The sequence below is a fragment of the Saccopteryx bilineata genome, chromosome 2, assembly GCF_036850765.1.
Source record: "Saccopteryx bilineata isolate mSacBil1 chromosome 2, mSacBil1_pri_phased_curated, whole genome shotgun sequence".
Taxonomy (NCBI): Eukaryota; Metazoa; Chordata; class Mammalia; order Chiroptera; family Emballonuridae; genus Saccopteryx; species Saccopteryx bilineata.
Genome location: NC_089491.1, coordinates 168,045,238 through 168,117,326, shown reverse-complemented (window position 1 = coordinate 168,117,326; position 72,089 = coordinate 168,045,238).

Below are 72,089 nucleotides of genomic sequence, written 5' to 3'. Positions count from 1 at the left end.
TCCATCCTTTTACCCTCAATCTATGTGTGTCTTTTGTTCTAAGGTGTGTCTCTTGTAGACAACATATGTATGGGTCCTGTTTTCTTATCCATGCAGCTACCCTATGTCTTTTGATTGGATCATTTAATCCATTTACATTTAAGGTTATTATTGATATGTAGTTGTTTATTGCCATTTTCTTCTTTAAAGGTGTATTCCTTTTTTTGCTATATTCTTTTCCCACTTTGATCTGTTTACAACAGGCCCCTTAACATTTCCTGCAGCATTGGTTTGGTTGTAATGAATTCCTTGAGTTGTTTTTTGTCTGGGAAGCTTTTTATTTCTCCTTCGATTTTAAACGATAGCCTTGCTGGATAAAGTAGTCTTGGTTGTAGGTTCTTGTTCTGCATTACTTTGAATATTTCTTGCCATTCCCTTCTGGCCTCAAGTGTTTCTGTTGAGAAGTCGGATGTCATCCTTATGGTGGCTCCTTTGTAGGTGATAACTTTTTTTTCTCTTGCAGCTTTTAATATTTTCTCTTTATCGCTTAGCTTTGGTATTTTAATTATGATGTGTCTTGGTGTAGGTTACTTTGGGTTTCTCTTTAATGGAGTCCTCTGTGCTTCTTGGACTTGTGAGAGTTTCTCTTGCATTAATTTAGGGAAATTTTCAGCTATGATATGATTGAACAAAGTCTCTATCCCTTGTTCTTTTTCTTCTTCTTCAGGAACCCCTATGATGCGGATGTTATTTCTCTTCATGTTGTCACAGAGCTCTCTAAGAGTTTCCTCTGACTTTTTGAGTCTCTTTTCTCTTTTCTTCTCTGCTTTCATGCCTTCATTCCAGTTGTCCTCTAACTCGCTGATTCGATCCTCTGCTCTATCTATCCTGTTTTTAATTCCTTTCATTTTGGTCTTTATTTCTGATATTGTATTTGTCATTTCTGACTGGTTCTTTTTTATACTTGCTATTTCTTTATTTAGGTTTTCAAACTGCCCCTCCATTGTTGTTCTAAGATCCCTAAGCATCCTTACAACCATTATTTTGAACTCCGCATCTGGAAGTTTGATTATTTCCATATCACTCAGCTCATCTCTCAAAGGTGTCTCTTGTGGTTTCATTTGGGTTGCACTCCTTTGTCTTCTCATCATGGTGTTTTAGTCTGCCTCCAGTTTTCAGTTGTGTTATTTCTAGGTCTTCTTGGGTTGGTATCAGCTATTATTTGTAATCCACTTTCGGATTTGGGCAGCTTTGAAGTCTTGATTTGTTTGTTTTCTTAACAGGTGATAGTCTTGTTAACTGATTTCAGCAGGGGGCTTCCTTGAAACTGTAACCAGGAATGCTGTGGGTGTAACCTGAGACGCTGAAGGTCTCTTCCACCAACTAATCTCACTGGGGGCAGGGTGTTTTCTCAGCTTCAGTAGGGGGAGGTGTATCTCAGATCTCCATGGAGACCTGAGTTACTTCCCGTCCTCCCCACTTCTTGTTTTCAGCTGTGTCTTGTTGTGCTGATTGGAGCTGGATAGATGTCTGGAGATCTCTGATCCGGAAGCACTTCAGCTCTGTTTTGTGAAAGGTTCAGTCCCTCCCCCAGCTATGGCCGCCTCCAGCACGAATGAGTCAGCTTTTTTATTTCGTTTCTTGCATACCTTAGCCCCTCACAGTCTGTCCCTCTCCCTGTCCTTTCCACTTGGGAGATAAGCTGGTCTTTTCAACCCACCTTGCTCCCTGGTCACCAGGTAAGTGGCTGTGAGCAGTAGTTTCTGCTCTTTTTCCTCTGTGAAATCCTCTCTGGGCTCTCAGCCTCACCCCCCCTTCCATTCCTGTAAGTAGAGGAGATTCAGGCACTCCTTACCAGGATTATTGTGTCTTCCTCTTTGCTCCTTGGTTTTTGAGAGCTGTTCTTGCAGTTCAGTGTTGGTTTTTCATGCTGATTTTTCCTAAATTGATTTGTATTCCAGTTTGGTGTTGAGAGCTGGGCGTCTGTGCGTCCGCTTACTCTGCTGCCATCTTTTGTCTCTCCATTTTAGCCATTTTAAGTGTACAGTGCAGTGGCATTAAGCACATTCAAGTTATGCAACAACCATTACCACCAATCTGCAGAATATTTCATCATCCTAAACTGATATATCAGAGAAAACCAGAGCAGAAAAAGAAAAAAAAAAAAAAAAAAAAAGAAACAAAACCAGAGCTTGGACAGCAGTCAAATGCTGAAAACAGACTTTTTTTGTAAGGACTTTGCAGCAGGAGAAAAGAGACCTCAGTACAGAACTGGGGTCAATTTTAAATAATTTAGCATGAACATGTGGGGATTTATAGCCAAGCAATGAGTAGTGGTCCTGGATGAACAATGACTGAGAGTATGGGTTGATTTCTGGCTAAACTGGCCTGACAGAATTTTGACTGAAGGCAGGCCAGAGCAGCCAGACACCACCTGGGGGGTCCCATTGGGATGAGGACTTTGTTCAGATCTGGAGGGTGGTCTGATATAGAAGGTGGGGGGTTCTTGCTAAAATTCCGTGGTGCCAGCAGAGACCTCTCTCTGGAGGAGGATTCAGAGGAGCCTGACTAAAGTTTGGTCAAGCGGAGACTGTCAGGAACTGTAGCCACAAATGATAACTCTTCCCATCCCAAATTGCTTCCCAGTCCCTGGCCACCATCATTCTCCTTTCTGCCTCTAAGAACTTCACTACCTTACATAAGTGGAGTCATACAGTATTTTTCTTTCTGTTCCTGGCACATATTTAATTTTTCATTTTTAATTTAGTGAGAAAAGGGGAGACAGAGACAGATTCCTGCATATGTGCCGACGGGGATCCACTGGGCAAGCCCACTAGGTGGCAATGCTCTGTTCATCTGGGGCCCTTGCTCTGTTGCAATCAGAACCATTTTTTAGCTCCTGAGGTGAAGGCCATGGAGCCATCCTCAGCACCTAAGGCCAACTTGCTCTAATTGAGCCATGGCTGCAGGAAGAGGAGGGGAGAAGAAAAAGAGAGAAGTGAGAGGGGAAGGGGTAGAGAAGCAGATAAGTACTTCTCCTGTGTGCCCTGACTGGGAATCAAAACCTGGGACATCCACATGCTGGGCTGCTGCTTTATCATGGAGCCAACTGGCCAGGGCCACATATTTAATTTTTAAAGGGAGATGGAACCTAGATGAATTCACTGGGGAGAATGGCCCATGTGAATCAAGACAAGAAAATAAGGGTGCACTAAAAGACATTAACCTGGAGATTATTATGCTAAGTGAAATAAGACAGGAAGAGAAAGACAAATATCATATTTCATTTATATGGGTGTTGGGGTCCAGGGGCCCTTGGGAGGGGGTAGTGCTGAAGGAAAAGAATGCACGTGTAGCCAACATGGGGGGAGAGAAGGTTACAGATGCTGTTGTGCACTTCATTTTCCAAGGCCCGTTTTATACAGTGCAGGAGGATTTGTGCACGTGCCTGCTCCTCGTGAAGTAAATTATAGATAAGGCAGATGGTTATATAACTGTGGGAGCAGCAGTGCATTCACTCCCACTTCTGGGTCATGTCCTTTGGCATAGCTACTGTGCAAGTGCCATGGGCTCCAGCTCACAGCTGGGTCCTCACAAATTCACCCCCCTAGAGTTTGGAGCACCTGGCTTTGTCCCGCAGGGCACATAACAGCAGTAGAGGGAACAACAGGCTACCACTAGCCCCCTGCTATACCTGCTAAAATAAGCAAGGCCCATCTCCAGGACATTCCCAGGCTCTCCCACCAGTGGGAGAGAGGGTCCTCTGACAGGGCCTGCATGGCTGACACTTCAGCATCCATCTCCTGCAAAGCCTCTCTGATCTGGGGCTGGTTATCGGGGATGTACACACAGCAGTCCATGTGCACAAGGGCACAGACACCACTCCATGCTGCAGTAAGCAAGTCTAAGGCCATGTGGTTCTATAAGACAACCTTCCACATTGGGTAGTCTTACCAAGACGAGACTCAGGGAGTGGTGAGTGACATTCAAGGCTTGGGCTATGTGTTGGGCCAACACCTCAACCTGTATTTCTATATCAACAGTGCCACCCCCGGGTACAAAGAGAGCCAGAGGGTAAAACCACCAGGAAGCTCTCTTCTCCCTATGTCAGCAGTGATACACAGGGCCCCAATACTGGGGCTTCTGGGGCAATGTCTGTACCACCTTCTCATAGATAAACGGGTGACCTCAAGTACAGCTGCCAATCCAGTGAGCTGGCAGGTAGGGCCAGCCATACCTGCTACAGACCCACAACCCGTCTCCTGGCAAACTATCTGTAGGCTTCGTACCTACAAGCTTTCTCTGATCCCACCAGTGATTCATGGTGGGAGACACTGTCAGGTTGGCACACAAGTCTGTGGGCAGCCAGCCCACAGTATGGTCTGTCATTACACTGCTCTATACAAAAAGGGGCTGCCTGCAAAAGCTCCACATGAATGCTTGCCACCCATCCCCAGCCATTATACACAGCTTTCCCCAGCAGGGGTGGTTCTTTGTGGCGAGAGTTCCAGAGAAGCGTCTCAATAATCCGTCAATGTGCATTCCACTCAGGACTCGTGCGGTGGGCATTCTGTGCGTGCAACTAAGCCCAGTTCTGGTGGGAGGCAGGGGTGATGCACCAAGGAAGCCGTCCTGCCGTCTCTTCAGGCAGCTCCATGTGAATCCAGCAAAGGGACACCTGATGCACCCACACAAAACTGTGGGCCCATGACATGAGACTGCTGCCAGCAGACAACCTGGACGATATGACAGAGCAGAAAGTGAAACCATCATAGGCAAGTCCTGTCCCTCAGGGAGAATGCAAGCCACCTTCTCGTCCTATGAGAGAATGGTGGCAGGTATTGAAGGACCTCCTGGTTGGTGATTCCAGACTTGTACACCTGTAGTCAAGGGAGGGGGGCCCTCACTAAGAGCTGCTGTGTACAAGGGCGTGGGCCACAGTTTCCCGGCAACCTGGCCTCTCAGAAGGGAGGAAGGAGCTGTAGCGGGCAAAGTTGCTCACGCCTCCACCGGCCACTTGGTGAGCCAGGGTGCAAGATTCAGGCCTTTCTCTAGGCCTGCTCCCCAGGGTTCCAGTAATACCATCCACAGAGAATCCTCTGACTCTAGTCTCCATGGCCATCTCCATTTTCCTCCCATCCTTGTACCACCGTGAACAGAGCTGGTAGCACCAGGGCTCCATCTTGTATCTGTTTGTGCAGGTCCGTGGATCCAGAAGAGGTCACCTTAGGGTGATGAGTTGCCCCTTCCAGCACCCAATCCAGAGGGCCTTTCCTGTTTAGCAAGGCTGCTCATTCAGCATCTGCACTGTGATGGGAAGCTGCCTCTCCCACTGCTTTCCTGAGGGCACCAGTGCTTTTCTTTCTACAGTCCATTGAAATGTTCAATCATGCCGGCAGCTTGGGGGCGATATGGCACATGCCAACTGCCAGTGCATGTCATTGTCCTTAGTCCACGCCTGGGTAGCTTGCCCAGTAGAAGGAGTCCCTTGGTCACTAGCAATTGTTGCCAGAAAGGCCTTCTAAAGCCTGTATGGTGTGCTCCGCCCTGGCTCCAGGGTAGGCATATCCAAGCCCGTGGCAGTATCTACTCCTGTGAAGACTTACCGGACTCCACAGTCTTTGGGCATGGGGCCTGTGTAATCTACCTGCCATGATTGCAGTGACTTCTCCCCCCTGGCGTCTGTCCTGGGGCGGTAGCTGGCAGCCTCCTCCATGGGTATTACTACGCACACCACGGGCACTGCCTCATGGCCCCTTTGACCTCTGCCTGGAACACAGCTAGTCCCCAGCGCTGTGCATGAGGACCATTGTATGAGCCCCACATACCCCAGCTTCTTGTGCAAACATGCTGCGGTTGCAGCTGGCTCTGAGGTCTGCATGGTCACTCGGACCCTCGCCAAGGCATCTGTCGCATCATTACTAGGGGCTTGCGGAGGCTCTATGCCCAGAAACATGGTACGCAGGCTTCTGCCTGCAAGCCACACTTCCCTGGGTCCTGCCACATTTCTTTCCCCCACAGAGGGCGGTGGCAAATACGTGAATCCTGAGTAGCCGAACAGGGCAACCACAGTGTCAGGCTATGGTACACAGCCCAACTGTCTGTGCAGATGTGCAATTTCTCTCATCAGGACCAGCCATACTGCTCATAGCTCGGCCCACTGACTGGATTGTCCTGTGCCTGTCTCAAACCGAAACATCTCTGAGGCAGCAAGGCAACAGCTGTCCACGTCAATGGCTGCCCCTGACAGGAGCCATCGGAGTACCATGTTTCCAAGGGGGAGGTGGCTTCCCCTCTTGGTACGGACTCTCCTGCACTTCATCTAGGGCTGGTTCTATAACCCGTTTTTCTGTTACACACTGTATTGGTCCCAGCCATGAGTGCTGGTCCTGTGTCGGGGCTAGATGAGAACTTGGCCCACTGCTCCAGATAAGCACCCCACTTGGTCAAGGTGGGAGTCTGCACCACCCACTTCGAGGCCATGTAGCCCAATAACAAAGCCAGCCCTTGACTGAATACGGGGTCTGCACTGTGATGCAGACCTGGGGTATTCTCATAGGCCAGCAAGGCAGCATATGTTGCTGCCAACTGCTTCTCAGTGAGGGAATACTGGACAGCGGCTCCCTTCCACACCTGGGGCCAAAAGCCATTGAGTGTCTTCCGACCACCCTGCTTTTGCCAAAGGGTATGAACGTTTGCCAGAACCCTAACAGACCCACATAGGTCTGCAACTGTTTCACAGTGTCCAATCGGGGGTATGCTTGAATTTTGTCAATCATCGCCTCAGGCATAACCTTTGTCTTACCTGACCAAACAACACCCAAGAACTTGACAAAGTAACTAGGTCCCTGGACCTTGTCCTCATTGATGGCCCACCCCCAGCCCATCAGGGCCTCTTGAAGACCTTGGGCTGCCATTTTGAGATCTGCAAGAGACTCAGAGGTTAGCACTATGTCATGAATGTAATGGAACAATCATACCATCTCAGGGTGGTTCCACATTGTCAAACTTTGGGCCACCAGGCTACTACACAGAGTAGGGCTATGCAAATATTCCTGTGGCAATGCTTGAAATGTCCATTAATGGCCTTCCCACATGAAGGCAAACTGCTCTTGACTAGCAGCATCAATGTCAATGGAAAAAATAAAAAAAGCATTAGCCAAGTCTACTACATAGTGGTATTGGCCCAGTCCAACTGACCACTGACCCATCAGCTCAGTGATGTCAGGGACAGCAGCATGCAGAGGTGGGGTAACCTTGTTCAGCTCTTGGTAGTCTACCATCATAGCCGGGAACCATCAGGCTTCTGGACAGGCCACCAAGGGGGAGTTGTATGGACTGTGTGTCAGCCGAATGACCTCAGCTTCCTTCAGCTTCAAAATGCTCTGGTTGATTTCCTCATGCCCCCTGGGCAGGTGGTACTGTTTCACCAACATGACTCGGGTCACCTGAAGGAAGCATAAGGGGGTGTGGTGCGGATGCCCCCTCACTACTATCTCTACCACTCATACCCGCAACCGGACTTCTCCCTGGGTGGTGCTCACAGCCAGTTCAACCAAGCACATCCACCCCAAGATGTATCCTGCAATAGGGGGTATATAAACCTCGAATGCCCCACGAGGGAGTCGGCCAGTCCCCATAGTCACTGTTACCTTGTGGACCCATATCTGGCATTCCCCATAGCCCTCTATGGTTGCCAAGGGTCCCCAGAACAGGTTTGGGTTGCCAAAAATCAAAGTAGAATCTGCACCTGTGTCCACCAAACCTAGAACATGTTGGACATTGCGAGGGGGACCAATAAATAGTTCAACATGAGGTCTCTGGTCTCCCAGGCACCCTATTTCCTGGGCACGTTGGCCTCTTTCTTAGGCAGAAAATCAGCCAGAGCTGGGCTCGCTGCTTGGATTTCGCAGACTAGACTTTGCCGCCACCTTGTGACACAAAGTGGAACTGCTGCTCAGGAGGCAGAACGTCCAGTTTTGCTTTAGCGAATCCTGCAGTCAGTAAATCGCACCACAACTGGCGCTGGTTAAATTTTCAGGGGTCCACCCTCAGTCCTGTGTTTGTGGGCAGAGCTTCCCTTCACAGCACTGGCCCTCCCCTCCCCAGCTCGTGGTTACGACTTCTCACTCGCTGCTACTGGGGAGGACTGAACTTGGCAGTGCATGTTCACGTTGCCCAGGTGCAGTTGCATTGTCAGCTCACCTGTCTCACGGTTCACCTGCTGTAAAACTTTAAGAATCAGCCATGCTACCCAGCTGTAAAGCCAGTAGCCATGGCCACCATCACAGCCGCCTGGCCCGTGCAGGTTTGCATTACATTTGAACAGACGGTAATGAAACAACGGAGCCAAGAACTGGTGGGCCATTACCTTTAATCCTAGCTTGCTCCTGATGGGTGAGAAATACACACAGTGGGAAAACACTTCCCTTTCCATTCAGGGCTCCCAAAGCCACTGACTTATCCGAGTTTCCTAGAATCAAAGGTTTGTACCTCACCAGCCTTATTCACTTCTGTTCCCCATCTCCTTCTCTCTGCACAAACTCTGCACAAACTGGATTCTCCTTCAGCACTCCACCATCTTGGCTGCTTCTCCTCTCGTCCACATGGCCTTTCTCTGCTCTCTTCCCTCATGGGCTCCTCTGCCCCATTTTATAGTGTAGAAATCAAAACCTTTAATCCAATATACAAATAAGGAAGTCTCTGATACAAAGTCACTTATCTGAGGCATAAATGGGATTCCTTATAAGAGGGCACCACCCCACATCATGCAACAGTCAAGGGTGTGGAGAAAAGCTCAGTTTTGAAACTAAGCCTTAGGCTATAACAACCCTGCTTGCTTACAGCCTGTCCCCCCACACCCAAAGCAAACTATAAGCGAGCACACATATATATTTACAAACTTATTTGACCAAAACCAGCCCACCACTTCTTGGGGTGCTGCTGAGATTTTCAGCTCCAATTGCTCCAAAGCTCTCTGGATCCCCTCTGGCTGGGGTTGGACTATGTTCCAGTCCACTGGCAGTGTCCAGTTCATTAGGCATGCTGCTACCGAGGGCCATCTCTGTGCCCACACCACCCAGGCTCCTCTATAGGGGCAGAAAGTTCCCAGCACCACACACCTCATTCTGCCTACCCTGCTTTCTGTGCCACTTGCTGGGGTCCAGGGGCCCCTTGGGAGGTGTGATGCCTAGGGAAAAGAAGGCATGTGGAGCTGACATAAAGGAGAAAGGGTTACAGAGCCGCAGCACACTTTATTGTTCAAGGTTAGTTTTATACAGTGCAGGGGAGTTTGCTCATGTACTCCCTCCTTTTGCTGAATCAACTATAGATAAGACATCAGATTATATAACAGTGAAGGCCACAGCGCATGTGCTCCCACTTCTGGGTCATGTCCTCTGGCATAGCTACTGCACAGGCGCCATGGGCCTTAGCTATCAGTGGGACCTTACAAACGCAGTGTAGGGTGTGTTTGTGTGTTTTCCAGAACAACATGAAGGCCATGCGCTGTTTGTGGGAGGACTGGTGTGAACCCTGTACAAGTGGCCAGCCGATCACTTTGAGGCTCACAGGCAGTACATGGTATTCTTAGTGTAGACAGCATAGCCATGCTCCCAGGGCCAGTATACCCCTCACGCCTGTAATGGTCCTGAGCATGATAGTGGCAGATGTTCGTGTCTTCCTTGCTTTGATATTGTAGACTTGAGGCTCAGGGAGCTTTCCTCTGTGAGACTAGTTTATCAGAATATGTTTTAGTGAAAGGAGCCATAAAACTTGACTTTTATGTAGAAGCAATTGTGGGAACGTGGTCAGTCACATTCCTTTTCTCCAGTCCCATAGCCCCATCCTGGCACACACATTCCATTTGAACTGGGATGCGTTTCACGTCCCCAGTGTCACTGCCTAGATGCCCCACTGGGACCTGACTCCTCGGCATGAAACAGACTGCAGTTATGGCCACGCTGTCTGTGAGCAGGTGTAAGAGCAGAGGACAGCACTGGACAGTACAACACACTCTTCTCCCTGAGCACAAGTGGGGAGTGTCAAGACTCTCACAGTTGCTCATGCCATGTTCTTGTTTAAAACGAAGTAGCTGCCTTAACTGTATCATCGTGGCTTGTAGTCACCTTCCATTGAGGTGCCTATGGCTTGTTAAAATTATCCTGTTTAGATTCTTTGTGTGATCATGTCTGTCTCCTGCATCTGGTCCTCCTGGTGGTCTTTTCGGAATAGCCAGGTACCAGGTTGATATTCCCAGCTTGGAACTGCTACATTGTAATATTTGTATACAATTAACTTATATTTCATGCGTTAGTCTTTGTTTGGTGTGAGATTTCTAAGTTAAACTCTCTGCTATATATGCTGTTACAATCAAGCTTTTTAATTTTAACAAGAAAATAGTATATTAATTTTTTATTCAATAATTCTGGGATGCAGTTATGCTTAATTTATCATTAAAAAATCAATCAAGGACATGTTTTGAAGGGCAGGTTGTTTTAAGTATTTTAAAAACTGGAATTTAAAAAATCTCTTTCAAACTTCCATGCTGGTCTTAGGGTGCATGTCCATTGCCTTAGAAATTTGGGTGAGCTATAAATTTTAGGGTCCACATGTGTGCAAGGTGGCAGAAGGCTCCAATCCAATGAATGAGAAGAAAGATTTTTTAAAAATTAAGTGTGATAGTTTAAAAATATATCTATAAAGTCTTTGACAATCTTCTCAACTGATAGAGCCCAGTTCTCCCCTTGAGTGCGGACTGGACTTGGTGAATTGTTTCTCCTGGGTAATGTGGCAGAAGTAACTCAGGGAGCTGTCATGAGGTCAGAAAGGCCCTGGTTTCCTGCTTGTTCCCTGGGGCTACTTTCAGGGCGGCCAGTTGCCCCGTCAGGACACCAGCTGCTACGACTTCTCCAGCTGTGGGCAGCAGCTCCTGGGCCCCAGCCGAGCCTTTAGCAGATGCAGCCCCAGCAACACGAGTCTCTCCTCCAGAAGGACCCAGCAGCACCAGCTAACCACTTCCAAGTTCCTGACTCAGAATGTTCTAAGTCACTAACTTTTGGCATAATCATATCACCACAGCATTGACAACACATTAAGCATGAATCCTCAATAGCAGTATTTCTGCTACCCAAATGGTGCTACCCAGGACCTAACTGTGAGAAGTGCACCCATCCTGGGTCCCTTCCTTTTTATTTTATTTTATTTTTTTATGTTTTGCTGATTTTTAGAAAGAGGAAGGATGACCCATCAGTGTCCCAGGATGACGCTTTACCCACTGAGCCACCCGGCCAGAGTCTCTGCCTCTTGTTGTATTGAGGACAGCATCCTGTTGGGTCAGGGCACCTTCATGCCTATGGGCTTCATTTCCTCCTTAAAGGCCTAACTCCAACTTCAGCCACACTGGGGATTAGGGCTTCAACCTTTGGGCTTGGTGGGTGGGGGACACACAATTCAGAACGTAAACTGGGTAACACCTTTCTGTGTGCAGGAAGCAGTAGGTGCCACAGGCAGGGGTTTGGAATGGAGTGAGTGGGCGAGGTTGGCCTTACAGGGCTTATGGCCCCTCAAAGGTAGAAACCTGTGGATGGTGGGGGGGGGCACTATCTGCTCTGTGGGGCAAAAGACTAGGAAGGAGGCAGGGTGGGTACAAGGCAGCTGGTAAAGAAGCTGTGACAACCCTCTCTCATCCTCTAACAAGAAGGGAAACAGGTTCAGAGAAGCCCCTGTGCTTAGGCAAGGCACCAGGTTCACACTGGCCAACCCCATGCTCTCTCCTCTCCTTTGCTTTGTTGTCACACTGAAGAGCATGGGGCACCTGCTCTGGGCAGGTGCTGTTCTAGAACAGTCAGCACACACCTCCCATGAGCCTAAATGTCCTGCCTTAAACAGTTGCGAAAACATAAACAAGCTAAAGAAAAAGGTGTGACAGGTGGCACCTGGCCCACAAAGCTTATAGTACCACTACCCAGACCTTCCTAGAAACGCCTACCAGCACTCTCCCAGGATCACTTCAGAGCGGACCTTGTACTCACGGGCTGGCTTCTCCATGGTGCATCTGCCTGGGGTGCAGGGCTTTAGAATGTGGTCTGTCCATTCCTGCGAAGTGACCCCCAGGACCTGATGGACGTGGCCGGGAAGAACCAGAAGGACTGTTTCAGGTGGCAGGCATGCTCTGCCCCTTGTTTATGGGCTCACAGGTGTGCAAGTCGTGAGCTAGTTACCTCTTCATGTCTCACTTGAACAGCACCTGTGCCCCCTAGCAGGATGCACAGAGCTTCTGAGGCAGTGTCTGTGTGACAGGGGTATGGGCTGAGAAATCCAAATGTGGATGCTTTTCCCTGTAACAGGACGAGAAAAATGACAGCGAGGTGGCCCTGCATGGGCAGATGACTTTTATTACCAGTGATTATAATGGCAATGGGTAAGAACAGACGTCATGGCCTTTGAACACACAGCTTCACAAATGCCTGTTCCTCCCTGTTCACGCGACTGGAAGGTAACAATGGCTGAGCTTTCTCGAGCAAGTGGTCGGCTCCGGCACCCGCCCACCAGGGGAGCAACTGCAGCAGCAGTGCTCACTCTTGCTGCTGCGTCAGGAGGTGCTGACTGAGACTGTGATGCCGGCCCGTGGGAGTGCACAGAAAGGTGGAGGGAGGGCAGCACCCACACAGTGTCCCAGAGACCCCAGCTGACCCCAGCAGGTCCCCATTTGAGGTACAGTCTAGGTCAGTCTCAGGACTGTAAGAAATGTTCATTTTTTAAATTATTTAAAACTGAATTGATCTATTTTTATCCCTTCCCTCTGAACTTAGCTGTTACAGGCCTCCATCACCTGCAAAAAATGAGACTGGAATCTCAGGCTCAGGGACAGCCAGGACATCCTGGTGGCCCTGGCACAGATGGTGTGACCATTGTAATGCCTAAGAGCAGCGCAGGCCCCAGATGGTCTGGCTCCCACCAGCGCAGGCAGGACGTTCCACGTCCTGTCTCACCCTCTCTCCTATTTTAATCTATTTCAACTGTGCTGAAGTCGTCTGCTTGGAAGATGCTGTGTTGTGTTCGTTTTATTACAAAAATGAACAGAAACACAGCTTTGCTTTATACAAATACATGTTTATGTCACAGTCTTTATTTATTTGTTTGTTTATTTTGAGAGAGGCAGGGGTGGTGAGAGAGAGACAGGAACATCAAGCTGTTTCTGTGTGTGCCGTGACCAGGGAATAGAACCAGCAACCTCTGCACCAGTACAATGCTCCAACTGACTGAGTTATTTAGCCATGGGTTTATTGATTGATTGAATTGATTTTTTAGAGAGACGGAGATGGGGAGGGGGAAGGGAAGCATCCATTTGTTGTCCTACTCAGTCGTGCATTCATTGGTTGCTTCCCGTATGCTCCCTGACTGGGGATCAACCCTCAACCTTGCTGCTTCAGGACAAAACCAACTGAGCTAACCAGCCAGGGCTACATCACAATCTTTAAAATACAGTAGAAACACCAGCCCCAGAAAGGACCCTGGCCAAGATTTTAGAAAAGTGAAGTTTTCAGGAACCAGAGGTTTTTAAGAACAGAAGTGCCATGTTGATGATGCACAGCTGCTGTCCTGATGTGCAGATGCGCAGGCATGGCCCGCCCACTGGAGCACGTGGCTGCATGCATATGGGCTCCCTTGCTCACTGGACCCCTAAATACAGGCCCACCCCCTTGGGGCGTACAGAACACAGAAACAACGATGGGCTCATCACCAGCTCGTCCAAGGTGCTCAGCACTGTGGAGAAGACCTGGAGGAGCACAGTGCATTTAGTCTGGGCTGTGGCAGGATGAGGGGAGGTGGTGGCGGTCATGTTCGGTGTCTCGCTCCAGTATTTATAGATGCTCTAGACCAGCGGTTCTCAACCTGTGGGTTGCGACCCCTGTGTTTTGGTCGTTCGACCCCCGCCGGGGTCGTGACCCACAGGTTGAGAACTGCTGCTCTAGACACTCAGACAGAGTGGGAACGGCTCATATTCCATTCTCAGATTTTCTCTGAGGATATTTAGAATTGGTGAACTGAGCAGGTCAACTTCCAGGAACAAAACAAAAGAACCAGTGCGTCCTACAGATTTTCTGTCCATCACTACCATCCTAGCCGCATGTTCGCCCTGAAATCACAGACAGTGCAGAGCTGCAGGGTTGGGTGGCTGGAATTCAACCAACTGCCCAACAGCTGTGGCCTTGGCTCTGGACCGAGGAAACATGCTCCCAGGCCACAGGGGAGAGGCTTCCCCGAACCTACTGGCCGCACTCATAGACCAGCTCCCTGCGCAGTTTCCAAAGGTGGTATTTCCGGACATGTTGGCCTGGGCCTAGGCCAGCTTGAGGCACTGCATGCTGAAGCTGTCCCCTTCTCTGCTGGCGATGGCCTCGAGCAGGGCACGCACCAGGAGGACTCCAGCTCGTACACGGTGGTCAGACTGAAGAGCACACTCCCGTGCAGGTAGTGCCCAGGGTCCTGCTGCACCATGGCCTCCGCTGCCACAGCAAGTCCTTGGGTCTGCCCAGGTAGAACAGGCACATGCGGCATTGTTCTTGGGGAAAGGGACACAGGTCAGTACAGGTGCCAGCATGACAGTGGCTCTGCGCCCCGGGGGCAGGTGGGGCTGGAAACCTTCCCACCCCAGGCACCACCCAGGACCAGGGGCTTGAATGCTCCAGGTGTGAGCTGATGTCTGCAGAGAAGTCTCTGACCACTGCAGTGGTCAAATCAATCCTTAAAATTTCTGTGAAGAATCTGTGGGCTACTGCAAAGTTGTTCTGACCAAGGTAAAGGAAAGCTCTGGAAAGTTAGCGACAAGGAAATGTCAGGTTCTGGTGCCTGCCAGCAGAACTGAGAGGTGCTCCCTGCTGCAAGAAGGATGGAGACGTGCTCCCGGTATGACCCTGAGTGGTTGGGACAGTGCAGTCGTCTGACCACGGCAGGCATCCTGGTTGGGAATTGCAATGGGCCTGAACTGTGTGAATTCAGACGTCAGAACTGCACCTGTTTTAAAACAGACCCTATCTCAGCCTCACTCTCCATTTCTGAGTGAGTGTCCCTGGGGCACAGGCCTTCTCTTAGTAAACATGCTCCAAGCTCTTGGTTGCTATGGAGTGTTTCAGCCATAAGAGTCCCCGCACCCCAGAGTAGAGCAGAGGGACTACAGCCACTACAGCCAGCTGAGGCACCAGAGCCAACATAGGCGGATGCCAATGTTGACATGAGGGCAGTGGGAGGAGCACTCTGAAAATTGGTGGGACCTATGTTAAGCCTAATCTGGAGGGACCCAAAACATGGAAGACATGAACAAAGTCCATCAATTACACATCAAACCTTTATTGTCTAGCTTGGCCAAGCGGTGGCCACTCTGATAGAAATCTGAGGGAGAGTGGGCCAGCCCTTTGTTCTACCTAGTTTTTATAGTTTTGTAAGTGGGAAGTACAGAAGTAAAAAATTGCAATTAGGAGCCCTGTACCACTATTGGTTATAGTCATATGTCCTTTAACATGATAGGACCACGTTCAATTTGCAAGCTATACATCATTTTGGAGAAAACAAAATTTACAAGCCAACAGAATGGTAGAAAGATGTCTTTTTACATATTAAAAGGCATTCCTATATTATCTAGTGTTTATCTGCCATCTCTCTATCCAGAGTCACACGTGTTAACCACACGTATTTACATAGGAGAGGTAGTTTCTGTGGGGACAAATGCCCGCAAATGGCTCATTGCTATAAGAAAAGATTTATTTTGGCTTTTCTCTCCCTGCACCTGGCTAGCCATCCACCCATTTCCCCACAGGGTTGGTGGAATGTCTGGGAATCCATGTTTTCCTCCCCTTTGCATTTACAATACAATGCCAAGGGCCATCCTGGTCATGCCAATCACACAGTACAGAGACTATTTCTCACAATTTCTCTGCACACCTTGGTAACCCAAATTAATAAAATGTTCTTCAAGCCTCCCAAAATATTAATATTAATTCTGTAGCTTTTGGTATTTTACAACACCTGCGGGTGAGGTGGCGCAGTGGCTCCTCACCTAAAGTTCAATTTTGTGGCTAAAAGAACAGGACTGTGAGTCCAGAAAACACCTGTGCCCTCCCTGGGTCTGTGATTTCCTGTTTTGGTTCTGAAAGATCTGGGCAGGAGAAAGCACATACCAGAGAGCTTGCACTGCCCCGTGCGCAGGGTGATGCACTCGGGAAATCTGAGCCCTGCGCCATTTACAATGCACACCTGTTCCTCTGAACCGTGATCCTTCCCTGCAGTTCATTCAGCTTCTGCACCACTTTCTCCATGTCTTAAAAGTACTTTTTAGTCGTTTTTGTCTCCAATCTGCTTTGACAAAATTATTTAGTCAGTTCAGGTGACAAATCTACGCCCACACACAGTTCCCTCATATCACATTATGAAGACATTTATGCATCAGACAAGGGACCCTTTGTAACCATTTACTAATTATTATTTTGTAGAAAATGTGAGACATTTAGGAAGTGGTGGGATGTGGACATCCCCACCTCAGAAACTAACATAACACTCAGGCAGTATTAGAAAGTCACATGTATTCCAGTCTGTATTCTTTGGAAGAAATTCTGGCATAGCATTAAAAAAAATAAAAACAAACGACCCAGAGCTGACAGAGGGCTGGCAGTGAAACTATATATGCGGAAAATATAGAGAAATTTTGGAATATTCTTTGCCACCTACTGATTTTTGTGTTAGTTATAATGTTACATCCTCATAATTATTAAAACATGGATTTAAAATCTGACTCTTTCTTAATTTTAAAGAGAAAGAGAAAGGATGAGAGGGAGACAGAGAGGGAGACAAAGAAAAACAATTTGTTCTACTTATTTAAGCATTCATTGATTATTTTTTTTCTTAATGTTTATTTTATTGATATTAGAGAGAGGAAGAGGAGAGAGAGAGAGACAGGAGCATCAATCTGTTCCTGTATGTGCCCTGACCAGGGATCAAACCTGCAGCCTTGGTGTACTGGGACGACACTCTAACCAACTGAGCTACCCAGCCAGGGTCCTGACTGATTTGCTAAGAGTTAGAGGAAGCTTAACAACTGAAGCAATATAGAGCCAATGAAGACCTGGTCAGGTAGTTCAGTTGGTTACCTGAACTGTTGTCCCGATATACCAGGTTTTCGGTTCGATCTGCCATCAGGGCACATGTAAGAATCAACCAATGAATGCATAAATAAGTGGAACAACAAATCTATGTTTCCTCTCTCTTTCTCTAAAATCAATTTTTAAAAAAGGCAATTATAAGTAGAATAGTACCAAATAAACCAAACTAGTTAAAGAAAACAGATAAATGGATAAAGTACACAAGAAAAAGTAAGCAAAATAAACCAAGTCATAAATGTAAAAGGAAAAACAACTATAAGCAGAAAGGAAATTGAAGTAATTATGAAGAGGACTATTTAACCAAACTCTGCAAATACTGTACATGTGAAATATGGAGCAAAGAGTTAATTTTCTAGGCCACTCTAAATAACCAAAATTGATCCCAGAAACACCAAAGCTCCTTGTAGGAGAGAGCCCTAGCAGTAAGTTATGAGAAACAACCCCTGTTGCTGCCCACAGACTCAGGAGCTCGGTATGGGCACGTCTCAAGTTCTTTCCAGTAAGTCCAGGAACAGGTCATTCCAAACTATCCAACAATGTGCAGAGCACAGAGACTGCTCCTACCTTATTTTATGAAGACAGAAACCCAGTACCCAACCTTGTGAGCATACACAACCAGAGACTCTTCACTTCAGTTCTAAGTGCAGAGACCTGGGGACACACACCCTGCAGTTCCATGTGCCGGCTCTGCCATTCAGAGCCCAGACCCTGGGAACACTCATCACAGGGGAGTCCCCTCCTTCCCAGACAGACTGGGCCCTGAGGAGCTGGGTGAGCAGTGCGCACCGCTCTGCTGCTCTGCAGAGGGCACAGGTCACACAGGCACCACTGTGTTCCCATACGTGGTCCTTGACCCTTTGCTACCATTGAGTTCTTTGTCACACCAGCTAAACTTAGTTCCACCGACTGTTGCTCCTGTGCCATAGCTTTTTCCCCACTTTGGCTGCCCTGAGGTCAGCACAGACTGCCAGTGACCCAGCTGCCCCCTCCCCCTTGTGGCTCCCGCGTGGGGCAGTGGTCACCTGAAGGAAAATATGGTCAATGCCACTGAGCAGTGGAAGCTTCTGCTCAGGGTGGAACTGAGTGACCGAAAGGTATGCGTCCACAGCCAGCGCGTAGTTTTGTGGAGAGAAGCCCAGAGATGTCAGAGGTGGGAAGGTCACTCTGTGCAGGTGCCTGCAGACTCCCATGTGAACAGAGGCCATGGCAACACATGATTGGCAGGAAGCAGGAGACCCAGCAAGCACCACCGGCCTACCCAGAGAGCGCAGGTTGTGTTGTCCACCCCCATGGCGGGAGGTCCTGAGTCTGCCCCCACACAGGGTCGGAGGCCATGCTCCCATTGCAGAGGCTCTCTGAGGGCCACTGGTGGTCACTAGGCTTGAGTCTCTCTGCTTCCACCTTCTAAGGAGCCATCGGTAGTTTTCCCGGACTAACGTTTTTCTTCCTGAGAGAACGATTAAGCACGTTGGTAAGTCTGTCCTGTCTCCACCGGCCATTTACAGACGCCAAGCTGACTCAAAGCTTCTCTAAAACATTTTCTATGCTAGACATTGAGTTAAAGCCTTTAAATGTAAACAGAACACCCAGAAAACAACTTAGCTGAGAGAGTGTGAGGTTCTGGCCAGGCCACTTTAGATCTCTTGAATATTACACAGAAAGCTCGCCCATAAATGAGATGTTTAGACAGGAGCAACCAAAAAGGCTGTGCAGGCCACCGTGCATGGTGCCTGCCTGTGTGCACTCTCCTGTGCCCTCACAGACGCCCTCTGCTCCCTGTGTGCTAGGCTGGCCTGGCTGCCCGCTGCCGTGGGCACAGCGCTGATGCTGAGCAGGGAAAGCACTGCTCAGATCCATAACCAGGTAAGGGCCAATGCAGACAACTTTCAGGATGAGGAAGCAGGTCTCAGAGGAGGGGTCTCTCAGTCCGCCCTCAGGCTGAGCCCTGGGCATGCCCGACCCCATTTCCTGAGTGGGCTGCAGGCAGTTGACAGGGAGCATGGCTGCAGTGGTGTTTTCTCCTAACTTATCTTCACAAAACCCTCATTTTCTATGTTTCAACCCCATCTAGACTGGGGCTGCAGTTACAGTCAGCTAACTGGGATGTTGTAACCACAGACAGGTGACAAGTGAAATTTCACTTTCACAGGAAAATAAAGGACTCCTCAGTCTGGCATCTTTGAGTACAGGTCATTAAAGTGAATTTTATTCCAGGTGCAGTGCTCACAAGGAGCTGAGAGCACCTGCCTCATCCCCCATGACTTCTGCCTGCCTGTCACACTGTCCGCTGTGCTGTGTTGTGGTGTGTGCATGAGCATGTGCTGTATGGTAATATGAGTGTGAACATGGGCACGTGAGTGCGTGCTGTGTTGTGGTGTGAATGTGGGCATGTAGGCACGTGTGTGCATGTGCTGAGGGGCACCTCTCAAGGAGGAGGCAGTTTCTTGCTGCTTGGAGGCCGACGGGGCCCTAGGGGAAGCAGAGAGAGGTCCATCTAGCCTTCCGGGGATGGTGGGGACAGCTCAGCACATCTCCACACGGGAATCACCTGCGTAGTTTCCACCAACCCTTCCTCTGGTCCAGGTGGACAAAGGCAGCTCTGACATTCTCATGAGTGCTCAGGCACCACAGGGTCATGCCAGTGGCTGTGTCTCAAGTCTCATTAGAAAACGGCTCTCCCAGGGGACTTCTTCTGGGCACCTCCACATGTATGGGGACCACATGAGAGAGCTGGGAGCCTAAGGCCACTATGAGACTAGAAACAGATGGCAACACAGGAAAGTGAGAGGTGGAGTCCCCGGCCTTGTAACACAGGCAGCAGGGCCGGGAGCGTATTACGTAAACATTCGGGGCTGGACCGTACAAATAGATTTCTCATCGTTAAAAAGTTAAATTAATATTTATTTCACTCTAATATAAATGTTACTCAAAATAATTAAATGGCTGATTAAATAACCTATTGTTAGCCCACACTCATAATTCAATTAACACAATGCCACCTACATATTAAGGCCACACATGCCTGCAATGCTGGGCATGGCCACTAGATGACAACAGAAAACACACGCTTATGTGGCCTGAAATGCAAAATTTTTCTTTTTTTTTCCTTGTGAAAAATGAAAGATTAATCTAAACTTTCAAATCAAGCACATTCATCATAAAAGTATTTTTGAAACAGTAATGTGTTCTGTACTGACGTTCTCTACATTCTACCAACAATGTAGGCACAAGTCTTATGTTTGGTGCCTGGTGGTATTACTACTATGAGATTACAACAAAGAAAAGCATTCTTATCCCATAATTTTCTATTGATGTGTCTTGAAAATGCCAACAAACAAACAAACAAAACCCTACCAGTGGAACAGGTGCACTTCCAGCCCTGTGGTTAATGACACAACAGCCCCATGAATACACAATTGGTTCTTGTCCTGTGAGCCTGTGACTTTCAGGGAAGCGGACAGGCTACAGGACTAGAGGGGATAGTGGGTTCCAGAGCTGGCTCTGACAGATCAGTGGGTGGGAGAATGCCCGTTTAAAGGGGCAGAGGGAACAGGACTCTGGCCTTGGGGAGCAGTGGGGTCACTGTGGAGGCTGCAGGCTTGGGCACAGCATGCCTCTTGCCCATAAGTGCCCAAAGGCAGGTGCAGGGCTGAGGAGTGAAAGGACCGGGGACAGGGTCACTGGCAAGCAGCTGGCCTTGTTGGAAACACCAGATGTGGAGACCGAAAGAAACTCCTGGAGCTAACACGAAGCTGTGGCCCACCCCATCCCTCCTACTGTGCTGAGGGGACTGCAGAGTGGAGGGCCCCGGGGTGAGGGGTGCTGCGCGGTCACTGCATCTGGGTCATACACCACAGAGCGTGGAGGTGAGGTGCCAGCATGGGAACGGCCCAGCTCCAGCCCCTGGACAGCAGGTCCCGGCCACACATCTTTGTGACCAAATGGACGAGGTGCTGAGGTTCTAAACTGACAGCGGCACCCAGCCCTCTGGCCCCCAGCATGGCCCACAGAGCTGGACCATGCATTCACATGGCTGCCACATCAGGGCTGGCATGGAGCTCTGCAGGCATGTCCCCTGCTTGGTAAATTGCTGGCCTGCTCTGAGCTATGGAAAATCTGGCTCCAAAACGACCTTGGGTGACTGAGGGGAAGCTCCCACCTCCTCTCACAACAGCCCCGAAGGCACTGACGGCGCTGCTCCTAGCCTTTGTGGCTAATTGAATCCTGCGATAGCTTTGCTCTAAGCACCTGTGGCTGGCAGCGGTGCCACTGCTGTGGTGCCCATGGTGCCATCACCGCTGGGCCTGGGGAGTGGGCTGCGTGCTGCAGGTTTCCAACAAAGGGAGAAGCCACGTGACAGGCTGCTCGAGCTGGGGAGGGCTTGCCTGAGGGAAAGAGGGGACTGGGGAAGACAAAGGATGTACCAGCAGTCCAGCCTCCACCATCTGGCTGGTAAGCTGCTCCTCAGGGGCTGCAAGCTCTGGGCTGGTGTCCTGTCACAGGATGCAGATCTCGTGGGGAAGCCTGGCTCCAGATGCCACAAGCATCTGTCACCCAATCAAATCCAGACAAAAATACCCCCTACTGATGCTAGAAGAAAAAAGGCCACCTTTCTAGGGTAGAATTCAGAGGAAACACGAGAAAGAGAGGCTGAGGAGAACGAGTATGAATGACTATTTAAACATAACCTTTAAAAAAATTTTTTTTAATTAAATTAAATTAATTAATTTATTTATTTTTACAGGGACAGAGAGAGTCAGAGAAAGGGATAGACAGGGACAGACAGGAACAGAGAGAGAGATGAGAAGCATCAATCATCAGTTTTTCGTTGTAAGACCTTAGTTATTCATTGATTGCTTTCTCATATGTGCCTTGACCGTGGGCCTTCAGCAGACCGAGTGACCCCTTGCTCAAGCCAGTGACCTTGGGTCCAAGCTGGTGAGCTTTTGCTCAAATCAGATAAGCCTGTGCTCAAGCTGGCGAGCTCGGGGTCTTGAACCTGGGTCCTCTGCATCCCAGTCTGACGCTCTACCCACTGTGCCACCACCTGATCAGGCTAACATGATCTTTGAGACCCACATTCAAACAATTAAACTTGACAGTGAAAATCCTCCATTCTGTTGATGTTTCCTGTAGCAAAGTCACAGCACATTTAGCCCGAGTGTGTCCCTGAGTCCCACAGGAGAGGGGTGCCTGCCCACATCCCGGCACACACACCTTCATCAGGAGCCAGCTGTTGGCCATGGAGTTCATTACCGGACCCAGGCAGGACCTCCACAGCTGCACAGAGGCTAGAAGAGAGGCAGCAGTCTGGAGAGGACTCAGAGGTCCCTCTGTCATCACCTGGGTGCTGGTGTGGAGCCAGCACATGCTGTCAGCAGCACTCTGGGTTCTGGACAGTAAGGGACGCAGCAGCAACAGCACAGCAGGGCCCAGCCTCAGGGGAGAGATCACAGGGCCGGGTGCCACGTCAGCACCCTGAGAACACCCTACCTTGTAAAAGTGAGTGGATGAGGGTGCTCCCCTGGATGTCAGCACGCAGGGCTCTGTCTCCTCTAGGTCTCAGCTTCCTAACCTTAAAACTGTGTTTCAGGTTTATGAATTCTGAATATGTCTTTGTCAGATATATGTGCTGTAAATACTTTCTCACTTTTTTAGCCTTGCATTTTTATCCCCCCCCCCCTCTCTTTTTGTGGCAGACACAGAGAAAGAGAGACAGGGAGAGGGACAGTTAGGGACAGGAAGGGAGAGAGATAAACATCAATTCTTCATTGCAGCTCCCTAGTTGTTCATTGGTTGCTTTCTCATATGTGCCTTGACTAGGGGCTACAGCAGACCAAGTGACCCCTTGCTCAAGCCAGCGACCATGGTCATGTCTATGATCCCACATTCAAGCCAGTGATCCCATGCTCAAGCTGGTGAGCCCTTGCTCAAGCCGGTGACCTCGGGTTTCCAACCTTTGCATTCCAGTCCTACGCTCCATCCACTGTTCCACCACATGTTCAGGTGCATTTTCACTCTTAAGAGTGACATTTAATAAAGAACAAATTTTCCTAATTCAATTTATTAGTCTTTTAGCTTTTTTGGGCCCCATGTTTAGTAGGGCCCAACAATTGATTTAATGATGTGCTGTTGCCTTCTTGAAGGTCTTAATAATTTTTGAACAAGAGGGCGTCCCACAAATTATATTGCCAGTCCTGCCTTTATGGCTGGCACTATTTTTTTTTTAATTAAACTCATGAAGAATTTCCTCATATTATTTTCTGGAAGATTAATTATTTTATTTTCTTATCTAGACATAGATACATCTGGAATTGATGTTTGTTGAATATGAAATAGGAGTCATACTTCACTTTGTCCACATGGATATCTAATTGACTGAACCGGGTCTATTGAAGAGAATCCTTTTACCACTATTCTGTGGTGCCATGTTGTATTGTTGTAAGGTACCAAAGGCTACAGAATTAATATTAATATTTTAGGAAGCTTAAAGAACATTTTATTAATTTGGGCTAGGTGTACAGAAAGATTTTGTAAATGATCTTTGTACTTGTGTGATGGCATTGTGTTGTGAATGCAGAGGAGAGGAGACTTGGATTCTCTGACCTTCCACCACACCTGTGGGGAAATGGGTGAATAGTTAGCCAGGTGCAGGCAGAGAAAGATTAAGTTAAACTTTTTCTTATATTAATGGGTCATTTACAGGCATTTGTCCCCATGGAAACTACCTCTCCCCTCCTGAAAGCATGTAGTTAATGTGTGTATCTCTGGACAAAGGAATAGCAAATGAACACTAGAACACAGGAATGTCTTATGGTATGTAAAGTGACATTTTTACCATTGTGTTGCTTTGTAAGTTTTAATGTGTAGAAGCATTTTTTATGAATCCTATAGACAGGTGTTATACACTTGCTAATGTATTGTGTCCCATCCCCCCTCCCTTCATCCTTTCCCCAAACCTGTATAGGAGAAAACAAAAGGTATAAACTTAAACCGTGATGTCAGGTATTTGCCCCACCCATGTATAATTAAGGGTATATAACCAGGCCCTAGAATATTATAGACACACACAATTTGAGACTGCCCCGTGTAAACTATATGCGGCCGGCATATTTAATAAATTTCCTCCTTTAATAAAACTCTTCAAAACTTATTTGGACTTGGTGTCTCTAGGAAAACCCACAGAATTGTGGACTGGATACTTTATAACAGTATAAAATTAGGTGTCCAGTGTGTGCAGGTTTCTTTTTGAGCTCTTACTCTGTTTTGTTTTTTTTGTTTATCCTTGAACCAATACAATACTGTCTTATTGTAGTTTTTGGTAACTCTTAATGTTTGATAGTGTAGATTCTTAAACTTTGCTCTTCAAGATTCTTTTATTACTGGCTGATTAGAAAGAATTTACATCTTTACAATGTTGGGTCTTCCAGTTTATAAATATGGTGGTTTAAAATTTATTTAAATAATATTTTACAGTTTTCTATGTCTTGCATACATGTTTTACTAGATTTATTCTTTTTTTTTTAATTCATTTTAGAAAGGAGAGAGAGAGACAGAGAGAGAGAGAAGGGGGAGGAGCAGGAAGCATCAACTCCCATATGTGTCTTGACCAGGCAAGCCCAGGGTTTTGAACCAGCAACCTCAGCATTTCCAGGTCGACGCTTTATCCACTGCGCCACCACAGGTCAGGCCTAGATTTATTCTTGAGTAAAGATTTCTTTTTCTTTTCTTTTTTCTTTTTCTTTTTTTTCTTCCCCACACTTGGCTGTTGCTTGGTAGAGGTGGTGCACTCTTAAGAGGATTCCCTTAAATATGTGAAACTTAAACCTTAGATACATATTAGACTTTGTATCAGAAACTTCCTTGTTTTACAAATGGCTTTTGTTCTCTGCACTATATAATAAAGCTGGCCACAATTCATGATGAGTTGAGTATGTGGCTTCCTTTCCCCCTTCCCCTCCTCCCCACCCTTTCCCTTCCCCCTGCCCTCCCCTTCCCTTCCCCCTTCCCTTTCCCCTCCCCCTCCCCTCCCCTTCCCTTCTCCCTTCCCCCTCCCCTCCCCTTCCCTTCTCCCTTTCTCCTTCCCCCTCCCCTCCCCTTCCCTTCTCCCTTCCCCCTTCCCCCTCCCCTCCCCTTCCCTTCTCCCTTCCCCCTTCCCCCTCCCCTCCCCTTCCCTTCTCCCTTCCTCTTCCATTCCCCCTTCCCCCTTCCCCCTTTTCCCTTCCCCCTTCCCTTCCCCCTTCCCCCTCCCCTCCCATTCCCCCTTCCCCCTTTCCCCTTCCCCCTTCCCTTCCCCCTTCCCCCTCCTCCTTCCCCCCTTTCCTTTCCCCTCTCCTTTCCAAGGTAATCACAGCCTCAGCTTTTACATTCTTTATTTTTCAGGTGGGGAAAACAAGGCCCAGAGAGGTTGGGAACCACAAAAGACCCTCTGCTTGCTTCCAGTGGTCGGCAAACCGAGGCTCCGGAGCTATAGGCGGATCTTTTGCCCCGTGAGTAAGGCTCTAACAGAAAACACCAGGTGCCAGCGTGCAGGTGTGTGGGGGTGGGGGTGGGGGTGGGGGTGGGGGTGGGGGTGGGGGTGGAGTGGGGGGTGTAGGTCGGTCAGGTGACTGGGAGATGCTCAGCAGGTTAAACAGTGGGATTGGGGGTGTGGGGGGAAGCGTGCCACAGAATAAGCAGTGCAGGGGAGGCACTAGTTGAGTGAGCCGGCTGTGGCCTACTCTTTTAAATTGGCATTTTTTAAAGAAATTACTTTGTTTCTAGTACACAGAAATATGGTTGTTTTTGGGTATTGATGTTATATCCAGTAATCAGACTTGTTACTTTTTTATTCTAATAATTTATCTATAAATTATTTTGTATGTGTCTAAGTATATAATCTTTATCATCTGTGAATATTCTCAGTTTTATAGATTTCTTTACCATTCTTTCACTTTTTCTCATCTTGTGCCCTGGCTAGGATCTCTAGTATAATGTTGAGAAGTAGTGATAATGGGATAGAAATTTTTGTTTTATGTTTAGCCTACAAGGAAAAATTTTCATTGTTTCACTGTTAAATGCAATGCTTCTTAAATGTTTTCTGTAGAAATCCTTTATTGAATTAAGGAATTTCTTTTGTCCAGTTTGCTAAGATGATAAAATTTTGTCATATACTTTATGCTATATTGAGGTAATATATTGAATTTTATATAGTTTATTAACTATTAAAAGATATTTGCATTCCTGGAAAAATTCTAAACATATATTTGTATAATCTAGATTTGGTCTGCTAATATTTTGTTTATGATTTTTATGGTTATAAGTGAGATTAACCAATAATTTTCCTTTCTTGTAATGCTCTTGTTGGGATTTGGGAGCTTCACAAAGGAAGTTACAGAGTGTGCCCTCCTACTTCATTATGTGGAAGAAATTGTGTAAGCCTGGAATATTAGAATGTTATTTTTTGTGTGTGTTCAGTAGAATTCACTGACAAAGCATTTGGGTCTGATGCTTTCTTTCTTTTTTTTTAATAAATATTTTTTTATTAATTTTAATGGGGTGACATCAATAAATCAGGGTACATATATTCAAAGAAAACATGTCCAGGTTATCTTGTCATTCAATTCTGTTGCATACCCATCACCCAAAGTCAGATTGTCCTCCATCACCTTCTATCTAGTTTTCTTTGTGCCCCTCCCCCTCCCCCTCTCCGTCCTTCCCTCCTTCCCTCCCCCCGCCCCCCGTAACCACCACACTCTTGTCCATGTCACTTAGTCTCATTTTTATGTCCCACCAATGTATGGAACCCTGCAGTTCTTGTTTTTTTCTGATTTACTTATTTCACTCCATATAATGTTATCAAGATCCCACCATTTTGTTGTAAGTGATCTGATGTCATCATTTCTTATGGCTGAATAGTAAGTATACCATAGTGTATATGTGCCACATCTTCTTTATCCAGTCTTCTATTTTTTTTTACAGTGATTAAAGCCTTTAAGCAAACTCTTGGCCAATACAGCAAGAAACCATAAAAGAGTAGTGTCCTTAACATGTTCACCAAATCCAAGTTGGCCCCAACACCATGCCAAATCCCTGAAAAATGCAACCCAACCCCAGTTCAGTCTGTTAGGAGCTGTCACAAGGAGCAGGAGCCCAGGAAAAGTCCACATCCAGGAAAAGTCCGTATGGCACTGGAATTGTTGTTACCATTCTATACTTTGCAGCTCATGTCCAAGTCTTAATGACCGCTGCCTCTATCTGGTAATGATTCAGGTAGACTGAAAAAGCCATCTGCAGCATGTGTGGAGATGGAGCTTCTGTTCTCCTCTGCCTGGAGAGATGAGACCAGGTTGCTTTTCCCTGGAGCTCTGCGACTGTGGCTTGGTAAAGAGAACCTTGGGATACACTAAGCTGGGTGGCAAAGGTAGATTCATAATAGAAGTTGGCAAAAGGGGGAAAGAGAGCTCTAAATTAGGAGTAGGTCCCAGCCTGAAATATGAGTGGGGCATTGAGGTAGGAGGAATAAAGGAAATACTATATATTAAGCAAAGCAGCAGAAAATAGGACTAGCAACACCCACAACAGAGATCTTCGAGGGAAGATTAAAAAACCTGACTATTCAGGCAAGACATAGTTAAGTGGCCCTTGTGCAAATGAGATCAGTTTACCTGCTTCTTGGAAAAAATACTCTAGGCTTGTCCACAGTGTTGTAGATGGGGCCGATGGCCCTGGGCACCTTCAGCCTTCAGAGGCAAACCCCAGTATTCTGGACAAGGTTAGGTCATAGGTGGCTGGAGCAGGGCTGGAAGAGACTGAACCCTCCCTTAGAGGAGCGAGGGGGAAACCTACCTTCCAGTGTTCCTGTTTCCTCATAGCAGAGGCATGTAAGTCTGGCAGGCTTTAGTTCAAAGGAATTTTCACTGTTGAAGCAGGACCCAGATGGCCTCCTATGAGACCCCTTTGGGGTGTTGGAGCCTTTAAGTGCGTATCCTAAAAGCTGGTAGTTCCCCTGATCTCTATTGGGCTTTTTCTGCCTCTTGGTATCTTAAAAGCCATGCTCAGAAGATCTCGCTGAGGGATTTGAGGATCCCCACCTATATATATAAATCTTTTCCATATATCTGGAGCTATTTGGAAAAAGACAAAACAGTGTTATTAGCTGGATCAAATAAAAGGAGGTAGAAGTTTGAAGAAATTTAAAAAATTTTAAGTAAAAAGCATGATATGGTAGACCTGTAGGAGTTCCAGGATATGACTCCCCCCTTTTAAATTGACCTTAAAATATTTGATGGGTACACTTTAATAATACTTTGACTTTAAAGACTGTAAGAAATACACATAATTCAAAAGGTTTGACAAAATACAGTAATTGCTTTTGCTCCATATGCAGGAGCATTGTCAGTTTAACCAGTTTAGGAAATCCAATAATAGAACAATGCATACAGACAATGAGCTATAACATGCTTAGCAGCCTCTCCTCTTCTGACAGAGGTTACTATAAATCCAGAATATGTATCCACTGTAACGTGGACATAGGACTGTTTGCCAAATGAAGGTATATGAGTAACATTTATTTGCCAAAGTTGTCCTGGTAGGGGTCCTTGAGGGTTAACTTCAAATGAAGGGGCAGATTGTAGTATAGGACCCCTTCAACAGGATTTCCCAATCTGTTGTGCTGCTTCCCAAGAAAGTTGAAACTGTTTACAGTGAATTGTTCGATCTATCATGGTTGCTCCAAATAATTTTCTTTTGGGTAGCTTGATCAACAAGGGCATTCCTAGGCCCTGGCCGGTTGGCTCAGTGGTAGAGTGTTGGCCTGGTGTGCAGGAGTCCTGGGTTTGATTCCCAGCCAGGGCACACAGGAGAAGTGCCCATCTGCTTCTCCACCCCTGCCCCTCTCCTTCCTCTCTGTCTCTCTCTTCCCCTCCTGCAGCCAAGGCTCCATTGGAGCAAAGTTGGCCCAGGCGCTGAGGATGGCTCTGTGGCCTCTGCCTCAGGTGCTAGCATGGCTCTGGTTGCAACAGAGCAACACCTCAGATGGGCAGAGCATCCCCCCTGGCAGGTGTGCCGGGTGGATCCTGGTTGGGCGCATGCGAGAGTCTGTCTGACTGCCTCCCCGTTTCCAACTTCAGAAATACACACACACACACACACACAAAAAAAAAAAAAAAAAGAAAGAAAGAAAGAAAAAAAAAAGGGGCATTCCTTTCTGCTAAAGCTTCAGGGAGCATGGAGTGAGCTCAAGTATATCCTATAAAACATGGAGCTATATGTTGACATACAAGTCTTTGAAGAAGGAGGAACTGCTGAAATAGTTCATCAGCATTTGTCCCTAAGATAGCAATCTTTATAGTGGAAACACCACAAGTAAATACTTGCTGTCTGTATATAGATTAAAGGGGGAATATGGAAAATGCTAAAAAGCCATGATAATGGCATATAATTCTAGACTTTGAGCTGATTTTAAGTTGAGAGTTTTAGTATAAAGTCCATTGATTTGCAAGAGCGATTTGCCATTTAGTGGAAGTTTCCCAGAGCCATTGTTGTTGATCCTTTTTTCAAATGATCAACAAATAATTTTGAGGCTCAAATCTATAAGGTGTAAGGGTCGCCTATGCCCCTTGATAATCCAGGAGGCAACAAGATCAAAATAGGGAAGTGTATTCCATGGAATATTAGATGGTTCAATGTGCCCAAGCTGTAGCTGCTCTTGTACCAATTGAGCAATTGCCCTAAGTTTCTCCTGAGAAAGGCCATTGGTCTACCCATATAGGATTATCTGATTTCCAAGTAATTGGGTCTGCACAATGCATTATTGAGGTAGCAGGAGCTACCAAGGCCCCTATGCTAAATTTTGATATCCTAATCCACACCTTCTGGTATTGGGTGCCACTTCTATGGGGGTGAGAATTCCTCGCTGTTCTTTCCCTAGTCCCTTGGTGGGAAAAAAATCCCTGATCAAGCATCTGAGTACTGCCTAAACCATTAGGACTGACAAGCAATGCTCCCATATTTTTCAAAACATCTCTACCCCACAAATTAACTGGCAATCCAGGGAGCACATAAGGCTTAAAAAATCCAGAATGACCTTCTTAATCTTCCCAATGTAGAAAACTAGAACTTTGTTGAGGGGGTTTACTCTGCCCTATACCTTGTAATTCTGTGGCTGCTGCATGAGTGGGCCAGGAAGGAGACCAATGTAGCTTAGCAATAACAGATACATCAGCTCCAGTATCTAAAAGTCCTTTAAATTTATGCTCATGTATTGTTAGTTCCATTTCAGGGTGTTCCTGACCTATTTTTTTACAATCCAATTGCAAAATCAGAGGAGCCAAATCACCAATTTCCTTGGGGCCCCTTTTGTAGGATGTGGCCTGAGAAGCAGAATTAGCATGCTTATACTATTCTTCTAACTGCCTAAATTAGCCGTGGACACATTCTTTATTTCTATTATTAATTTTGATGGGGTGACATTGATAAAATTGTCTTCTGTCACCTTCTAACTGGTTTTCTTTGTGCCCTTCCCCTCCCCCAACCCCCTCCCTTTCCTCCCTCCCCACCCTGTAACCCCAACACTGTTGTCCATGTCTCTGAGTCTCATTTTTATGTCCCACCTATGTATGGAATCATATAGTTCTTAGTTTTTTCTGATTTCGTATTTTGCTCCGTATAATGTTATCAAGGTCCATCCATGTTGTTGTAAAAGATCCAATGTCATCATTTCTTATGGCTGAGTAGTATTCCATAGTATATATATACCAAAGCTTTTTAATCCACTCATCCTCTGACAGACACTTGGGCTGTTTCCAGATCTTTGCTATTGTGAACAATGCTGCCATAAACATGGGGGTGCATTTCTTCTTTTCAAACAATGCTATGGTGTTCTTGGGGTATATTCCTAACAGTGATATAGCTGGGTCAAAAGGCAGTTCAATTTTTAATTTCTTGCAGAATATCCATACTGTATTCCACAGTGGCTGCACCAGTCTGCATTCCCACCAGCAGTGCAGAAAGGTTCCCTTTTCTCCACATCCTTGCCAGCACTTATTCTGTGTTGTTTTGTTGATGAGCGCCATTCTGACTGGTGTAAGGTGATATCTCATTGTGGTTTTAATTTGCATTTCTCTAATAATTAGTGATGTTGAGCATTTTTTCATATGCCTATTGGCCATCTATATGTCCTCTTTGGAGAAGTGTCTATTTATTTCTTTTGCCCATTTTTGGATTGGATTGTTGTCTTCCTGGTATTGTTTTACAAGTTCTTTATAAATTTTGGTTATTAACCCCTTATCAGATGCATTGTCAAATATATTCTCCTATTGTGTAGTTTATCTTTTTATTCTGTTCTTATTGTCTTTAGCTGTGCAGAAGCTTTTTAGTTTGATAAGGTCCCATTTGTTTATTCTGTCTTTTATTTCACTTGCCTGTAGAGACAAATCGGCAAATATATTGCTGCGAGAGATGTCAGAGAGTTTACTGCCTATGTGTTCTTCTAAGATGCTTATAGTTTTACAGCTTACATTTAAGTCTTTTATCCATTTTGAGTTTATTTTTGTGAATGGTGTAAGTTGGTGGTCTAGTTTCATTTTTTTGCAGGTAGCTGTCCAATTTTCCCAACACCATTTGTTGAAGAGGCTGTCTTTACTCCAATGTATACTCTTACCTCCTTTGTCAAATATCAGTTGTCCAGAAAAGTTTGGGTTTATTTCTGGGTTCTCAGTTCTGTTCCATTGATCTATCAATATATGCCTGTTCTTATGCCAGTACCAGGCTGTTTTGACTACAATGACCTTATAATATAACTTGATATCCGGAAGTGTGATACCTCTCACTTTATTCTTCCTTTTCAAGATTGCTGAGGCTATTCGTGTTCTCTTTTGGTTCCATATAAATTTTTGGAATATGTGTTCTATATCTTTGAAGTAAGTCATTGGTATTTTAATCAGTATTGCGTTGAATTTATAAATTGCTTTGGGTAATATAGACATTTTTTAATAATTTAAAATTTTTATTTTATTTATTCATTTTAGAGAGGAAAGAGAGAGGGAGAGAGAGACAGGGGGGAGGAGCTGGAAGCATCAACTCCCATATGTGCCTTGACCAGGCAAGCCCAGGGTTTCGAACCGGTGACCTCAGCATTTCCAGGTCGACGCTTTATCCACTGCGCCACCACAGGTCAGGCCAATATAGACATTTTAATGATGTTTATTCTTCCTATCCATGAGCACGGTATATGCCTCCACTTGTTTGTATCTTCCCTGATTTCTTTTATCCATGTTTTATAATTTTCCAAGTACAAGTCTTTAATCTCCCTGGTTAAATTTATTCCTAGGTACTTTATTTTTTTGGTTGCAATGGTAAAGGGGATTAATTCCTTAATTTCTTTTTCTGATAGTTCATTGTTAGTGAATAAAAATGGCTCTGGTTTCTGAGTATTGATTTTATATCCTGCCACCTTGCTGAATTCATTTATCAGGTCTAGTAGTTTTTTGACTGTGACTTTAAGGTTTTCTATATACAATATCATATCATCTGCAAATAATGATAGTTTTACTTCTTCTTTTATAATTTGGATGCCTTTTATTTCTTTTTCTTGTCTGATTGCTGTGGCTAGCACTTCCAGAACTGTGTTGAATAAGAGTGGTGAAAGGGGGCACCCCTCCCTTGTTCCTGATCTTAAGGGGATTGCTTTTAATTTTTGCCCATTGAGTATGATATTGGCTGTGGGTTTGTCATAGATAGCCTTTATCATGTTGAGGTATGTTCCCTGTATTCCAACTTTGCTGAGAGTTTTGATCATGAATGGGTGCTGGATTTTATCAAATGCTTTTTCTGCATCTATTGCAATTATCATGTGATTTTCTCCTTCCTTTTGTTTATGTGATGAATCACATTGATTGTTTTACAAATATTGTACAAGCCTTGCTTCCTAAGAATAAATCCCACTTGATTTTTTTCATATATTGCTGGATCCGGTTTGCTCATATTTTGTTGAGGATTTTTGCATCTAAATTCATCAGGGATATTGGTCTATAATTTTTTTTGTGTGTGTTGTCTTTGCCTGGATTTGGAATCAAAATTATGCTCGCCTTATAAAAGGAGCTTGAAAGTCTTTCTTCCTCTTGAATTTTTTGAAATTGCTTGAGAAGGATAGGAGTTATTTCTTCTTTGAATATTTGGTAGAATTCACTTGTGAAGCCATCAGGCCCAGGACTTTTTTTGGCGGGGAGTTTTTTTGATAACTGTTTCAATCTCATTTGTTTTAATTGGTCTGTTTAGGTTTTCTGATTCTTCCAGATTGATTTTTGGAAGATTATATGTTTCAAGAAATTTGTCCATTTGATCTAGGTTGTCTAGTTTTTTAGCGTACAATTATTCATAGTGTTTTCTTACAATATTTTGTATTTCTGTTGTGTCAGTTGTTATTTCTTCACTCTCGTTTCTAATTTTATTTATTTGATTTCTCTCTCTTTTTTTTCTTGGTGAGTCTGGTTAAAGGTTCATTGATCTTGTTTACCTTTTCGAAGAACCAGCTCCTGGTTTCATTGATCCTCTGTATTGTTTCTTTAGCCTCTATATCATTTATTTCTGCTCTGATTTTTATTATTTCATTCCTTCTACTAGCTCTGGGCTTTATTTGCTGTTCTTTTTTGAGTTTTTTTTAGGTGTAGGGTCAAGTTGTTTATTTGAGCTTTTTCTAGCTTCTTGAGGTATGCCTGTAATGCTATAAACGTTCCTCTCAAGACTGCTTTTGCTGTGTCCCATAAATTTTGAGTTGATGTATGCTCATTATTGTTTGTTTCTAGGAATTTTTTAATTTCTTCTTTGATCTCATTGTTTACCCATTCATTATTTAATAACATGCTATTTAGTTTCCAAGTGTTTGAGTATTTTTCAGTTTTTCTATTGTGGTTGATTTCTTGTTTAATGTTATTCTGATCAGAGGAAGTGCTCAATATGATTTCAATCTTCTTAAATTTGTTGAGACCACTTTTGTGCCCTAACATGTGGTCTATTTTAGAGAATGTACCATGAGCACTTGAAAAGAATGTATATTCTGTTGTTTTAGGGTGAATGGTTCTGAAGACATCTATTAAATCGAGTTGATCTAATATATCCTTTAAGTCTGCTGTTTTTTTTTTGTTAATTTTCTCTCTTGAGGATCTATCTAATGATGTTAATAGGGTATTAAAATTTCCTACTATTATAGTATTGCTGTTGATCTCGCCCTTTAAATCCATCAAAGTCTGCTTTACGCCCATCTGCTTCTCCACCCCTCCCCCTCTCCTTTCTCTCTGTCTCTTGCTTCCCATCCTGCAGCTGAGGCTCCATTGGAGCAGAGATGGCCTGGGTGCTGATGATGGCTCTGTGGCCTCTGCCTCAGGTGCTAGAATGGCTCTTGATGCAACAGAGCGACGCCCTGGAGGGGCAGAATATCGGCCCCTGGTGGGCATGGCATGTGGATCCTGGTTGGGCGCATGCGGGAATCTGTCTTACTGCCTCCCCATTTCTAGCTTTGGAAAAATGCAAAAAAAAAAAAAAAGTCTGCTTTATATATTTAGGTGCTCCTATATTAGTTGCATAGATATTTATAATGGTTATATCTTCCTTTTGGATTTCTTCCTTTATCATTATGTAGTGATCTTCTTTATCTCTAACCATAGTCTTTGTTTTAAAGTCCATTTTGTCTGATATAAGTATTGGTACCCAGCTTTTTTTCATTGCCATTTGCATGAAATATTTTTTTCTCTCCTTTTATCTTCAGTATATGTGCATCTTTTGATTTAAAGTGTGTCTCTTGTAGACAGCATATGTATGGGTCCAGTTTTCTTATCCATGCAGCTACACTATGTCTTTTGATTGGATCATTTAATCCATTTACATTTAAGATTATTATTGATATGTAATTGTTTATTGCCATTTTATTCTTTAAAACTGTATGCCTCTTTTGCTATATTCTTTTGCTCCTTTGATCTGTTTACAACAGGTCCCTTACCATTTCTTACAGCCTTGGTTTTGTTGTAGTGAATTCCTTTAGTTATTTTTTTTTTTGTCTGTAAAGCTTTTTATTTCTCCTTCAATTTTAAATGATAGCCTTGCTGGATAAAGTAGTCTTGATTGTAGGTTCTTGTTCTGCATTACTTTGAATATTTCTTTCCATTCCCTTCTGGCTTCAAGTGTTTCTGTTGAGAAGTCAGAAGTCATCCTTATGGGGGCTCCTTTGTAGGTGATAGTCTTTTTTTCTCTAGCAGCTTTTAATATTTTCTCTTTATCACTTAGCTTTGGTATTTTAATTATATTGTGTCTTGGTGTTGATTTCTTTGGGGTTCTCCTTAATGGAGTTCTCTGTGCTTCCTGAACATGTGAGATGTTTTCCTGCCTTAATTGAGGGAAGTTTTCAGCTATGATATGCTTGAACAATGTCTCTATCCCTTGTTCTTTCTCTTCTTCAGGAACCCCTATGATGCAGATGTTATTTCTCTTCATGTTGTCACAGAGCTCTCTTAGAGTTTCCTCTGACTTTTTGAGTCTCTTTTCTTTTTTCTGCTCTGCTTCTGTGCCTTTATTTATCATGTCCTCTAACTCGCTGATTTGATTCTCAGCTTCATCCATCCTGCTTTTAATTCCTTCCATTGTGTTCTTTATTTCAGATATTGTATTTGTCATTTCTGACTGATTCTTTTTTATTATTTCAATGTCCTTTTTTTATATTTGTTATCTCTTTATTTAGGTGTTTGTAATGACCATCTATTGTTCTAATATCTTTGAGCATTGTAATAATCATTATTTTAAACTCTGAATCTGGTAATTTGGTTATATCTGATTCATTTAGTTCCTTTTCTGGGGATTTCTCTTGGTTCATTTGTGTTGCATTTCTCTGCCTTTGCATTTTCTCCATGTAAAGGAAGGTTTTGGCTACTGGAGTCCACTGGGTATGGCCTCTGTTCCCTAGGTATGATTGGTCTGCAGACCCGCCACCCTCTCTTCTGTTGCTGCCTAGGGCTTTTGGGTTTGGGCTTTGCTGGTGCCTGTCCACTGGGGCAGTTGCTGTGATTTCCACCTCTCCTTCATGGGAGTGGCTGTGATCACGTGCTTGGGTGCACAAGCCTTGGTGGCCTTGTCCTTTGTTCCACCTTCGTGGGTGGCGTTATGCTCAGCCCTGAGGGCAGTGGCGAGCACCTCTGCTCAGCTGTGAGTCTCTGCTTGTTTCCGGGCTTTCGCCCTGCCCTTGCAGGAGGAGCCCGCTCATGGAACTGCTGCTAGCCTTGGCTCTACTGGCCAGGCAGGACTCCATGCCCATGCTCAACTCAGTAGTGGTACTCTGACTGTTCTGGGGTTTTGGCTCCACCCCCGCAGGGGGAGCTGGCTCCCATGTCAGGCCACAAGCCTCAGTTCCATGGGCAAGGCAAGGCTGTGTTCCTGTGCCCTTGCTCAAGGGCAGGTCTCCACCTCTTTTGGGGTTCACACCCTTCTCACGCAGGCTGGAAACAGGCTGCTGGCAGCTGGGCTTGACCGCTTTTTTTTTTAAATTTTTTTTAAAGATTTTATTTATTCAATTTTCAGAGAGGAGAGAGAGAGAGTGAGAGAGAGAAAGGGGATGAGCAGGAAGCATCAACTCCCATATGTGCCTTGACCAGGCAAGCCCAGGGTATTGAACAGGCAACCTCAGCGTCCCAGGTCAACACTTTATCCCACTGCACCACCACAGGTTAGGCTGGGCTTGACCGCTTTTGCACGCCCCCTCCTCCCCATCCAGGCAAGACTGAGCTCACACGTGAGCCCAGTGGTGGCCAGCCGGCTTCCGCCCCTGCCAACAGAAGTGCACCTCTGCGTCCCGCCACCGCCCACCCTCTGGCAAGCCCTCAGCCATGTGGGGTGTGGGCACTGCAGTTCAGACCCTAACACTCACTACTGTAGTCCTGAAAGCTCCCTCCTTCTAAGCAACTCTGCTCTGAGTGCCGTGGGGGAGCTTGTTTGGCTGCTCTCCTGCTTCTTTTTGCTGGTATTGCTGTTTCCGGGGGAAATATTCACTTCAGATTTGGGGAGTGACTCGTCCCAGGGGTTAGGGTGGCTATCTCCCAAAATGTTTCTCCCTGTGCCTCCTAGATTACACTCTCTTCCTGCTACTCTAGTATTCTCCTCTCTCCCTGTCCCCCAGAGCCCCTGGTGAGTTGTCATGAGAGAGATGTTCTGCGTGGTCCCTTTAAGAAGAATCGTGGGTCTGAGAAATCAGGGTCTTTCTCACAAACAGTATCCTGACTTGTTTCCAGCTAAATACTGTCCTTACGCCTCCTCTGGGCTCTGGGGCTGCAGGCTGGGGCTTTGTTCCTGAGGCTCAGGACCCTCCCCTCTTGCTAAACTCACTTCCCGCCATGCAAGTCTCTCCTGGCTGCTGTTCACTCCGGGGAGCTGGGCAACCCTCTCCGCATTTCCTCTTTTCCTACCAGTCTTGGTGTGGCTTCTTCAGTGTTCCTTGGTTGAAGAGTCCTCTTAGTCCAAAATTGGTTTTTCCAGATGATAGTTCTTAAAATTATTTTGTAATCTACTTTGGTTCTGGGAGGTGGATGTTGGTACGTCCACCTACTCCAGCGCCATCTTGTCTTCCCCTGATGCTTTCTTGTAGGAAGGTTTTAAATTATGGATCAACTTTAAACAAAATAATTACAGGATTATTTGTATTTTCTGTTTCTTATAGTTGCTTTGGTAAACTATATAGAATTTTTCCATTTCCCATAACTTTTCACATTCTTAGCCATAATATTTTGGGGTTCCTTTAATGTTTCAAGATATTAAAGCAATTTTACTGATTTAAACAGGAATTCACTTACTACTTAAAATATTTATTATAAAATGTATCATCATAAGAAAGAGTATTCTAATACATGTATGTCTGTTTAAAAAAAATTAAGCTATCCTGGCTGGATAGCTCGATTGGTTAGAGCATCATCCTAATACACAAAGGTTATGGTTTGATCTCAGGTCAAGACACATACAGTAACAGTTTGATGTTTCTGTCTGTTTCTCCCTTCCTCTTTTTCTAAAATAAATACATAAATTAAAAAATAATTAAAGATCTATATATGTGGATATCTACCTATCATGATTGAATAAAAAATATTACTGTCAGATTAGAAGTCCCTATGTGTGTCTCCCTGATTAAAATCTTCTCACTCTCTATAGTTTTTCCATCTTCTATGTATATTTCTAAGCAATGTATAGTTTTGAAAAACTGAGTAGCTAGCCTGATGAGGCAGTGGTGCAGTGGATAGAGTGTCCGACTGGGACACAGAAGACCCAGGTTTGAAATCCTGAGGTTGCCAGCTTGAAGGAGGAGGGGTGGGAAAGAGAGCCACATACTCACTTGAGCGCAGGGTTGCTTGCTTAGGCATGGGATCATAGACATGTCTCCATGGTCGCTGGCTTGAGCCCAAAAGTCGGGGGTTTGAAGGCCAAGGTCGCTGGCTTGAACAAGGGATTACTTGCTCTGCTGTAGCCCCCCTCCACCCTGGTCAAGGCACAGATGAGAAAACAGTCAAGGAATAACTAAGGAGCCACAGTGAAGAATTGATGCTTCTCATCTCCGTCCTTTCCTGTCTGTCTGTCCCTATCTGTCACAAAAAAGAAAAAAACCCCAAAAAACTGAGTAGCTAACCCAAGCCTACTAGTGTAGGGGAAGGAGAATGTTGCCTGTTTTAAATAAATGCTCACAAAACATAAACTGTCTCTGGGTCACACAGTCTGAGGTTGGGTTCCCCTGAGAATGCACAGGGACCCCCTTCTGGAAGAGCCAGGAGCAACCTTATAGATGAGTCCTGTAGCATCTGCCAAGGCTAGTGGCTGAATGATCAGCTAGGTTGGGGGAGTGGCTTGCTTTTTATTTTGGACTCAAAGCTCACCATGACCTTTCTCTTGCTCTCAGAAATAGGTCAAAGCAGAACACTTCTGGGCATGGAGGGGAAGGGAGAGCAGCATGCTGTAAAATAAGCATAGATGACTGAGGCTGCACCAGCTCTCCTGGGCATTCGGTCCTCATGTTAGAAAGATGGTCCAACATCAGGAAGCATCTTTTATTGACAGCTATCAATACAAATGTTGCTTGAGCCATGCTGCTCCAGTCTGGATTGGTTGTGTTCTGTCAGGATCCTTTAGTATCTTATAACTGTTTATTTTTTTATTTTGTGTTGATTTATATAATCTTATACCTACTGTAAATTTGTGTAATATTTGAGAGTATAGTAATAGCTTTTGAATCTCCAACTCCTGAGAGGTTCTTGTGGCTTTGAAATAAAACATGTTTCTTGTCACCTCATTACAAAGAAAACTGATTTTTAGGGGAAAAATCTCAGTCATAATAATTTATTTAGAAGAGAACTTAAACCTGATTTTTATTTACTCCCAACCTACGGTTGAGCAGAGTGCTGTGTGAAAAGGGTTAATAGTGTGGCTGAAACTCACTCAGCTGGTTGGTGACCCAGTCAACACTCCCGTGGTAGAATAGTTAGCTCAGTTGTTTAGAGAGTAGGATGCAATATTGCGGGTTTGATCTCTAGTCAGGGCCCATACAAGAATCAACCAATGTGTGCATGCATAAGTGGAACAACAAGTCGATTGTTCTCTCTCTCTCTCTTCCTCTCTCCCTTCTCTGTCTCTCTGAAATCAATTAAAAAGAAAAAAAAAAGACGACTCCCCTGGTTGATGCCCTTGCTGTCAGTTATGACAGAAGAAAATTTAATCTACAGTCAGCAGGGGGAGCTCTCTTCCCTTTTAAGCTTTTCTAAGCACTATTAAATTTATGTTCTCTCGCCTGATCAGGCGGTGGCACAGTGGATAGAACCTCTGACTGAGATGCAGAAGACCCAGGTTTGAGACCCAAGGTTGCCAGCTTGAGTGCAGGCTCATCTGGTTTGAGCAAGGCTCACCAGCTTGAGCCCAAGGTCACTGGCTCTAGCAAGGAGTCACTCGGTCTGCTGTGCCCTCCCCCCCGCCCCTTCCCGTCAAGGCACAGATGAGAAAACAATCAATGAACAACTAAGGTGCTGCAACCAAGAATTGGTGCTTCTCATCTCTCTCCCTTTCTGTCTGTCCCTATCTGTCCCTCTGTCTGACTCTGTCACACACAAAAAAATTATGTTCTCTGTGTTTTTAGGGCTTGAATCCTGGTCCGTTCACTTTCTAGATGTGTGATTTCATGCAAATCCCTTAATGTCATTGGGACAATGACTACTTGAAGATCACATGGTGAGCACTGAGGGACTTAGGGGTGACTGCCTTATAATCTCCTATACAGGTTTCATGAGATGGCCCTGACCCTCAGTCCTTAGGGGTATTTATTAATACATGCAAAATAGAAGCAGGGATAAGAATGAGGAAGTCAAGAAGCAGAGAAGAGAATGAGAAAACAATGAGGAAGTCAGGAAGGGGAACTTGCTTGCCTCTTTCTTTATCAAGCTCCTGCAGGCCTGGATGAGAGAAATCTCTAGGATTACCTATAATCAAATGCTCCTACACTTCTATTCCCCAATACCCTAAGGAGAACTTCATGGGGGAAATATCAAATAGGTAGGGATGACAGCAGGAAGAAGCCGCCCCTCAGCCCGAGAAGTTTCCTCCTGAATGTTCTCCAAACCCCCTTCCTTTTAACCACACATACTCAGTCCTTCTAAAACTTACACCAACAGGTTCCCTGTCTCTAAAAATCTCCACATATCCTTTCATTCCAGAGGAAGTAGACCAGCACGCCTCATGAGGCTCATCCAGGAGACCATGTATCACCATGTCACCCTGTTCAATCAGCACTTGCAGCAAGCAATTCACAATTATTACCTTGCAATTTTTTTTTTTTACTTCCTCAGGTTTTTGAAAACATTGCCTAGTTCAGACCTCACAACATGGAAATTGATGACCTTCTTAACTGGATGGGGGACTTGGCTTGGCAAGGTTCTTCTTTTGAGTTCTCTCCAGAAGAAGCAATAATTTTCCAATTTTTTCTCCCCTTTCTCCTTGTCACCCCTCACCGTATATTATAAAGTTAATAACTGCCATTCTTTTATATGTAACCACAGAACCACAGAGTTGAGAAATGATAGATACGTGAATTTACCAGAAATTCAAACTGCCCTCTTGATGTTCCACTTATCTGTCAGACCTCACCCTTACTGGACTATCACCCCTGAGACAGAAGAATTCCAAGAAACTGGCAAGCCCCCCAAGGAGGAGCATTCTGGACACATCAGAACTTTTGATTCAACACCCACTAGCTTGAGACTCTCCTTTTACCCTGTAAATTCACACACCCCCCCCAGCTTGTACTGGCGCTCTTCTCCCCAGAGGAGTGCCCAGCAGGGTTCCTTTCATCCTTTCAATAAAGCCTGTTACTCTGGTCTTTTCAGACTTCCATGGATTCTAAAACCCTGGAGAACTCTTCTTTCGCCAGACTGGTAGTGCTTTGGTGTGTGTGTAAACAGTTGGAGTTGTGGGAAAGTTGTAGGAGAATTCCTGAGGACTTAGCACAGCATTTCCTAAAACATTAAAAAATAGAGATGGGTGGGCCAATGGGGACAAATTATGTTATCTAAGAGGGTTCTGAAGCAAAGAAGGGAACTACAGAGCACAGCAGGGTTGGGATCCAAATTGTTCCAGCAGAGAGGCTAATTTCTAGCCAGTGGCTCCCACACCAGCCCGATGTCTAGGAAGTGGTGTCAGTAGAGACTGAACTGTGTCCTTTCTTTGAACAGATGGCAGGCAAGGACAACTTGAGAGTGGAGCTCAAAACCCAGAATTCTTCCAACGACTTAAGTGTGGCCGCAGAGCAATCCCAGTCCGAATCTCTGAGGACAGAGTTACACAAGTTGAGGGCCATCAACACCACGAAGGATGACATCTTTGCCCATATCATGGATGCAGTGGGGGAACTTGGCACATGCCAGCGGGGCCTGGTGGCCCCAGGCTTCGTGCCCTACTTGCTGTCCTCCTTTTTCATCTTTGTTGACATGTTCTTGTTCTCAGCCCAGAATACCAGCTGGATTCTGGCAGTGGGTGCGAACTTGTCAGAAGACAAGCAGCTGAATCTGACCCTGCGTCAAGATGCCAATGGCAGTTTCCTGATTTGCCTAATGTATTTCCCTGTCTCCTGGGATTTGGATTCCATCATCCAGTTTGGCCTCAACCAAACACAGCCATTCAGCAATGTGTGGATCTATCCCAAGAGCAAGACAGGATCGCTGATCAATGAGGTGTGCCTTGTCCTGAGTTGTCTGTGGCTACACACAGGCCCAGAGATATGCCCTCACCTTCACCAGTCAGGTGGGGAAACTGAGGATCAGGGAGAGGAAGCAATTGGCTCAAGGTCACCCTGCAGAGGAAGGGCCAGGGCAGAAACTAGGATCCCTGTTGCCCAGCCCTGGCCTTACCTGTCTTATCCAGAAAGCTGGAGTGCCTTTGGGGGTAGGGGCAGAAGGCGGATGGCAGTGTTTGCCATCTGTCTGGGGAATTGCTTCAGTACTTGTGGCTCTGCCCTCTGCACTCACAGAAGGTAAGGAATTGAAGGAAGAAGCAGCTTTGATCAGGCACCTTTTACAGGGTTTCTCAGTCTAAGCTGCAACCTGGACCTTTCACAGTGCAGACCCGCCCAATTTGAATCTCTAGGCTGAGGTCCAGTGTCTGTATTTGAGGGAGGGTCTTTAGTGATGCTGGCCTTTACTTAGTGACCTCTCCCACCTTGGCCAGCACCTGTTCAGGCCTAACTCCTAGAGTTTGCCGGATGTAGGATGGAAGGCAGAGGTCACAGAGCTGAAGCAGGCTATGCACAGAGTACCTGTCTCTGTCCCAGGCCCCTTGTGCTTAAAGGTCCACCTGGGAGGAGGCTCAGTCTCTGGACCCAGAAGACTGACCCTGGGGTGGAGGCCTGTGGCCAATCTTTATGTATAATTCCCAGTTTGACTAAGTCTGTGGAAGGGAATTTAACATGGAAGCTCAGGTGACCATGTTCATGGCTGGCCTCATGATGGGGTTGCTCATGTTCGGGATCATAAGTGACAGGTGAGTCTCCCAGAGTTTCTTCTGGTCCCTGGGACGCCCTTGCCTCCTCCTCATGGGCATTCAGAGTTGAGGAGTCTCGGGCTGGGGAAGGCGAGGTTAGGGGCACTCTGGAGGTCCATGGATGGCTCAGACCCTGGTCCCAGGTGTCCGGCTGGGTCCAGATATGGAGGCCTACACGACTGGTGCAGCCCCCCTCCAATGCCCTCAGGTTTGGCTGCTGCCCCGCCATGCTGCTGTCAATCATGGGGATGATGATCTTCGGCTTCAGGTCAGCCTTCGTCAGTACCTCTCAGCAGTATCGGATCTGCCACTTCATGGTGTCCCAGGCGTTGGTGGGCTACAGCCTCAGCAGCCTATCTTTAAGTGAGGCTGGGCTTCATGGGGAGGGCAGCCATGGGCTTCCGGAGGTGCAGAGAATCCATGCCCAGATGGCCCTTCCACCCTCATTCTCCATTCTAACCACCTTCACCCTACACATTCCCCTTTCACGACTCCTGATACACCACCCGCCACCCCATGCCTTACAGTTATTAAGCCCTGAAGAAGTGCCCACACACTCATTCAGCCTTACAGCTGCCATCTCCTGGTGTGCTCACGGTTCCCTGGAAGGAGGACCCAAAGCCCGGCCAGAGGGATTGAGCTCCTCCACACAGGCTCGACCAAAGAGGCCAAAGCACAGATGCACTAAGAACAAAGACAAACAGAGTGATTCCTTGTCTCTCCATCTGGCAGTCATGAGGCCCAGAAGCAGGCCTTCCAGTGATGGGCATCTGGTCAGGCAGGAGGTGAACAGGGAGCAGCCGGGCTGACAAGGGACCGGAAGTTATAGCTGTGGTTGGAAGGTCAGGCTAGGGGCCTGGACTGTGCCTTGGAGGACAGAAAGACACTCCTCTTCCTGGCTTTGGAAGGCTGTCTCTGGACCTAGGGCAGATCATGAGCAGGCAGAAGAACCTTTACTCAGCCTGAACTGTCTCAAGCAGGACGGGGCATCTCAGAAGGACCCTGAGCTGACCGTGGTGCTGTCCTCTTGGCCTCTGTACAGTGACAGAGTGGCTAACGGGGGAGAACCAGGCCCACGCCATCGTCCTGGACCACAGCTTTTATGCCTTTAGGTTCTTGTTTCTGGCTGGGCTTTCCTACACATTTGCCCACTGGCGGCTGCTGTTCCTGGTGGGTGGGGCACCTGTGTTTACTTTCATCCCCTATATCTGGTAAGCAAAGGGGCACAGGGTGTGCACAGGGTGGGGCCAGCGGACTGGAGGTTGAGAGGTGGGAAGGGTCCTTGAATGGGTGAAAGGGGTGGAATGTTCCCTGGAGAAAGTATGAGTAAATGAGATGGGTGAGATCCAGGGGCAGAGCTTCTAAACCCCAGCTTTGCCCCTCCTCTGAGGATAACCTTTGGAGATGTCAGAGAACCTGAAGGGATAGTGTCAAAAGGGAAGATTCAGGACAGGGAAATGGTCAGGATTGAAGGCAAAAAATAAAATTGAGGCTGGCAAAGACTCAGTTGTCCTTGCTAACTGCGAGGTGGCCCCTGTGACATGGCAGGGGGCTGAGGAGCTTCAGGAGGGCCCCAAAATGGGGCTGTCTAGGAAATGACTCCTTCACTGTGTGGGGCTGAAATCCCACCTATGAGAATGGGGCTGCAAGCGTGGGTGTGGACATGGGTGTGGAGGAGAGTGCCCTCGGCATGCCAGGGCAGGTGGTGGTGACCCTGAGATAGAAAGCAGAGAGCTTTCAGATCGATGAAGGAGAAAGAGACTGCCGGGCAGAGGCAGTGTGTGGCCAGGTGAAACGGAGCACCAATGGGGCCTGTGTGTGGCTTGGTCAAGAGCAGGGGCGATGACTACCAAGGAGAGATGGAGGACACCTTCAAATTGATGGCCACCTCCATTTAAAAATGTATTGTATAATAAATATGTATTTTCCGATGGCTTTAGGCGACCCCTGTGTTTTGGTTGTTCGACCCCCACCAGGGTCGCGACCCACAGGTTGAGAACCGCTGCCCTAAAGCATTTGAGAATGAGCAACAAATGTGATGTCTCTTTACCTCTAAATATTTCAGTATATATCTCCTAAAAATATGGACATTTTTTAACATAACCATAGTACTGTTGTCAAAATCAGGACATTAACACAAAAACAATACTATTTTCTAGTCTATAGACCCTGTTCAGATTGTGCCTCGACTTGGAGTGCTCTTTATCTCATAGAAAATCTTGGATCACATGCTGCATATAGTTGTCTTGTCTCCTTAGTTTCTTTAATCAGGACTAGTGTTTCAATCTTTGTCTTTCATTGCCTTGCCATTCACAAAGACTTCAGGTTGATTATTTGACCCTTGATCTTCCTTCATTATCAGCTTCTGATTATGCACATGTCGGTATGTTCTTTACATTGAATCTTGCCAGGAGACACATGATGGCAATGTGTCCCATTACTGGTGACATTGATTTTGATCATTAAGTTAAAGTGGTGTCTGCTAACTTTCACTCTCATAAATTACTCTTTGTCTCTGTGGAATTAAGTATTTTGCAGGGAGAAATTCTGAAACTATGTAGAAGTCCTATTATCACATTTTTACCCGCTAGTTTTAGCATCCACTAATTGATCCAAATTCAATTTATGCCTAAATCAAGTATTATTACCATGATGGTTACCAAATGGTGATTTTCTGATTCATAACTCTTCCTACATTGTAAAATAGAGCAGTCCCTTCTCTACCAGTTATCCATTTATATCAGTATGGACTCCTGGGGTCTTATTTTAGTAAATGAGTTAAAATTTAGCATTACTATCATTATTTATTTTGATGCTCAGTTGTCCCGTACATGCTGTCTTTTGAGTACTTTTGCCCTGTCCCCTCCGTTTTCAGTGCTTTCTAAGCTTCTGGCACATCCAGATATTCTGGGCATCTCATTTCCAAGTGAGTAAATAGACTAAACAGTGGTGGAGGTGAAGAGAACCAGTTTAAAAAGTAGGTACTTAAACACACAATACTGCAAGGCACAGCCAAGGCAGAGGGCACATTAAATCTCCAACTCTCAGAATTGTGTCCAGTCCCCTAATTTCCTAGAGGTCTCACACTGTGCTGTGTGTGTGTGTGTGTTTATGACACACGGAATTTTGAGCATGGTTTGAACCTGCTTACCTCTCAAGTTGTCCGATTTTGGCATTCCCAGACTTTTGATTTATAGGAGTTTACAGAGTCGGTATACAACAGAGAACAGCGATAATCTGTTTATGCTAAATCTCATTTAAACAGAATTTCCACTTAATTAATTAGGGCTCTCTTTTTGATTAACTGGACATGTGTTCATTCAAAAACAGTTAACTCTAGTTAGCACTTGTCTTTCTTATATCTTATGTCCAACATTTAACTTCACATTAAAAGGAGGCAGATTTCTGTTTAATATCTGACATGAATCCATCAGTGATTACTAATTATTTGTGTAACAGACTATCTTATGGTAGACAGCAGTCAATAACTGCAGCTAACCAAGCCGAAATCATATATATAGGATTCCCTCCCCATGGGAGATTAAATATGAATTCTGTGATTCAGTACATTAACACATTCACTAAAAACATTACACTGCAAAAATATTACAGTGTTGAAAATTATAGGGAAAATGTGTACTGTAAGTCAGGGTATTTATTGGTTCATGATGCTTTTAGTGTCTTAAATTCTTTTTCACAGCTCCCTAGATGGAAAGTTTCTTTTATTCTGTTACAACTTATGTTGCCTAACAGTTTCTTTTATAAAGTAGTTAGGTTAGAATAATTTAAGAGCAGTTGTTCTCATGGCATTCCACAGAAGTCACTGTGTTTCCCTTGAAAATGTAAACTCTGGGGTGCTCTGATGCCTAGGGCTGCTCAGCTCACACTTTGGAAACTCTAGCTATAACAAAAAACATTTAAATGAAGTTGTATGTCTTATGTGGTTATAATTATAGAAATTTGTGTATGTGTAAACAAAGACTAGAAGGTACAAAGTAAAGCAATTATGCCAGGCTTATAGATGATTTAAAACTGCTTAAACCCTTTAAAATCATGTTTCTTTTCTGATTTATTTTCTCATTCATGGTGCCTGTGTGCTATCGAGGCACTTGGTCTTTGTTCCTCTCTACAGAAAAGAGATGTACGGATAACAAATCCTTATTTTAAATTCTGGGGCAATACTAGTTCAGGAAATTTTATTGCTATGAACCAAGACTTTTGTGATTAAAATGAACTGTGTGTTCTCTTCAAGGACCATAGAGTGTTCTGACTAATTACAGAAATGGTGTGTATGGGAAGTGGCCTACTATGGAGGTGTTTGCTGTTGTTCCTTGGATGACAGCGGGAAGCTCCTTTGCTTCCTATGATATAAAGGCTCTGGGTCACAGCAGTATCATAGAGTGGGCACAATCATGGGCTCTAAAGTCCTGCACCCTGGGCTTAAGTTGTTGTAGGCTTTGTGACCCTGAGTGAGTTATTTAGTTTCTCTAAGCCTCCTTTAGTTTCCCCATCTGTCAATTAAGTCAATACCACCTGCTTCACAGTGTTAATGGGAGAATGAAATAAGATAGTATGAGTAAAGCATTTACTAGAACAGTGTCTGGCACAATAAATATGTTAGAAATGTTTTGTGTGGAATGCTGTGACAAGCCTTACACATTTAGCCAGATGTTAGTAATTCTGGTGCAGGTTTTGTCCTAACCAAAATAGAAATGTAGAAAGCATTTATAGTGTTCTCAATAAGAAACAAAGTTTACCTCCTTCTTCTTACCTTTCTACTTGGACTTGGGTTAAGTGGGAGTGTCCTAACACACCATTAGGAACAACTCAGTGAAAACTGAAAATAAATTTTTTATGGTAGTCACAGGAAACCTCTGTTACTTTTCTATTATTTTCTTTTATAGACTCAGAGACTTGAAAAAAAAATCCTGATATTTAAATTATATTGTCCAATGGTAAAAATATTATAGCAGTCACAATACTAGATCTTAAGTGCATTTTTAGAATTCTGAGTAAAGAGCCAAGTGCTTGCTTTGTAAAAGGTCAAAATTTTATTTCCTAAAAACTTAAAAAGCTATCTTTATAAACATGACGTATGGCATTGGAGAGATTAATTAATACATGAATAGATTGTTGTATAGATTTTATTTTATATATATCAAGAAAAGTGCAGTTTCATGCCAAATGAAACCTGAAATTTTTACAAGCCCACAGTTAAAAGATCAGCTAGCTATAGTTCTTAGTGGGGGTGTCATGTTTTTGTGTATTTCCTTACTCTCAGGTGACTGAAAAGCTAGCAAAATATATATTAGTCTTAAAGCAAATTCTGGAAGTTTGTACTTTAAATCAATCTTTGAAATACCTTATTTTCTTGGGTTTGCCCCTTTTTTATGTAATGTGAATAAAAAGAAGGAAGTGATAATTTAACATAAGCTTTATATGGATTCCAGAGTGATGTTAGCATCATGGCAGAATGAAGAGGTCCTTTGTTTCTCACCTTAAAGTTACAACAAATTGGACAACTATGGTTCAAAAAAGGATTCTCTGCTCGACACACACACACATCTGAGAGATCCATACATAAAAGACTTCCAGAGAGGGGCAGAACAAGCAGGGGAGGAAGGTCTGGCAGAAGTCAGAGATGGGAGCCACAGAAATAGTCTGCCCCCCCTCCCACTGCCCCCACTGATGCAGTAGTGGAGGAGTCAGGCTGCAGCCCTCACTGAAGCTGAGAGGGTAGGAGGGGCAGAAGCAACGTTCCAGCCTGAGTGGCCAGTGTCCATTGGGGCTAAACCCAGTGACAGGTAGAAACATGGTACAGCAGTGTGGCAGCCACAGAATAGTGGCCATTATCAGCAAGGAGGCAAAGCCATAGACTTGGAATCTATCTCCCCTTTCCTGTCCCATACCCATCATAACAGAACACAGCAGAGGCAATGCAGACACCTTGAAGAGTAAGGAGCAGGCAGTATATTCAAGCCTCAGATTTGCTTTGCAATCGGCATGTAATTTTAAAGCAGCTTCCAGTTCTGTGCCACCTCTCAAATGTTCATAATTTTTCAGGCTGTGATGGGCAGCTACAAATCCTTTCCCAGACAGCTTTTTTTTTTTTTCTTTTCTGAAGCCGGAAACGGGGAGAGACAGTCAGACAGACTCCCGCATGCGCCCGACCGGGATCCACCCGGCACGCCCACCAGGGGGCGACGCTCTGCCCCTCCGGGGCGTCGCTCTGTTGCGACCAGAGCCACTCTAGCGCCCGGGGGAAAGGCCGAGGAGCCATCCGCAGCGCCCGGGCCATCTTTGCTCCAGTGGAGCCTCGGCTGCGGGAGGGGAAGAGAGAGACAGAGAGGAAGGAGAGGGGGAGGGGTGGAGAAGCAGATGGGCGCTTCTCCTGTGTGCCCTGGCCGGGAATCGAACCCGGGACTTCTGCACGCCAGGCCGACGCTCTACCACTGAGCCAACCGGCTAGGGCCCCCAGACAGCTTTTGGGCTGAGAGTTTGGTAGTGATGTACTAGGTTTGAATTGTGAAAGGATAGGGAAGATCATTAAATAACATCGACATCCCAAGGGCAAAGCTTCCAGACATAGGCGGAATGATGGCTCTCTGCATTTATAAAGCAGTGGATCCAGAGAGAAACACCAGCCATCTGTGCGGAGGTTAAGGAGGTGTAGTGGGTTCACAATTTTTCTCACTCCAATAGGAGAACTCTAAAGGCTATGACAACAGGCAGCACAACATTTGGTTACACCTTTAATACCCAACCTTCCATAATGCTTGTAACCTGTCTATGTGAAACCAGTAGGCAAAGTCAACAAGTGAATAAATGTTTTTCTAAATAAAGAGGAACTTGAAAGGAGGAACAAACATATTTTAAGATCTACTCAAATTTAAATGTTTTCAACAAAGGTAATTACTATCTGGTAGCTATTATCTGGCTTAATAAATTAACTATTTACCATGCAGCAAATACATGCCTCAATTTGGAATGGAGGACTTCCTGAACATGGTCTGCTGTTTGCTACAACTCTAAAAATAAGTATCAAGATTCAGCTTCCATGAGACTGGCCCAGGACTAAAATGGCACAGCCTGTTCAGGTCTACCAGCAATCACACATACCTGGATATTAGGAAAAAAAGAAAGAAATAGATAAACAATAATTATCTCTCTAACTAGAGGGTTTATATCAAAGGCCTGTTTGTAGATAATCAGATAAGTAAGTTATTTATTTCGAGGCTCACCCTGAATTTCCCTGTTAGAAGAATAGCAAACACTTGACCAGTTTAATTTGGGGGGCTGAAATAGTAAAAGAACTTCCACACCCGTGAGCTTGGATAACAGACCACACACTGGCCTATTAAACAATCCCATTACAAACTGGGAATCTTATTTCTTAACGGAGTTTTCCATTGAAACGTGGCCTGTAGCAAAGAGACAGCTTCTCCTGGTGAGTGAGTCCAGAAAGTTGAGATACTGGAAGAAAATTCCCAAGGAGTCCTGTTTATTCTGCAGCAATGATAGATGTCTTTCTCTGCAGCTAAACCCGCCAGGTACCACCGTGAGCCCCCAGCTTCCCCCGGAAGGCACTAGGAATGCAATTGACATTTGAACACAGTTAATTAGAGAAACACTCTGGGCCATTTTCTGCCAGGCACTCACACTTACCAAAGCAGTCCAAAAGAGAACAGAAATAACCATGTCCTATCCGAGCATTTTCTATAAAGCTGAGGTCGCCACTCCGCTGGGGGTGGGGGTGGGGGTGGGTGGGTGTCTCTCTGGAAAAAAGAAAAGAAAAAAAAAACCTTTCAGAAAAATAAACGAAAGAATTAAGGAAAAGAAGATAAATAACCATATGGGTTTCTTCTGGAAACTGAACCCAAACTTGCTCGAAGACTGCTTAAAGCAACCAATGTTGACGTGGCCGCCTGCAGCTGTCATGTGCAACACCTGTTCTGTGCGGAGCAGATGTGAAGTCCCCAGTCGCCAAGTCCTTACCTGGAGATGCACCTGGAATGGCCCAAATTCGTCTCCCAGACTCTCTCTTTCTTCTACGGCAGCACCTGAGTGCGGTGCGAACTCCCTCCTCCCCAAGGTGTCCCCAGGACTTGGCGGCGCCTGGCGGGATCTTGATCCGCGAGGACTCGGGGAGACGAAAGCGACCCTACCGGGAAAGTGAGTGCAGAAAGGGCCTGAGCCTCCCTCGTCCCTGGTACCTTCCCCGGAGCAGGCGCTTACCAGGCACTCCGCAAGGAGGCGCGCCTTGCTGCGCTCGGGGGCCGGGGACCGGAGCCAACGCAGCGCTCGCGGCGAGAGAGCCGCGGCCAGGCGGCCGGGCGCCACCTACTTAGCGCTCGGCGCGGTCCGGAGCGGCCTGGGTCCCGGCGTGCACAGGCTTTCCGGTCTCATTCAGCCGTCAGTGGAGCCCTCTCTTACTCGCAAGAGACCCTGGACTCTTTCTGCCTGCTGCACTCTAGGATGCTCATTTGTCCAACTAAAACGCGGAGGTTCCCGGCTGGCCCTGCGCCGAGCCCGGCTTCACCACTATCCCGGGCTGGTGCCGCTGGGGACTCGGGAGGTGGAAAGTCTCAGCAAACGTGTCCTGAGCGGGGAGGACAGGTAAGGCTGTATTACTCATAACGAACATGTAAGTGGCACTTAACCCCGAGCCAGATCTATTCTAATTGCTTTACAGGTGTTATTAAATAATCAACACAACAATAACTATTGTTATCCCTAAATTGGAGATGGTGGAAACTGAGGCACGGGACAGCGCTCAAGGAGACACTACTAGCAAACTGTAGAGCTATCAGTTGAACCCAGACACTCAAGGAGACCCTCTCAAGGTGGTTCTGGGCAAACTGTGTCTCTCATTTAGCAGACTATTCTACCAAATGGTGGACCCCGAGGCTGCTGACTGTCTCTCACAAAGCCTGTCCCTCCGGTTCAAGGAAGTACAAGAAGAAGAATAAAAATCATGGGGAGCCTGAAGGCTACCTGGGTGACGGGGACGGGGGGGGGGGGCGGCTGGAGGGGGAAGGTGATGCTGAGAAGTGAAGTGGGATAAAAAAATTTTAGGTTCTGCTCTTTCCTCCTACATTGCCTTGGGACAATGAGGGCAGTCTCTATTAGGAAGTTTCTGTTTCCTTTCAATACTGCTTCTCCCAGGGACTAAAACCATGGCCTGAAGAAAAATCTGCTGTAGTGTCAAAAAAATGAGAGTGATAGAGGTAGAGATGGAGAAAGTGCATCGAACAGAGAATGTGGAAACCTAGTTACCAGCTGTAGGCAAATCTCCTTTCTCTCTTGGCCTCTTTGTAAAAGAAGGGAGAGCCAGGTTCTTCTGAATCTCCTTCCAGCTGTGAAATTCTATTATTTAAAATCACACTGCATAGGTATGATTTTAAATAATATCACATTTTATTATTTAAATAAATAATATTGAAATCATTAATAAAAACAAAAGATTCTCTGAAAAGAGAAAAAAAGGCAATCCGATATAAGACAAAGCAATAAAATCCATTGGAGATAAAATATGCAAAATACCTGGCACATAGTAATGCCACAGTTATGGATGGTATGACCCCATCTCCCTATTTTGCCTTTTTTCCTCTCCCATCTTTCTTAGTTTTTCTTTTATTTTTATTTTCATCTTTATTCTACCTCCAGATATTCATATCTGATACTGGTACTCACTCTGTTAGACACTTGCAGGTAATAATGAGGTTATTAACCTTAGACTGTGTCCTGAGGAAGCCCTTGCATTGAGGGTTAATGCAATTGACACTTTCTCGCAGTAAGTGGCACTGTAATCCAGTGGCTATGTAGCCAGACCAGCCTTATATTACAGTCTGGATTTTTTCCCATTGATTCTAAGATCTCTTCCCACATTTTTATTTAGGTGTTTTGTTTTGCTTTTGTTTTCCTTTTTCACATTTTCAAAATTCTGAGTCATCTTACACTCAATATATGGGTTTACTGTAGAGTTTTATGCCCCTGCAAGATGTTATTAAATTGATGTTGCTTCTTATTAAATCTTAACATTGTCTTAGAGCAGACGGCAGTCAATGTATTATAAAACTTACCACTATGTGGAATCAATTAATTAACTGTAGAGAATATGCAAAATCACTGAACATAGGTTCTTACTGAAAAATTCAAAGTGAAGCATCATATGGTTGTCTGAGAATCATTGAAGCCTTGGAATTGGACAGAGTCAGGTGTTTGAAACCATATTATTTCAGGCTCCAATACTTACCAGCTGTGTGATCTTGGGCAAATTTCTTACCTGTATAAGCTTCCGTTTCCTCCTCTTAATAATGGTGATAAGAGTGACTAAATGGAAAATTTTTGTTGTATGCCTACCCCATAATTTGGTCAAAACAGATTCAGTAACCTCTAGCTAATGTTATATAATTTTAAAAAGCTTAAGTTAACAATGAAATACAAAACATACACCTGTTAATTTACCACAAATAGGAATAACGCACCTGCTACTCAATGAATTAGCTGATTGGAGACTGGATATGAGCCCTTGTTCGGCACTTGTCCTAGATTAGCACAGCTTTGTCCTCTGCGATGCTATCATTCTTGGAACAGAATCTCCTGAGGTATTTGTTAAACAAGTGTACTAAATTAAACTCTCTGGAGGTAGAACACAGAATGTCTTTTAAACAAGTTCTCCATATTGTTTGTAGGGACACCAAATAAGGTCACTGACCTAGAGTGTGATTTCCTCTAGACTAATGTTAGGATCACATCAATTTAGCTTAATTTCTGCAGTACTTGAATGATATCCTTATTTTGATTTGTTTATTGGGTGGTAGAAGGACAAAACTTAAGGACAGCTCTGGTTCTTTCTGTTTTTTCTGCTTCCCACCATGTTCCATTCATCTTTCACAAATCAGTTCCATTTGCAGTGGTGTCTACCAACATTATGAGTGGGTCTTGAACTTACAATAAGAAGTTCAAAAAATTCTGGAGATCTCATACACAACACAGTGATGATTATAATCAATAGTGCTTAATTACACACTTTAAAATTGCTTAGAGACTAGATCTTAAGTGTTCTCATCACAAAAAATAAGTGGTAATTATGTGATGAGATAGAGGTGTTAGCTAACAGTATGGTGGTAATATTGCAATACATAAATGTGTCAAATCAGCATGTACACCTTAAAATTTCACAATGTTATGTGTCAAGTATATCTCAATCAAACAAAAACAACCTGTTAAAAAAAATAGTAACAGGTCTTGCATGAAGGTAATGCCAATGATAAAGTGTCATCTCTTTCATGCACAATAGTTAGAAAATGAGAATTCTAGACTGATTAGTGAGAGCTCTAGATACTGAAGTTTAAGTATTTAAATGTCTACACTGTTTTAACATTTTTTATGTGAATTATTCAACAAATACTGTTTGTTTTTGGCTTCCCAGATTCCAGGCTCAGGCTCTTTCTCAGTACACAAAACACAAGGAAGAGAACACATGGCTTTTGGAGCAGGGAGAGCTACCTGGATCAGCTCTTCACACATAACAAGGTTTCTGGGAAGAGAGCCTCCCAGGTCCCTCTGGTCCCCTCAGTCATGCCTGGTGTATGGGCGTATGTCTTTCCAGGTGCTGCATAGGCAGTTGTTGGTCAGACTTCCAAGGCTCTGGTAATATTTATGATGCCCCTTAAAATAGCAAGTTGCTTGCTGAACTGAACTGAACTTCCTTCTCACACATTTTCTTGAAGCCAACTTAAGGTGCCAAAAGGCTTGAATATACAGTTGTGTGTATATCTATAAATATGTGTGTATACGTGTGTGTGTGTGTGTGTGTGTGTGTGCATGTGTGTGTGTGTACATTTGGTAGGAGGTCTACCAGTATCACTTTATGTACTTGGTCTACCACGCTAGGTCAAAATAGTTTTCTAGGACTAAATGGCAGAAGACAAGGCCACAGTGGAGTGAGTGCTGGATATTAGCTCAGAATGGGGTAGTGGAGAACTCTAGGCTGAGAGCACTTGCAGATGTGAGTTAATACTGACTATCAGAGAATGCAGCTGTTATTGTCATGTGGCAAAAGCACTCAGCATTTGGGAAAGTATAGGATACTGTCTTCTATATGGGTTGGCATACTTATTTACTTGTATAGCATATTATTTCAGAGACAAATGGCATTATAATGAAATGAAAGAGGAGTGATATGTGTGTTTCAACTTTTTAATTTCATAGGATCATTATTAGAAACAAAGTATTATACTATGTAATTATTTTGAAAATTATTGTGAGAAATGAGTGTGGGATGGTGGTGGGCACTTGTCCCACATTAAGTGACTCAGCCCACTCTGTGCCTGGCATCTCTGTCCCACTCATGGCTCTGCTCCTACTTTATGTGCCTCTTGCTCCTTCTGTCACCCTTCTGCTCTATGATGTCCCCTTCCATCTCATTAGCTTCAGACCTTTTTTTTAAATTGAGGTATAATTGACATACAATATTATATTGATTTCAAGTTTATAACATGATTTAATATTTGTACAAATTACAAAATAATCACCCCAATATGTCTAGCAGTAGATTTTTTCCATTTTTTCCTCCTATTTGTGTCTTTGATCTAAACTGTGTTTTTTATAGAAGTGTATAATTAATGTATTTTTTATACCTAGTCTGGCAACTTCTGCCTTTTGATTAGAGTGTTTAATTTATTCTTTACTGTTATTATTGATACTATCAGGTCTGTGTTTGTTTTCTAATGTAACTCAGATATTTTTTTGTTGTTCCTTGGTTCTTATTTATTTTCTTATGTCTTAGATGTTTTCTTTCTTTTAAAAGATTAATTTATTGTTTGATTTGAGAGAGAGAAACATTGACTTGTTGCTCCACTCATTCATGCAGTCATTGATTGATTCTTATGTGTGTCCTGACCAGGGATCAAATCAGAAACATTTGCTTATTGGAATGGTGCTCTAACCAAACTGAGCTACCTTGTCAGGGCTGTATTAAATAGATCTTTTCTAGTGTTCTATTAAAATTTTTTTAGTGTTGACCATTGAGTATAATGTTGGCTGTGGGTTTGTCATAGATGACCTTTATCATGTTGAGGTATGTTCCCTGTATTCCCAATTTGCTGAGAGTTTTGATCATGAATGGGTGTTGAATTTTATCAAATGCTTTTTCTGCATCTATTGAAATTATCATGTGGTTTTTCACCTTCCTTTTGTTTATGTGATGAATCACATTGATTGATTTGCGAATATTGTACCAGCCTTGCCTCCCCAGAATAAATCCCACTTGATCGTGGTGTATGATTTTTTCATATATTGCTGAATCTGGTTTGCTAATATTTTTTTGAGCATTTTAGCATCTAAATTCATCAGGGATATTGGCCTATAATTTTCTTTCTTTGTGTTGTCTTTGCCTGGTTTTGGAATCAGAATTATGCTCGCCTCATAAAAGGAGCTTGGAAGTCTTCCTTCTTCTTGAATTTTTTGAAATAGCTTGAGAAGGATAGAAGTTAATTCTTTGAGTATTTGGTAGAATTCACTTGTGAAGCTATCAGGCCCAGAACTTTTCTTTGTTGGGAGTTTTTTAAAATAACTGTTTTGATATTATTTATTGTAATCATTCTGTTTATGTTTTCTAATTTTTCCAGATTGATTTTTGAAAGATTACATTTTTCAATGAATTTGTCCATTTCATCTAGGTTGTCTAGTTTTTTGGCATACATTTATTCATAGTATTTTCTTACAATATTTTGTATTTCTGTTGTGTCAGTTAGTTATTTCTCCACTCTCATTTTTAATTTTATTTATTTGAGTCCTCTCTTTTTTTTGGTGAGTCTAGTTAAAGGTTCATCAATCTTGTTTACCTTTTCAAAGAACCAGCTCTTGGTTTCATTGATCCTCTGTATTGTTTCTCTAGCTTCTATGTAATTTACTTTTGCTCTGATCTTTATTATTTCCTTCCTTCTACTACCCCTGGGCTTACTTGCTGTTCTTTTTCTAGTTCTTTTAGATGATTATTTGGGCTTTTTCTAGCTTTTTAACGTATGCCTGTAATGCTATGAACTTCCTTCTCAGAATTGCTTTTGCTGTGTCCAATAAATTTTGAGTTGATGTATGCTCATTATCATTCATTTCTAGGAATTTTTTATTTCTTTTTGATCTCATTATTAACCCATTTGTTATTTAATAACATGCTATTTAGTTTCCAAATGTTAGCGTATTTTTCAGATTTTCTGTTGTGGTTGATTTCTAGTTTCATGCCATTGTGATCAGAGAAAATGCTTGATATGATATCAATCTTCTTGTATTTGTTGAGACCATTTTTGTGCCCTAACATGTGGTCTATTTTAGAGAATGTACCATAAGTCTTTGAAAAGAATGTATATTCTACTGCTTTAGGGTGAAAGGTTTTGAAGATATCTGTTAAATCAAGTTGATCTAGTGTGTCCTTTAAGTCTGCTGTTTCTTTGTTACTTTTTTTTCTTGAGGACCTATCTAGTAATGTTAGTGGGGTATTGAAATCTCCTACTATTATAGTATTGCTGTTGATCTTGCCCTTTATATCTATCATGTCTGCTTTATATATTTACATGCTCTTATATTAGCTGTGTATTTATAATGATTACATCTTCCGGTTGGATTGCTCCCTTTATCATTATGTAGTGACCTTTTTTTATCTCTTACTGTAGCCTTTGTTTTAAAGTCCATTTTTTTCTGATATAAGTATTGCTACCCCAGCTTTTTTTCATTTCCATTTGCATGAAATATTTTTTTCCATTTTTTTATCTTCAGTCTATGTGCATCTTTTGTTTTAACGTGTGTCTCTTGTAGACAGCATATGTATGGGTCCTGTTTTCTTATTCATGCAGCTACCCTGTGTTTTTTGATCAGATCATTTAATCCATTTACATTGATATGTAGTTGTATATTGTCATTTTATTCTTTATTCACAGTTACCAGAGAAAGCCGCCCTGTTTAGGTTAGTGAGGAAGGCGGAGCATTTCTTACTCCCTATTTCCTTCGGGGTTTGGTTATATATTTAGCCAATTTTTCACTCGACCATACCTTTGGGTGTATTGCGAAGCATCTGGAGTCTCCAAGTATAGGTTTTTCTGTTTCTGGTTGAAGATCTTGTTGAATTTTGGGGGAGATTTATCGGTATCGCTTCCTACCCCGCCATTACTCTGACGTCATCTCCGCCATTTTATTCTTTAAAGCTGTATTCCTCTTTTGCTATATTCTTTTCCCACTTTGATCTGTTTATAACAGGCCCCTTAACATTTCCTGCAGCATTGGTTTGGTTGTAATGAATTCCTTGAGGAGATTTTTTGTCTGGGAAGCTTTTTATTTTTCCTTCAATTTTAAATGATAGCCTTGCTGGATAAAGTAGCCTTGGTTGTAAGTTCTTGTTCTGCATTACTTTGAATATTTCTTGCCATTCCCTTCTGGCCTCAGGTGTTTCTGTTGATAATTCGGATGTCATCCTTATGGAGGCTCCTTTGTAGGTGATAGCCTTCTTTTCTCTTGCAGCTTTTAATATTTTCTCTTTATCACTTAGCTTTAGTATTTAAATTATGATGTGTCTTGGTGTAGGTCTTTTTGGGTTTCTCTTTAATGGAGTTCTCTGTGTTTCTTGAACATGTAAGACATTTTCCTGCCTCAATTTAGAAAAGTTTTCAGCTATGATTTGATTGAACAAAGTTTCTATCCCTTGTTCTTTCTCTTGTTCTTCAGGAACCACTATGATATAGATGTTATTTCTTTTCATGTTGTCACAGAGCTCTCTTAGAGTTTCCTCAGACTTTTTGAGTCTCTTTTGTTTTTCTGCTCTGCTTCCTTGCCTTTGTTTATCTTGTCCTCTAACTCACAGATTTGATCCTCAGCTTTATCCATTCTTCTTTTAATTCCTTCCATTGTGGTCATCAATTCCAATTCTGTATTTGTCATTTCTGACTGATTTTTTAAATTTCAATTTTCTTTTTTATATTTGCTATCTCTTTATTTAGTTGTTTGTAATGACCATCTATTATTGTTCTAAGCTCTTTGAACATCCTAATGATCATTATTTTAAACTCTGCATTCTGTAATTTGATTATATCTGACTCATTCAGGTACTTCTCTGGGGATTTTTCTTGATTCATTTGGGTTGCATTTCTCTGCCTGCCCATTTTGTCTGTGTATAAGAATGGTTTTGCCACTGGAGTCCAGTGGGTGTTGCCTCTTTGTTTCCTAAGTGTGGTCTTTCTGCAGGCCTGTCACCCCCTCTACTGTTGCCTAGGGCATTGGGGTATGGGTGTTGCAGGCACTGGCCTGCTACAGTTGTCACTGCTGTTTCTGCCTCTTCTCCATGGGAGGGGCTGTGTTCATGTGCCCGGCTCTACAAGCCTCAGCCGGTCTGGGCCTTTGCCCTGCCCATGCGGGTGGGGTTGCACATCACGCACAGGCCACAAGCCTTGACACTAAAAGCAGTGGTGAGCACCTTTGTTCAGCTGTGGGTCTCTGCCTGTTCCCAGGCTTCCTCCATGTCCCTGCAGTCAGAGCCGGCTCATGCATCAGGCTGCAAGCCTCGGGTCCACAGGGCATGCAGAGCTGCAAGTGTACACTCCGCTGTGGGTCTCTGCCTGTTCCTAGGCTTCCTCTATGTCCCTGTGGTCAGAGCTGGCTCATGCGTCAAGCTGAAAGCCTCGGGTCCATGGGCCAGGTAGGGCTCCAAGTGTACACTCTGCTGTGGATCTCTGCCTTTTCTCGGGCTTTCACCCCACACCTACAGGCAGAGCCGGCTGGCGTGTAGGGCCACAAGTATAGACTCTGCAGGTCGGGCAAGGCTTCATGACCGTGCACCCTTGCTCAGTGGTGAATCTCTGCCCATTCCTGGGGCCCCGCCCTTTTCCCACAGGCGGGGTTGCAGGCAGGCTCACAGTCAGGCCAGACTGCGTTAGTGTGTCCCCTTTGCCTTTGCCAGGTAGACTGAGCTCACGCCGGACCTTAGGCATGGCCAGGCCAGCTTCCCCCTTTCAAAAAAACCATGCTTTCTTGTCCTGCTGCCTCCTGCTCTCTAGCAAGCCCTTAGCAATGTGGGTGGGAGCACTGCAGGTCAGACCCTAACAGTCCATACTGTAGTCCTGAAAGCTCCCTCCTTCTAAGCGGCTCAGCTCTGAGTGCTGCAGGAGAGCTTTTTTGGCTGGAGTTCTGCTTTCCTTTGCTGGTATTGCTGTTTCCAGGGGAAATATTCTCTTCAGATTTGGGGAATGACTTAGCCCAAGGGTTAGGGTGGCTGTCCCTCAAAGTGTTTCTCCCTGTGCCTCCTAGATTACACTCTCTTCCTGCTACTCTGGTCCTCTCCTCTCTCCTATCCCCCAGAGCCCAGGTGGGGGGTGGTTATAAAAGAGGTTTTTTGTGTGATCCCTTTAAGAAGAATCCTGGGTCTGAGAAACTGTCTCTTTTTCACAAACTGTATCCTGTCTTGTTTCACAGTTAAATACTGTTCGTATGCCTCTTCTAGCCTCTGGGGCTGCAGGCTTGGGTTTTGTTCCTGGTGCCCAGGTCCCTCCCCTCTCAGCTAAACTCTCTTTCTGCCACTTGAGTCTCTCCGTGCTGCCATTTGCTCTGGGGTGCTGGGCAGCCCTCTCCACATTTCTGCTTTTCCTACCAGTCTCAACGTGGCTTCTTCAGTGTTTCTTGGTTGAAGAGTCCTCTTAGTTTAGTTCAAACTTGGTTTTTCCAGATGGTGGTTCTTAAAATTAAGTTGTAATCCACTTTAGTTCTGGAGTTGGAAGTTGGTATGTCTGCCTACTCCATTGCCATCTTGCCTGAAAGTCCATCAATCTTGACAAATTTCTTGAAACATATAATCCTTTAAAAATCAATCAGGAAGAATAAAAAAAACTAAACAAACTGATACAACAAATGAGATTTAAACAGTTATCAAAAAAATCTCAACAAACAAAAGCTCGGTCCCAGATAACTTCACAAGTGAATTCTACCAAATATTCAAAGAAGAACTAACTCCTATTCTTCTTAAGATATTTCAAAAAGTCAAGAGGAAGGAAGACTTCCAAGCTCCTTTTATGAGGCAAACATTGTTCTGATTTCAAAACCAGGCAAAGACAACACAAAGAAAGAAAATTATAGGCCAATATCCCTGATGAATTTAGATGCTAAAATTCTCAACAAAATATTAGCAAACCAAATCCAGAAATATATGAAAAAAATCATACACCATGATCAACTAGGATTTATTCTGGGGAGGCAAGGCTGGTACAATATTTGCAAATCAATCAATGTGATTCATCACATAAACAAAAGGAAGGAGAAAAACCACATAATAATTTCAACATATGTAGAACAAGTATTTGAAAAATTCAGCACCCATTCATGATCAAAACTCTCATTAAAGCAGGAATACAGGAATGACGTCACGGAAATGGTGCCGTGAGCAGCGCGTCCGACAGATCTCCCCTAAATCACAACAAATTTATCAACTAGAAACAGAAAAATTTATCCTCGGAGCATTCCGGAGTTCCACACAAACTGAAAACGAAAGGACTGTTATCACTTGAATCTGAGAGACGAGGGTGTGGAGGAAGCTACCGCAGGGACGTTCATTCAAGCCACGAGGGAGTGCGCCTGTGGTGAGTCAGCCCACACTCGGGAGCCGCGAGCAGCCGCGGGCGCGTGCCCGGTCAGGTTGCAGAGCGAGCACCGCCCACACTCCGGAGAGGCGAGAAGCCACCGGCATGCCCGGTCTGGTTGCAGAGCGAGCACCGCCCACTCTCCGGAGAGGTGAGCACCACCCACACTCAGGAGCCGCGAGCAGCCGCGGGCGCGCGCCCGGTCTGGTTGCAGAGCGAGAAATGCCCACACTCCGGAGCGGCGAGCAGCCGCTGGCGCGCACCTGGTACGGTTGCAGAGTGAGCACCACCCACACTCGGGAGCAGCGAGCAGCCTCCGGCGCGCACCCGGTCCGGTTGCAGAGCGAGCACTGCTAATGTTCCCAGCAGCTCGCGCACTGCGAGAGTCGCCAGCCACCGGTGCCTGGAGCACCCCATTCGCGTGCGTGCCTTGGGCATTCCACGCGCCCAGAGTGCCCTACTGGCATGCACACCCAGGGTGCCCCATTATCCTGTGCCTGGTGCGATCCAGCCGCCAGCGGCAGGGTGAGCGGGAGAGGCACCAGGGTGGTCTTCCCTATTTGGGAGATTTTCTCCGTGGGCGGGGTACCTCACCCAGCCATTCAAGCTAACAATCAAACATTGGGGGAGGGGCATGCGCAGGCAGCCTAAAATACCTTCGGGAGCACAGCTGCAACCCAATCACTGAAATTAGCTTAACCCATGAAATCTGTGCACCCTCGGTTCTAATTGATAAGATCTCTCTCAGTTCAGCAACCCAAGACAAGAGGCGTGATATTTTTTAGTGCCTCTCGCTAAAGGGGCGGGGGCAACTTCTGATTGATAGAGCCTCCATATTCAGGGATAAACGCTAACAAGAAGGACTTGGCAGATAATAAGATCTATACTACACTAGTCGCAAGCAGAGACTAGTGCCTCTTCTTCCCAGCCAAAACAGGCTACAAAGTGTGGAAAGCCTGGGTTGAGAGGTCCAACTGAATGCTAGGCGCTGAACAGTCACCTTGACAACAATTGACTCCCACCCCCGCCTGATTACACTGGAGGCCCTGACTGCCAGAGCCTTTCCCAAAGCCTTGCACTGAGTGGGGATAGAACGGGGATCTCCCAGCTCTTTGAGCCTCTTACTCCCCAGGCAGAAGCAGTTGCAGCCTTATAGCTGGATCACCAGGCTGCTAATTCAGGAAGGGGGGACTAGGAGAGAGAATCCAGGAAAGCAAACTCTCTCATTGTTGGACCCTGCAAACACCAACAAGCCTTGACTACCAGCAAGACTAAAGCCAATTATATGACATTGCCATAGAATCCCATCAACTGCAAATCCCTACCTAAGTGTGACACAGGGGCAGAGCCTGGGGTACAGAGTCACCGACCAGGAAGAGGGAGAGAAAAAAAAAAAGGAAGAAGTTAACCTCTCAAAATCAAGAAAAATCCACAGACTTTACAACTTGTTCCACTAATTTTTTTTTGTTGTTGTTTGTTTCTTCTATCTTATTGCCTTTATTTCCTCCACCTCGGTCCTTCTATTCTCTGCCCATCTTATACTTCCCTTTTCTTGAACTACACTACCCATGAGTGTTACATTTTATTTCTCTTCTTCATCCTCACCCTCCTTTAAGGTTATACTCCAAAACACTTAACTCTCACTCTCTCCTCTTTTGTTTTTTTTTTGTTTTGCTTTATTTTGTTTTTTTCTCTTCCTTTTTATATTTCTTCCTTCATTTTTCTCTTTTTCTTATTTTTTCCTTTCTATTCATTTTTTCTTTTCTCATTTTACTTTCCTCCCATTTAATCCTCAATCACGAACAAATTAGTTAATTTGGGACTCAAGGCTTTTTTTGGCTTTATTTTTCTTTTTTGCTTTTGTTTTTTTCTTGTTTGTTTATTTTTGTGGCATTTTGGGTCCTCCCAACCCAAGGTCTCCATTGTATTTAGTCTTCGCTCCACTTAATACAACAGAGTTTTACTTATTATTTTTATTTTTTTCTTCTTTATTATTCTTTTTTTTGGTCCTTTTTTCTGGTTCCCTCTTATCCCTCTCATTATATCTCTTAGTTGACCATCACTTACAAGCAAATCATCTTATGCTTGTCTAAAATTTTCTTCCTTTTATTTATTTATTTATTTATTTTTTATTTTTTATTTTTGCATTTAGTAGGTCCCTACTCCCTTTTTTTGCCCCTTGAACTCTTCACCCCAAATGAGACCCTCCATTATAGGCACGATATTTCCCTGAGGAGGGGAGAGGAGGGAAAGAGAAGAAAGAAAAAAGGGGAAATAAATTATTACTGTTTTTTTTTTGAGGGGTGTTTTACCTTTTTTTTTTTTTTTTTTACTTTTTACTCTTTATTAATTCTAATTAGTGCTATCAACAAGACCACCCTCAGATGCCAATAAGAAAGAGGAAATCGAATATTATGGATACAAAAGATAGAGAGGTAACACAAATAGATGTGGAAAAATCTATGGAGAAAAGACTTAACATATTGGAAGCCTTGGAGCTAAATGACAGAGAATTTAAAATAGAAATCTTAAAAATACTCAGAGATATACAAGAAAACACAGAAAGGCAAAATAGGGAGATCAGAAAACAAGTCAATGAACACAAAGAATATATTACCAAGGAAATTGAAACTATTAAAACAAATCAAACAGAAATGAAAAACTTAATTCACGAGCTGAAAAACGAGGTAACAAGCTTAGCTAACAGAACAGCCCAGATTGAGGATAGGATTAGTGAAATAGAAGACAAACAACTTGAGGCACAACAGAGAGAAGAAGGAAGAGACTCAAAAATAATAAAAAATGAGAAAGCCCTACAGGAATTGTCTGACTCCATCAGAAAGAATAACATAAGAATAATAGGTATATCAGAGGGAGACGAGAAAGAAAATGGAATGGAGAATATACTCAAACAAATAATAGACGAGAACTTCCCAAGCCTGTGGAAAGAACTAAAGCCTCAAATTCAAGAAGCAAACAGAACACCAAGTTTTCTAAACCCCAACAAACCCACTCCAAGGCACATCATAATAAAGATGACACAAACCAATGACAAAGAAAAAATTCTCAAGGCAGCCAGGGAAAAGAAGAGTACAACATATAAAGGAAGGCCTATTAGATTATCATCAGATTTCTCAGCAGAAACTCTACAAGCTAGAAGAGAGTGGACCCCAATATTTAAAGCCCTGAAAGAGAGGAACTTTCAGCCAAGAATACTATACCCATCAAAGCTATCCTTCAAGTATGAAGGAGATATAAAAACATTCACAAATACAGAAAAGATGAGAGAATTTATCAACAGAAAGCCCCCACTCCAGGAAATACTAAAGGGGGTTTTCCAACCAGATTCAAAGAACAAAAGAAAACAACACCACAAGTAACAGCTCCACCAAGAACACAATAAAACCAAACTTAAACTGTGACAACAAAGGAAAAAAAAGGGGGAGAGGATGGAGATTAACAGTAGCAAAGGATGATGAAGTGCAGAAATACTTATAAGATAGGATACTACAATGAATATGGTAGGTACCCTTTTCATTACTTAATGGTAACCACCCTTGAAAAAACCACCACAAAAACACTTGACTTAAAAAAGGTAGCAACAGAGGAAAGAAGTATGGAACACAAACAAACAAAAACAAATGATAGAAAAACAAAAGAGAAGAATCAAACTAGATACAAAACTAACAGAAAGCAATTTATAAAATGGCAGTAGGGAACCCACAAGTGTCAATAATTACACTAAATGTAAATGGATTAAACTTACCAATAAAAAGACACAGAGTAGCAGAATGGATTAAAAAAGAAAATCCAACTATATGCTGCCTACAAGAAACACATCTAAGCAACAAGGATAAAAACAAATTCAAAGTGAAAGGCTGGAAAACAATACTCCAAGCAAACAACACCCAAAAAAAAGCAGGCGTAGCAATACTCATATCTAATAATGCTGACTACAAGACAGAAAAAGTACTCAGAGACAAAAATGGTCATTTCATAATGATTAAGGGGAAGTTGAATCAAGAAGACATAACAATCCTTAATATATATGCACCAAACCAAGGAGCACCAAAATATATAAGACAGCTACTTATTGACCTTAAAACAAAAACTAACAAAAATACAATCATACTTGGAGACCTCAATACACCGCTGACGGCTCTAGATCGGTCATCCAAACAGAGAATCAATAAAGATATAGTGGCCTTAAACAAAATACTAGAACACCTGGATATGATAGACATCTACAGGACACTTCATCCCAAAGCGACAGAGTATACATTTTTCTCTAGTGTACATGGAACATTCTCAAGAATTGACCATATGTTGGGCCACAAAGACAATATCAGCAAATTTCGAAAAATTGAAATTGTACCAAGCATATTTTCTGATCATAAAGCCTTGAAACTAGAATTCAACTGCAAAAAAGAGGGGGAAAAACCCACAAAAATGTGGAAACTAAACAACATACTTCTAAAAAATGAATGGGTCAAAGAAGAAATAAGCGCAGAGATCAAAAGATATATACAGACAAATGAAAATGAAAATACGACATATCAGAATCTCTGGGATGCAGCAAAAGCAGTAATAAGAGGAAAGTTCATATCACTTCAGGCCTATATGAACAAGAGAGAGCCGAAGTAAACCACTTAACTTCACACCTTAAGGAACTAGAAAAAGAAGAACAAAGACAACCCAAAGCCAGCCAAAGAAAGGAGATAATAAAAATCAGAGCAGAAATAAATGAAATAGAGAACAGAAAAACTATAGAAAAAATCAATAAAACAAGGAGCTGGTTCTTTGAAAAGATCAACAAAATTGACAAACCCTTGGCAAGACTCACCAAGGAAAAAAGGCACAGGACTCAAATAAATAAAATCCAAAATGAAAGAGGAGAGATCACCACAGACATCATAGATATACAAAGAATTATTGTAGAATACTATGAAAAATTATATGCCACCAAATACAACAATCTAGAAGAAATGAATAAATTCCTAGAACAATATAACCTTCCTAGACTGAGTCATGAAGAAGCAGAAAGCCTAAACAGACCAATCAGCAGGGAGGAAATAGAAAAAACTATTAAAAACCTCCCCAAAAATAAAAGTCCAGGCCCAGACGGTTATACTAGTGAATTCTATCAAACATTCAAAGAAGACTTGGTTCCTATTCTACTCAAAGTCTTCCAAAAAATTGAAGAAGAAGCAATACTTCCAAACACATTTTATGAGGCCAACATAACCCTCATACCAAAACCTGGCAAGGATGGCACAAAGAAAGAAAACTACAGACCAATATCTCTAATGAATACAGACGCTAAAATATTAAACAAAATACTGGCAAACCGAATACAACAACATATTAAAAAAATAATACATCATGATCAAGTGGGATTCATCCCAGAATCTCAAGGATGGTTCAACATACGCAAAACGGTTAACGTAATACACCATATCAACAAAACAAAGAACAAAAACCACATGATCTTATCAATAGATGCAGAAAAGGCTTTTGATAAAATACAACACAATTTTATGTTTAAGACTCTCAACAAAATGGATATAGAAGGAAAATATCTCAACATGATAAAGGCCATATATGATAAACCATCAGCCAACATCATATTAAACGGCATAAAACTGAGGACTTTCTACCTTAAATCAGGAACAAGACAGGGTTGTCCACTCTCTCCACTCTTATTTAACGTGGTGCTAGAAGTTCTGGCCAGAGCAATCAGACAAGACAAAGAAATAAAAGGCATCCATATCGGAAAAGAAGAAGTAAAGGTATCACTTTTTGCTGATGATATGATCCTATACATCGAAAACCTGAAGGACTCCACAAAAAGATTATTAGAAACAATAAACCAATACAGTAAGGTCGCAGGATACAAAATTAACATACAAAAGTCCATAGCCTTTCTATATGCCAACAATGAAATATTAGGAAACGAACTCAAAAAAATAATCCCCTTCACGATTGCAACAAAAAAAATAAAATACCTAGGAGTAAACATAACAAAGAATGTAAAGGACCTATATAATGAAAATTACAAAGCATTGTTAAGGGAAATCGAAAAAGATACAATGAGATGGAAAAATATTCCTTGTTCTTGGATAGGAAGAATAAATATAATCAAAATGGCCATATTACCCAAAGCAATATACAAATTTAATGCAATTCTAATCAAAATCCCTATGAGATTTTTTAAAGAAATGGAACAAAAAATCATCAGATTTATATGGAACTATAAAAAACCCCGAATAGCCAAAACAATCCTAAGGAAAAAGAATGAAGCTGGGGGCATTACAATACCTGACTTTAAACTATATTATAGGGCCACGATAATCAAAACAGCATGGTATTGGCAGAAAAATAGACACTCAGACCAATGGAACAGAATAGAAAGCCCAGAAATAAAACCACATATATATGGTCAAATAATCTTTGATAAAGGGGCCAACAACACACAATGGAGAAAAGAAAGCCTCTTCAACAAATGGTATTGGGAAAACTGGAAAGCCACATGCAAAAGAATGAAACTCGACTACAGCCTGTCCCCGTGTACTGAAATTAATTCAAAATGGATCAAAGACCTAAATATAAGATCTGAAACAATAAAGTACATAGAAGAAGACATAGGTACTAAAATCATGGACCTGGGTTTTAAAGAACATTTTATGAACTTGACTCCAATGGCAAGAGAAGTGAAGGCAAAGATAAATGAATGAGACTACATCAGAATAAAAAGTTTTTGCTCAGCAAGAGAAACTGATATAAAAATAAACAGCCAACTAAATGGGAAATGATATTTTCAAACAACAGCTCAGATAAGGGCCTAATATCCAAAATTTACAAAGAACTCATAAAACTCAACAACAAACAAACAAACAATCCCATAAAAAAATGGGAAGAGGACATGAACAGACACTTCTCCCAGGAAGAGATACAAATGGCCAACAGATATATGAAAAGATGCTCAGCTTCATTAGTTATTAGAGAAATGCAAATCAAAACTACAATGAGATACCACCTCAATCCTGTTAGATTAGCTATTATCAACAAGACGGGTAATAGCAAATGTTGGAGAGGCTGTGGAGAAAAAGGAACCCTCATTCACTGTTGGTGGGACTGTAAAGTAGTACAACCATTATGGAGGAAAGTATGGTGGTTCCTCAAAAAACTGCAAATAGAACTACCTTATGACCCAGCAATCCCTCTACTGGGTATATACCCCAAAACCTCAGAAACATTGATACGTGAAGACACATGTAGCCCCATGTTCATTGCAGCACTGTTCACAGTGGCCAAGACATGGAAACAACCAAAAAGCCCTTCAATAGAAGACTGGATAAAGAAGATGTGGCACATATACACTATGGAATACTACTCAGCCATAAGAAATGATGACATCAGATCATTTACAGCAAAATGGTGGGATCTTGATAACATTATAAGGAGTGAAATAAGTAAATCAGAAAAAAACAAGAACTACATGATTCCATACATTGGTGGAACATAAAAATGAGACTAAGAGACATGGACAAGCGTGTGGTGGTTAACAGGGGTGGGGGGAGGGAGGACATGGGACGGAGGGAGGGAGTTAGGGGGAGGGGGAGGGGCACAGAGAACTAGATAGAGGGTGGCGGTGGACAATCTGACTTTGGGTGAGGGGTACGCAACATAATTTGATGACAAAATAACCTAGACATGTTTTCTTTGAATATATGTACCCTGATTTATTAATGTCATCCCATTACCATTAATAAAAATTTATTTAAAAAAATAAAAAAATAAATAAAATTAACATTTTAAAATTCCAAAAAAAAAAAAAAAGCGGGAATACAGGGAACATATCTCAACATGATAAAGACCATCTAAGAAAACCCAAAGCCAACATCATACTCAATGGGCAAAAATTAAAAGCAATACCCTTAAGATCAGGAACAAAGCAGGGGTGCCCCCTTGCACCACTCTTATCCAACATAGTTCTGGAAGTCCTAGCCTCAGCAATCAGGCAAGAAAAAGAAATAAAAGGCATCCAAATTGGAAAAGAAGAAGTAAAACTATCATGATTTGCAGGTGATATGATATTGTATATAGAAAACCCTAAAGTCTCAGTCAAAAAACTACTAGACCTGATAAATAAATTCAGGAAGGTGGCAGGATATAAAATTAATACTCAGAAATCAGAGCCATTTTTATACACCAACAATGAACTGTCTGAAAAAGAAATTAAGAAAACAATCTACTTTACTATTGCAACCAAATAAATAAAGTACCTAGAAGTAAATTTAACCAGGAAGATTAAAGACTTATACTCAGAAAATTATAAAACATTGATAAAAGAAATCAAGAAAGACACAAAGAAGTACAAGCATATATCATGTTCATGGTTAGGAAGAATAAACATCATTAAAACGTATATTTCCCAAAGCAATTTATAAATTCAATGCAATACCAATTAAAATACCAATGAAATTCTTCAAAGATATAAAACACAAATTCCAAAAATTTATATGGAACCTAAAAAGAACATGAATATCCTCAGCAATCTTGAAAAGGAAGAATAAAGTGGGAGGCATCACACTTCCTAATATCAAGTTATACTACGAGGCCATTGTACTCAAAACAGCTTGGCACTGGCATAAGAACAGGTATATGGATCAATGGAACAGAATAGAGAACCCAGAAATAAACTCACAGCTTTATGGACAACTGATATTTGACAAAGGAGCTAAGAGTATACAATGTTGTAAAGACAGCCTCTTTAATAAATGGTGTTGGGAAAATTGGACATCTACCTGCAAAAAACTGAAACTAGACCACCAACTTACACCATTCACAAAATTAAACTCAAACTGGATAAAAGACTTAAATGTAAGCCAGGAAACCAGAAGCATCTTAGAAGAAAACATAGGCAATAAGCTCTCTGACATCTCTCGCAGCAATATATTTGATGATTTATTTCCATGGACAAGTGATATAAAAGACAGGATAGACAAATGAGACTATATCAAACTAAAAAGCTTTTGCACAGCTAAAGAGAATAAGAACAGAATAAAAAGAAAAACTACACAGTGGTTGAACATATTTGACAATACATCTGATAAGGGGTTAATAACCAAAATTTATAAAGAACTTGTAAAACTCAACACCAGGAGGACAAACAATCCAATAAAAAAAATGGGCAAAAGAAATAAATAAACACTTCTCCAAAGAGGATATATAGATGGCCAATAGGCATATGAAAAAATGCTCAACATCACTAATCATTAGAGAAAGGCAAATTAAAACTACAATGAGATATACCTCACACCAGTCAGAATGGCACTTATCAACAAAACAACACAGAATAAGTGCTGGTTGGACAACACTTTCATTAGCTAATTGTTTAGTTAAGTGAAACTGATCCAGAATTTATTATCTACAGTAGATAAAAGTCCTATTGTGTTATGTTTGGATGTGCATTCTCTAAGGCAGGGGTCCCCAAACTTTTTACACAGGGGGCCAGTTCACTGTCCCTCAGACCGTTGGAGGGCCGGACTATAAAAAAAACTATGAACAAATCCCTATGCACACTGCACAAATCTTATTTTAAAGTAAAAAAACAAAATGGGAGCAAATACAATATTTAAAATAAAGAACAAGTAAATTTAAATCAACAAACTGACCAGTATTTCAATGGGAACTATGCTCCTCTCACTGACCACCAATGAAAGAGGTGCCTCTTCCGGAAGTGCGGCGGGGGCCAGATGAATGGACTCAGGCGGCCACATGTGGCCCGCGGGCCGTAGTTTGGGGACCCCTGCTCTAAGGAAAGGGGAGGACACAAAGTGAAACTAAAGTAGGACAGGAAACCATGTTGTGAAAACTAAACCCTGTGAAGATGTGAGTTCTTTCAGAACCAATTGCAATTTTAAACTAAATTCAATGCGGTTGTACGTCTTGGCAAAATAGTCTCAAATGTATCTAAATGTAAATTAAGGCAAGAACATGTCAAATTCTAAAGAGGCAGGGGAGAAGTTTGTGCCATTAAAGGAGGACTGGTGTTGTCAGCTGGCCACATACAAACATTGATGAAATAGTAATGTAACGAGAGGACAGTTCCCTATAGCAGAATCCATGGCCTAACCACAGGGCATATGACATGCACATGAATTCAATATGTATTATAAAGAGAAAGAATAAATAAACAATAATAACTAAAATCAATCCTGTCAGAACAGGCTGCACATAAGTAAACAGACATATAAAATAGAATGATAAATAAATAATGGTAATAAATAAAGAGGAAGAATCAATATAAATTCTCATC